The 72,089-nt window shown below is 44.6% G+C and overlaps 1 protein-coding gene across 1 annotated transcript; it reads left to right on the top strand.

The window, feature by feature from the left end:
- The first annotated feature begins 29,650 nt into the window (after positions 1–29,650).
- Positions 29,651–71,612, top strand: LOC138663781 (zinc finger protein 271-like). Its single transcript, XM_069750114.1, has 7 exons — positions 29,651–29,707; positions 42,787–42,937; positions 43,067–43,246; positions 43,330–43,453; positions 43,537–43,634; positions 45,229–45,295; positions 66,480–71,612. The coding sequence occupies exons 2-7, from the start codon at positions 42,866–42,868 to the stop codon at positions 68,099–68,101; spliced, it is 2,163 nt and encodes a 720-aa protein (XP_069606215.1). The 5' UTR covers positions 29,651–29,707; positions 42,787–42,865; the 3' UTR covers positions 68,102–71,612.
- The last annotated feature ends 477 nt before the right edge of the window (positions 71,613–72,089 follow it).

Genomic DNA, 72,089 nt, shown 5'->3' with positions numbered 1-72,089 from the left:
CTTTGTGGGTGAGAACAAGTACTTTGAATTGTATCCTATAATGAATGGGCAACCAGTGTAACGACTGGCGAAGAGCAGACACGTCCGAGTAACGATTAGCCAGATGGACAACCGTGGCTGCCGCATTAAGGATAGACTGGAGACGGGAAAGTCGCGTGAGGGGGAGGCCAATTAATAGAGCGTTACAGTAGTCCAGACGAGAGTGGATTAGGGCTCCAGTGAGAGTTTTTGTTGTCTCCATGGTGAGAAAAGGGCGGATTCTAGAGATGTTCTTTAGGTGTAAGTGGCACGAGCGGGCAAGAGATTGTATGTGGGAGGTGAAGGAGAGATCAGAGTCAAACATAACACCCAGACAGGGTGCCTGCTGCCGGGGTGTTATTATGGTGCCACCCACGGAGAGGGAAATGTCAGATTTAGGGAGGTTAGTAGAAGGCGGGAGCAGAAGAAGTTCAGTTTTGGAGAGGTTGAGTTTCAGATAGAGAGTGGACATGATGTCAGAGACTGCGGACAGACAGTCAGTCCTCCTCTGTATTGATTACCCTGCAGAGTTTAGTGTCATCTGCAAATATTGAAATTCTGCTCTGAATGCCCCCTACAAGATTATTAATAAATATGTTAAAAAGAAGAGGGCCCAATACTGACCCCTGTGGTACCCCACTGCTAACCGCGACCCAGTCCGAGTGTGCTCCATTAATAACCACCCTTTGTTTCCTATCCCTGAGCCAGCTCTTAACCCACTTACACATATTTTCCCCTATCCCCATTATTCTCATTTTATGCATCAACCCTTTGTGTGGCACCGCATCAAAAGCTTTTGAAAAGTCCATATACACTACATCCACTCGGTTCCCTTGGTCCAGTCCGGAACTTACCTCTTCATAGAAGCTGATCAGATTAGTCTGACACGAACAGTCCCTAGTACACCCGTGCTGATACTGGGTCATGAGGTTATTCCTCTTCAGATACTCCAGCATAGCATCCCTTAGAATGCCCTCCAGGATTTTACACACGGTAGAGGTTAAGCTTACTGGCCTATAATTACCGAGTTCAGTTTTTGTCCCCTTTTTGAATATTGGCACCACATTTGCTATAAGCCAGTCCTGTGGTACAGACCCTGTTATTATGGAGTCTTTAAACATTAAAAATGATGGTCTATCAATGACTGTACCTAATTCCTGCAGTACTCGGGGGTGTATCCCATCCGGGCACGGAGATTTGTCAATTTCAGTCATTTTTAGATGCCGACATACTTCCTGCTGGGTTAAGCAGGTGACATTTAATGGGGAATTTTTATCACTAGTCATTTTGTCTGCCATGGGATTTTCTTGTGTGAATACCGATGACAAAAAGTCATTTAGCATATTGGCTTTTTCCTCATCCTCATCCACCATTTCACCCAGCCTATTTTTAAGGGGGCCAACACTATCATTTTTTAGTTTCTTACTATTTACGTAGTTAAAGAATATTTTGGGATTATTTTTACTCTCTCTGGCAATGAGTCTCTCTGTCTCAATCTTCGCTGCCTTGATTTGCTTTTGACAGAATTTATTTAATTTTCTGTATTTATTTAATGCCTCATCACTACCCACTTCCTTTAATTCTCTAAATGCTTTCTTTTTGTCACTTATTGCGCCCCTTACAGCTCTATTTAGCCATATTGGTTTCCTCCTATTTCTAGTATGTTTATTTCCTTACGGTATATACTGTGCACAGGTCCTATCCAGGATGCTAATAAATGTCTCCCATTTTATTTGTGTATTTTTATGCCTCAGGATATCGTCCCAGTTAATTGCACCAAGATCCTCTCTCATCTGTTGGAAATTTGCCCTCCTGAAGTTTAGTGTCCTTGTAACCCCTCTACCACACATCTTATTAAAGGATACATGAAAACTTATTATTTTGTGATCACTATTCCCCAAGTGACCTCGAACCCTTATATTTGATATGCAGTCTGGCCTTTTGGTTAATATTAGGTCTAGCAGTGCCCTCCTTCTTGTTGGGTCCTGAACCAGTTGTGAAAGGTAATTGTCTCTTATAGGTGTCAAAAACCGATTACCTTTGCTGGAACTGCAGGTTTCTGTTCCCCAATCTATTTCAGGGTAGTTGAAGTCTCCCATAATAATGACTTCTCCTTGCGTCGCAGCTTCATCTATTTGCTTTGCGAGGATATTCTCTATTGCTTCCATTATTTTTGGAGATTTATAACAAACCCCTATCAGTAATTTATTATTTTTTCCAGTTCACCACCTGATAGCACCATTGGAGGACGTCCTTCTTACTCTCAGTGGGACAGGAACAACAAGCGGTTAAAAGGACCCTCCCCACTCCACCCACCAGTGTTTTTTCCTGTCCCACTGCGGATAGGAACGGCAAGCGTATCCTCCGACGGTGCTGTGCAGATGGTGGGGATCAGGGGGCCCAGCCTTTCCCTTCCCGGTCGCAAGACATCTGCGGCTGATACCTGCTATGGGGGGTCCCTCAGCCTCCCCAGTGTAGCGCTGCTCCTGGGGTCGGGTCCGCTTCCTCCGTATAGGGGGCTCTCGGTCCAGGCGCCTGTCTGCCGGGGAGTAAGTGCGGTGGTCGCTTCCATCATGCGACCAGTTCCAGCGTGCGGCCGCAGCTTCACCAAGAGACCGCTTCCAAGCGGCCACTTCCGGGTCTAGGGGCCGCGTCACTTACGGCCGCAACGGCAGCATCACTTCCGGTCGCAGCCAGCGAGTGAGAATGGCGCCGGCAGCGGCGGTAAGGAGGGCAGGATCAACCAGGTAAATCCTATAGAAACTTACTAAGGGGGTCTTTATGCCGCCGGCCATCCTGACAAAGGAACACTCGGCTATACGGCGAGAATTGTCCTCACTATGGAGGAGACAGCCAGACCTGAGGGGACTGACCAGCTTCAGGGGCACGTGAGTGGGCTGTATTAAGCCATACCACAATGCTCACCCATCCCCCTGCTTCCCTATCTACAAAGTATTCCATATGTATCTCTATCTATCTTAGGCAGAGCCTCCCATCCCCGCATCCGAAAGGAAAAAATCAGGGAAGAGTAAATGCCCAATATGTGCCACTAAGTTTCCGGAAAATTGTCGAAAGCCACTATGCAAATCATGTTTCAGACTCCGTTTGCCTTATAATCCAGAGGACATTAAAGTGTGGGATGAAGTTCCCAAGATTGATGTTCCGTTGGCAAAAGTGGCGAAGAAGACCTCAATCCTCCGCATTGAAGGATCCTATGGATTGCAAAGCAGACGTCACTGCTCTGCTTTCCGGCTGACCGACGCTCACAGCCAGTGCAGGAGGAGTGCAGAGAAGCAGAGAGCCAGGGACAGACAGCGGTAGGTAAGTATGTAGTGTTTGTTTTTTTTACTTTTACGCTGGTAACCAGGGTAAACATCGGGTTACTAAGCGCAGGGCCGCGCTTAGTAACCCGATGTTTACCCTGGATCGGTGTCACACACGCCGATCCAGCGATGTCTGCAGGGAGTCCAGCGACGAAATAAAGTTCTGGACTTTCCTCAGCGACCAACTATCTCCCAGCAGGGGCCTGATCGTTGGTCGCTGTCACACATAACGATTTCCTTAACGATATCGTTGCTACATCACAAAAAGCAACGATATCGTTAATGATATCGTTATGTGTGAAGGTACCTTTTAGATGCGATAATTCCAGTACCCATCTCAGAAAGAGGCAAGGGCCATTACTTCCATTTATTTTCAATAAAAAAAACGTCGGGGGACTCCCGAACGATCATAAATTTAAAACCCCTAAACAGATGGGTCCGGTACAAAAGATTCAGGATGGAATCTATAAAGTCCACAACACCTCTCATAGACAAGGGCATGGTGATGTGCACCTTAGATTTAAGCAATGCATACTACCATGTCCCAATACATGCTTCCTACCAAAAATTTCTGAGATTTGCCCTAATGAACAAGGGAATATTGTATCACTTCCAGTTCAGATGTCTCCCCTTCGGGCTTGCTTCGGCACCCAGGATATTCACCAAACTGATGTCAGAAGTTGTGGCCTATCTAAGAAACCAGAATGTGACCATAGTACCATATCTGGATGACTTTCTGATAATGGCAAGATCAGAGAAACTTCTCAGAATAGACTGCAGCTTCACACTTTCCATCCTACAGGATCTGGGGTGGATTGTGAATTGGAAGAAATCTTGCCTGGTCCCAGATTCCAGAATGAAATTTTTGGGGGTCATATTAGACTCCATTGTCAGAACATCTTTCTTACCAGAAGACAGACAGGAGGCCTTGATCAGGTACATACATCAATTCAGGAGAAGTACCCCCTCCATAAGAGAGGCTATGAGGATTCTGGGCTTTATGACAGCATGCATACCCTGTGTGAAATGGAGCCAATTCCAATCACGGGGATTACAGAGAGAGAGATCTTGAGATCTTGGAACAGGAAACAGAGTTCCCTAGACAAGAAGATTATTGTATTTCCGTCAGTAAAGAGATCCCTAACCTGGTGGACCACACCAGAAAACCTAAAAGAGGGAGTTCCATGGATCCTCGATCCCTGTGTTACGGTTACCACAGACGCCAGTCAATTCGGATGGGGCGGTCATATAGAAAGGACATACTACCAGGGAGAATGGACTCCTCAGATTGCCGCAAGATCATCAAATTTCAGGGAGCTGTATGCGATCTGGAAGGTGTTATACCAGGCCCAGTCACAGGTCAGGGGCAGACACGTAAGGATACTGTCCGACAATGTCACAGCAGTGGCATTTCTAAAGGTACCTTCACACATAACGATATCGTTAACGATATCGTTGCTTTTTGTGACGTAGCAACGATATAGTTAAGGAAATCGTTATGTGTGACAGCGACCAACGATCAGGCCCCTGCTGGGAGATCGTTGGTCGCTGAACAAAGTCCAGAACTTTATTTCGTCGCTGGATCTCCCGTGGACATCGCTGGATCGACGTGTGTGACACCGATCCAGCGATGTCTTCACTGGTAACCAGGGTAAACATCGGGTAACTAAGCGCAGGGCCGCGCTTAGTAACCCGATGTTTACCCTGGTTACCAGCGTAAAAGTAAAAAAAAAAAACACTACATACTTACCTACCGCTGTCTGTCCCCGGCGCTGTGCTCTGCACTCCTCCTGTACTGGCTGTGAGCGTCGGTCAGCCGGAAAGCAGAGCGGTGACGTCACCGCTCTGCTTTTCGGCCGCTGTGCTCACAGACAGTACAGGAGGAGTACAGGAGGAGTGCAGAGAAGCAGAGCGCCGGGGACAGACAGCGGTAGGTAAGTATGTAGTGTTTGTTTTTTTTTACTTTTACGCTGGTAACCAGGGTAAACATCGGGTTACTAAGCGCGGCCCTGCGCTTAGTTACCCGATGGTTACCCTGGTTACCCGGGGACTTCGGGATCGTTGGTCGCTGGAGAGCTGTCTGTGTGACAGCTCTCCAGCGACCAAACAGCGACGCTGCAGCGATCCGGATCGTTGTCGGTATCGCTGCAGCGTCGCTTAATGTGAAGGGGCCTTAAGACACCAAGGAGGTCCGAAGCATCCACCACTGCAACACCTAGCAGACCAAATTTTCAGATGGGCAGAGAAATCTGTCAAATCCATCTCGGCAGTTCACCTGGAAGGCGCCAAGAATCAAGTAGCAGACTTCTTGAGCAGAACGTCTGTACATCCCGAAGAATGGGAACTGAACCCAGAAGTATTCAGCAGTCTGTGCCAGAAATGGGGAACACCCCAGGTGGATCTTTTCGCCACCAGGTCAAATACTAAGACCAGAGTATTTTTTTCGCTCAATCCTTTAGTCGGAGCCACTGCAGTAGACGCCTTGTCTCAGTATTGGGGGGAAGGTCTCCTGTACGCATTCCCGCCTCTTCCTCTGATACCGAAGACACTCAGGAAGATACGAGACGAGAGAGCAACCGTAATCCTGGTGGTTCCTTTTTGGCCAAAAAGGAGCTGGTTCTCTCTACTATCCAGAATGTCAACAGAGAGACCAATCTTATTACCGAACAGCCCGGACCTTCTACTACAGGGGCCGGTGTTCCACAAGGACCCAGACTCTCTTCACCTATCTGCTTGGATCCTGAACGGCAAACCTTAAGATCCAGAGGCCTGTCAGAAGATGTCATTACCACACTCCAGGCAAGCAGAAAGCCGGTGACCTCTGCGTTTTACAACAAAATCTGGAAGCGGTATTGTTCCTTTCTGGGAGAGGTTTCTCTGGATACTTCAAAACCAGACATTCCCAGAATCCTCGACTTCCTGCAACTCGGATTTGAGAAGGGCCTAGAACTTTAAAAGTACAGATTGCAGCGCTTAGTGTCTTTTTTGATACGTCACTAGCCTCCCATCCCTGATTTTCCAGGGCCACGCAGAGAATGAGACCACTTGTGAGAAAATCAAGGCCTCCTTGGGACCTAAACCTGGTCCTTAATACCCTGTGTAAAACCCCGTACTTGTTATCAGAAAATATGAGCATATCCAATCTCTCCTTTAAAACTGCCTTCCTGATGGCCATCACATCAGCTAAAAGGCTGGAGGAGATGCAGGCTCTTTCCACTCAGAACCCATATCTTCAGATGTTTGATGACAGGATAGTCTTAAGACTTAACCCAGCCTTCGTCCCCAAGGTAGTGTCCTCAACAAATATAAATCAGGAGATAATCCTTCCCTCATTCTGCCAACACCCTAGAAACATGAAGGAAGGGGTCTACCATAACCTTGACGTTAGGGAGACTGTTCTAAAATACCTGGGGGCGACGGAAAGTTGGAGACATGACACTAACTTGTTCATACAGTACGGTGGCCCAAATAGAGGTTGTAAGGCAGCAAAATCAATCCCCCAGATACTCTTAGGGCCCATTCAACCCGAGCTATCTCTACATCATGGGCGGAGAAAGGGGGAGCCTCAGCTGAGCAAATCTGTAGGGCGGCGACTTGGACCAGTCTTTCTACTTTTGCTAGACAGTATAAATTAGATGTCGCATCAGATCAGTTAGCTTTTGGTAGAAAAGTATTACATGCAGTAGTCCCACCCTAGTTAAACATCCTTTAGTATTTCTCCAATGATGCAGTCAGGTGGTGAACTGGAAAACTGTAATTAGTTCTTACTGGTAATTGTATTTCCAGGAATCCACCTGACAGCACTACTAGTTCCCTCCCACTGTAAGTTTATAATATTGACTAATGTGATGTAACATTGGTGCATGACTGTTAATAAACTCTCTTTTTGCATCCATCCAGATGTGGTACTTAGAAAATCACTGGTGGGTGGAGTGGGGAGGGTCCTTTTAACTGCTTGTTGTTCCTGTCCCATTGAGGGTAAGAAGGACGTCCTCCAATGGTGCTGTCAGGTGGATTCCTGGAAATACCATTACCGGTAAGAACTAATTACCGTTTTCCCCCTCCCCTTATCTCCACCCACAGGGACTCTACATTTTCATTAGATTCACCTATATTATCACGCCGGATGGGTTTTAAGGACGATTTTACATATAGACACACCCCTCCCCCTCGCCTATCCATTCGGTCATTTCTGAACAGACTATAACCCTGCAAGTTAACAGCCCAGTGATGGCTCTCATCCAGCCACGTTTCAGATATCCCCACCGTCTGATGACTTGACAGATGTCCAGAAGGCAGTCAATGACACACTCCACAAGGAGTAAGTCACAAAAGCTCATTGCTAAAGAAGCTGGCTGTTCACGGAGTGCTATATCCAAGCATATTAATGGAAAGTTGAGTGGAAGGAAAAAGTGTGGTAGAAAAAGGTGCACAAGCAACCGGGATAACCGCAGCCTTGAAAGGATTGTTAAGAAAAGGTCATTCAAAAATTTGGAGGAAATTTACAAGGAGTGGACAGCTGCTGGAATCATTACTTCAAGAGCCACCACACACAGACATATCCAGGACATGGGATACAAGTATCACATTCCTTGTGTCAAGCCACTCATGACCAATAGATAAGGCCAGAAGCATCTTACCTGGGCCAAGGAGAAAAAGAACTGGACTGTTGCTCAGTGGTCCAAGGTGTTGTTTTCAGATGAAAGTAAATTTTGAATTTATTTTGGAAATCATGGTCCCAGAGTATGGAAGAAGAGTTGAGAGGCACACAATCCGAGCTGCTTGAGGTCTAATGTGAAGTTTCCACAATCAGTGATGGTTTGGGGAGCCATGTCATCTGCTGGTGTAGGTCCACTGTGTTTCAGCAAAGCCAACGTCAACGCAGCAGTCTACCAGGAAATTTTAGAGCACTGTATGCTTCCCTCTGCCGACAAGCCTTTTGAAGATGGAAATTTCATTCTCCAGCAGGACTTGGCACGGCACCTGTCCACACTGCCAAAAGTACCAATACCTATTTTTATAAAGAGTATCACTGTGCTTGGTTAGCTGGCAAACTCACCTTACCTTAACCCCCATAGAGAATCTATGGGGTATTGTCAAAAGGAAGATGAGACACCAGACCCAACAATGCAGAAGAGCTGAAGGATACTATCAAAGCAACCTGGGCTTCCATAACACCTCAGCAGTGCCACAGGCTGATCGCCTCCATGCCGCGCCGCATTGATGCAGTAATTGATGCAAAGTATTAAGTGCTTTTACTGAACATACATTTCAGTATGTATGGTAGCAATGGACGTAAAACTTAACTTTTATTATCTCCAAATGAGAAACATACAAAGTGCTCACTAAAATCACCTAAGTGAAAAAAATAACGAACATGACACTACAAGACACAAAGAAGGGGAAAGGGGGGGGGGAATAAAAATACTGATGACAATGGAATAGTATGCTCCTGTGGGAGCCTGTCCCAAAAAGTGTCAGAACGTGATTCTAAACAAATAGTACAAACCCGGTCCCGTACCGGAAAGGCATAAAGAATAAGCCACAAAGAATCACCACACTAGGCTAAATGTCAATCAATAAGTCACAGACAGTAAGGTAGTAGGAATAGCCACGGGTGCTATGTAGTCACGTATCAGCGTATAGTAGAGGTGTCGCTGAGACCTCACCCCAAACTAGGCTCAAAAGGGTATACAAGAGGAATTAATATAATCTATAACACATCATGCTATTGGGTATAAATAAAATGGTAACCCATTAAATCCTTTATTTATCCAGCTGTGTGTAAGAAAATACCCTTATCATCTTACCGCATATTTTGCTGGAATTGTGACAGAAGTGACATAAAGAACACTATTGTACATCAGTATATGAATAGCAGCAAATGAGAAAAATAGAAGGCTCAAAGTGACCAATAGCATGCCTAGGTTCCTGTATGATAGCGGGCCAAATACCCATCTCTTGCATCCATTAACCACAGGAAACCTAATACAATAATGCATATAGCCACATGCTTTCACCTGCAATGAAAGACAACACACCCCCTACACATTCTTAGATAGCACAAATAGGGTTGATCATCATCTGCGTTTACTTTCAATATCAAGCGGTGATAAGGTTAGATCTCACCCAGTTCCCGGAAAGGCTGTACCATATCCCTGCAAGGTTTCACACGCTTTCAGAAATGGGGAGCGGGTGGTGAGCCTCTATAGCGTCCCTGACGCATTTCATCCTATCTTGGATTCATCAGGGGAGTGTAAACGATAGTTGCAAATAGCTGCGTTACCTGTTCCCCGCCTGTGTCTTTTACAAATAGTCCGAAAACCGGAAGTGCGTCAGACGCCGAAAGCCAGCTGGCGACCGCTCGCGACACACCTATGTCTGGAACGCATCAACGCATATGTGGAGCGCACACAGTGCGCCTGCATGTGATGTACTCGGTAGGTCACACGCCGAAGGTCAGCTGACCGCCGCGCGCGACCCACCTACTATGCCCGGAATGCATCACCGCACTTGTGGAGCGCATGTAGTGAGCATGCGTGTGATGTGCCGGGCTGGCAATATATCTCTACGCTAATAAAATCTAGACAGCATATAATGCCCCTGCCTTACTAATGTACAGGGGAAGTCTCAGGACTGATCTCTTATCTGTGTATTTGCCAAAAGACAACAGAGAAGCCCCCTGTGGAGATAAATTAAAGGGCTTGACATGTTGTTTATACTGTGTTTATCAAATTAAATCAAAGTAAGTATGATTCAGAAAAAGGGCCATCGTTGAGTGGGGGCGCCTCTTGCGCAGGAGTCTTAGGGTGCCAACCCCCACGACAGGTAGGTTCATGTGAGCATAGTCTGTGACTAGAGGACAGTGTAGTCTCTTTAAAAGAGGCGGTGGTATCTCTCACAGTTTTTTTCGTTTTTTTTCATTGGTTTGCACTTGTTTGACCTATATTCACAACCAAGTGCGTACCCCTTTTTTTCAAGTTTGTCCATTTCACATCGCATACAAATTTGGTTTATTGGTTCTCTTAGCATCTATTCCATTCAGTATCCCATTGTTGTATATAGCTCTAAGTAAAGCCTGAATCATACCGTTTGGATCCAACAGGAACTTTGTTGTTAATGTTTACCAACATCCATCCTGTTTGTCTCTTCTGTGTATGCCCTTTTTCTGAATCATACTTACTATGATTTAATTTGATAAACACAGTATAGACAACATGTCAAGCCCTTTAATTTATCTCCACAGGGGGCTTCTCTGTTGTCTTTTGGCAAATACACAGATAAGAGATCAGTCCTGAGACTTCCCCTAATGAATGGTCTGTTCTTGGGGCTTACATGTATGCGAGATCATACATAGGCGATAATCCATACTTTCACCTGTACATTAGTAAGGCAGGGGCATTATATGCTGTCTAGATTTTATTAGCGTAGAGATATATTGCCAGCCCGGCACATCACACGCATGCGCACTACATGCGCTCCACAAGTGCGGTGATGCATTCCGGGCATAGTAGGTGGGTCGCGCGCGGCGGTCAGCTGACTTTCGGCATGCATGTGACCTACCGAGTACATCACACGCAGGCGCACTGTGTGCGCTCCACATATGCGTTGATGCGTTCCAGACATAGGAGGTGTGTCGCGCGCGGTCGCCAGCTGGCTTTCGGCGTCTGACGCACTTCCGGTTTTCGGACTATTTGTAAAAGACACAGGCGGGGAACAGGTAACGCAGCTATTTGCAGCTATCGTTTACACTCCCCTGATGAATCCAAGATAGGATGAAACGCGTCGGGAGACGCTATAGAGGCTCACCACCCGCTCCCCATTTCTGAAAGCGTGTGAAACCTTGCAGGGATATGGTACAGCCTTTCCGGGAACTGGGTGAGATCTAACCTTATCACCGCTTGATATTGAAAGTAAACGCAGATGATGATCAACCCTATTTGTGCTATCTAAGAATGTGTAGGGGGTGCGTTGTCTTTCATTGCAGGTGAAAGCATGTGGCTATATGCATTATTGTATTAGGTTTCCTGTGGTTAATGGATGCAAGAGATGGGTATTTATCCCGCTATCATACAGGAACCTAGGCATGCTATTGGTCACTTTGAGCCTTCTATTTTTTCTCATTTGCTGCTATTCGTATACTGATGTACAATAGTGTTCTTTATGTCACTTCTGTCACAATTCCAGCAAAATATGCGGTAAGATGATAAGGGTATTTTCTTACACACAGCTGGATAAATAAAGGATTTAATGGGTTACAATTTTATTTATACCCAATAGCATGCTGTGTTATAGATTATATTAATTCCTCTTGTATACCCTTTTGAGCCTAGTTTGGGGTGAGGTCTCAGCGACACCTCTACTATACGCTGATACGTGACTACATAGCACCCGTGGCTATTCCTACTACCTTACTGTCTGTGACTTACTGATTGACATTTAGCCTAGTGTGGTGATTCTTTGTGGCTTATTCTTTATGCCTTTCCGGTACGGGACCGGGTTTGTACTATTTGTTTAGAATCACGTTCTGACACTTTTTGGGACAGGCTCCCACAGGAGCATACTATTCCATTGTCATCAGTATTTTTATTCCCCCCCCTTTCCCCGTCTTTGTGTCTTGTAGTGTCATGTTCGTTATTTTTTTCACTTAGGTGATTTTAGTGAGCACTTTGTATGTTTCTCATTTGGAGATAATAAAAGTTAAGTTTTACATCCATTGCTACCATACATACTCATTTTTGTGGATTATATCCTGCTTTGTTATACATTTCAGTAGGCCAACATTTCAGGTTCTAAAATCATTTTTCAAGCTGATATTCTAATTTACTGAGATAATGACTTTTGGGTTTTCATTGGCTGTAAGCCATAATAATCAACATTAATGTAAATAAACACTTGAAATAGATCACTCTGTAATTACTCTATATAATGAGTTTCACTTTTTGTAGTGAAGAACTGAAATTCATTAACTTTTTGATGATATTCTAATTTAGTGAGAACACCTGTATCTCGAAAATCTGATCCTCAGAAGCTTTCCCCTTTAGTTGTGAAGGAAAATTTTGAAGTCGCAAAATAAAGGATCTAGTAGGACATGTAGTAGCAATACTAGGTTTAGTGATGCATATACAAATGGCCCTGGGGCATAGCACCAACATCCTAGTTCAGTTTCCCAAGTGTGGAAATAAGTATCTGGGACAACCAGCAGATCTGCTATATGAGGGGTTGTTATATTTGCATCTTTCAGTGTATCTCAAATAAAATGGATGCACCGCGCTCTATCTCATTACCACAGATAGATTGTACAATGTAGTGTCTATGAAAACAGCTGCTGAATCAGTCAGAAAACACCATTAATGTATCAGGAGGCAGGAAACTGAAGAGCGTGGTCAGGGACAAGCAAACTCTTTACCATCAACCACAACAGAGAAGTAGCTGTGTCCACAATGGAAATCACAAATACGTAAAGCTGATCCCATAGAACCTTATATAGCAGGCGACTAAGACTTTAAAGGGAACCTGTCATGTAAGTTAATGCTATCAACCTAAAGAAATGGGGTTAGCATGCAGCACCCGCCCTGAGAGCCCCACTACCGATGCTGCTGAACTTTATTTTCCCCGGTAGCTTTGCTCTTTCAGTCAAAGGGGAGACGCCGATGTGAATTCAATCTAGAGAGTGGTGGCTGTAACTGTGATACTTACAATGAATGACAGCTGACTCATTAGGGCCGGTTGTCAGTGAGTGGCAGGGGCGCTGTTATAGCCGCCACGTTCCACACACAGCAGCAACTGAAACTGTGCCAGCGCCTCCCTTATGACAGAGCAAACTTGCCGGGGGGAGGAAAGTTCAATTCCTCACAGCAGTGGGCCTCTCATGGTGGGTGTCGCACCATGTCAGAATGGTTTTGAACCTGCAGATTAACCCCATACCTACAGGTTAATAACGTTATTTTACTTGCATGACTGGTTCCCTTTAACATACCCACTGATAATTCGCTTTCCCCATCTGCTACTCATCCTCTATCGTTAACCTCCTCTCTTGACCTTTAACAGATACTAAATCTCCAACTTGTGAAGACGGTGTGAGCGAAATTCATTCTCTTCTTTGTTTTTCAAACACAAAATAAATAAGGTTTGTTTTCCGAGCACTTGGAAAATCAATACAGCACAGCCTTGTATTGTGTATTCAGGACTTCTGCTTTATTCTGCACATGGAGGCACTGAAATAGGCTCATAGATAAAGGAAAAGTTCCCTACGAACTATAAGCCAATAAAAACATTTATTGGCATAAATAGAATTGTGAAACTTCCCTGCCCATCCGTGTTAGGCCAAGTTAAAATTAACACATTCAATATTTGAACCTGTTCCTACAGACTTGTTCACTGTGCAAGTAGCCCATGTGTTCCTGTTTCCATAATTGTTCTCTTGTGCAGATAGCCCAAGAGGAGTGGTGGAACTCCCCAGTCTTGTAGACACAAGAGAACAATTATGGAAACAGGAACACATGGGCTACTTGCACAGTGAACAAGTCTGTATGATCATGTTCACACACCACCAAGAAACCTGAAGACACAAAAGAGAATAGTAAAACCAAAAACACTCAGTTTGAAAAAATGTTGCAGTAATCCGCAAGTGCTAGTAAAAGATGTAAAAAACAGGGTATTTGGTTGATACGTTTTTTGCAAAAAATGTATACTAAGCTGCTCTACCAATCTTCACGGTATACCCTTATCAGAGCAGTCCTAACTAATGTATGCAATCCCTATCTGATGTATTTAAAAACCTGATCATCTGTATATAACCTGTGTGAACAGGGTTCAGAGAGGAAAAATCCATGTGTGCATACAGGGTAGAACAGCTTTTGTGCAGATAGCCCAAGAGGAGTGGTGGAACTCCCCAGTCTTGTAGACACAAGAGAACAATTATGGAAACAGGAACACATGGGCTACTTGCACAGTGAACAAGTCTGTATGATCATGTTCACACACCACCAAGAAACCTGAAGACACAAAAGAGAATAGTAAAACCAAAAACACTCAGTTTGAAAAAATGTTGCAGTAATCCGCAAGTGCTAGTAAAAGATGTAAAAAACAGGGTATTTGGTTGATACGTTTTTTGCAAAACATGTATACTAAGCTGCTCTACCAATCTTCACGGTATACCCTTATCAGAGCAGTCCTAACTAATGTATGCAATCCCTATCTGATGTATTTAAAAACCTGATCATCTGTATATAACCTGTGTGAACAGGGTTCAGAGAGGAAAAATCCATGTGTGCATACAGGGTAGAACAGCTTTTGTGCAGATAGCCCAAGAGGAGTGGTGGAACTCCCCAGTCTTGTAGACACAAGAGAACAATTATGGAAACAGGAACACATGGGCTACTTGCACAGTGAACAAGTCTGTATGATCATGTTCACACACCACCAAGAAACCTGAAGACACAAAAGAGAATAGTAAAACCAAAAACACTCAGTTTGAAAAAATGTTGCAGTAATCCGCAAGTGCTAGTAAAAGATGTAAAAAACAGGGTATTTGGTTGATACGTTTTTTGCAAAAAATGTATACTAAGCTGCTCTACCAATCTTCACGGTATACCCTTATCAGAGCAGTCCTAACTAATGTATGCAATCCCTATCTGATGTATTTAAAAACCTGATCATCTGTATATAACCTGTGTGAACAGGGTTCAGAGAGGAAAAATCCATGTGTGCATACAGGGTAGAACAGCTTTTGTGCAGATAGCCCAAGAGGAGTGGTGGAACTCCCCAGTCTTGTAGACACAAGAGAACAATTATGGAAACAGGAACACATGGGCTACTTGCACAGTGAACAAGTCTGTATGATCATGTTCACACACCACCAAGAAACCTGAAGACACAAAAGAGAATAGTAAAACCAAAGACACTCAGTTTGAAAAAATGTTGCAGTAATCCGCAAGTGCTAGTAAAAGATGTAAAAAACAGGGTATTTGGTTGATACGTTTTTTGCAAAAAATGTTTACTAAGCTGCTCTACCAATCTTCACGGTATACCCTTATCAGAGCAGTCCTAACTAATGTATGCAATCCCTATCTGATGTATTTAAAAACCTGATCATCTGTATATAACCTGTGTGAACAGGGTTCAGAGAGGAAAAATCCACGTGTGCATACAGGGTAGAACAGCTTTTGTGCAGATAGCCCAAGAGGAGTGGTGGAACTCCCCAGTCTTGTAGACACAAGAGAACAATTATGGAAACAGGAACACATGGGCTACTTGCACAGTGAACAAGTCTGTATGATCATGTTCACACACCACCAAGAAACCTGAAGACACAAAAGAGAATAGTAAAACCAAAAACACTCAGTTTGAAAAAATGTTGCAGTAATCCGCAAGTGCTAGTAAAAGATGTAAAAAACAGGGTATTTGGTTGATACGTTTTTTGCAAAAAATGTATACTAAGCTGCTCTACCAATCTTCACGGTATACCCTTATCAGAGCAGTCCTAACTAATGTATGCAATCCCTATCTGATGTATTTAAAAACCTGATCATCTGTATATAACCTGTGTGAACAGGGTTCAGAGAGGAAAAATCCATGTGTGCATACAGGGTAGAACAGCTTTTGTGCAGATAGCCCAAGAGGAGTGGTGGAACTCCCCAGTCTTGTAGACACAAGAGAACAATTATGGAAACAGGAACACATGGGCTACTTGCACAGTGAACAAGTCTGTATGATCATGTTCACACACCACCAAGAAACCTGAAGACACAAAAGAGAATAGTAAAACCAAAGACACTCAGTTTGAAAAAATGTTGCAGTAATCCGCAAGTGCTAGTAAAAGATGTAAAAAACAGGGTATTTGGTTGATACGTTTTTTGCAAAAAATGTTTACTAAGCTGCTCTACCAATCTTCACGGTATACCCTTATCAGAGCAGTCCTAACTAATGTATGCAATCCCTATCTGATGTATTTAAAAACCTGATCATCTGTATATAACCTGTGTGAACAGGGTTCAGAGAGGAAAAATCCACGTGTGCATACAGGGTAGAACAGCTTTTGTGCAGATAGCCCAAGAGGAGTGGTGGAACTCCCCAGTCTTGTAGACACAAGAGAACAATTATGGAAACAGGAACACATGGGCTACTTGCACAGTGAACAAGTCTGTATGATCATGTTCACACACCACCAAGAAACCTGAAGACACAAAAGAGAATAGTAAAACCAAAAACACTCAGTTTGAAAAAATGTTGCAGTAATCCGCAAGTGCTAGTAAAAAGATGTAAAAAACAGGGTATTTGGTTGATACGTTTTTTGCAAAAAATGTATACTAAGCTGCTCTACCAATCTTCACGGTATACCCTTATCAGAGCAGTCCTAACTAATGTATGCAATCCCTATCTGATGTATTTAAAAACCTGATCATCTGTATACAACCTGTGTGAACAGGGTTCAGAGAGGAAAAATCCATGTGTGCATACAGGGTAGAACAGCTTTTGTGCAGATAGCCCAAGAGGAGTGGTGGAACTCCCCAGTCTTGTAGACACAAGAGAACAATTATGGAAACAGGAACACATGGGCTACTTGCACAGTGAACAAGTCTGTATGATCATGTTCACACACCACCAAGAAACCTGAAGACACAAAAGAGAATAGTAAAACCAAAAACACTCAGTTTGAAAAAATGTTGCAGTAATCCGCAAGTGCTAGTAAAAGATGTAAAAAACAGGGTATTTGGTTGATACGTTTTTTGCAAAAAATGTATACTAAGCTGCTCTACCAATCTTCACGGTATACCCTTATCAGAGCAGTCCTAACTAATGTATGCAATCCCTATCTGATGTATTTAAAAACCTGATCATCTGTATATAACCTGTGTGAACAGGGTTCAGAGAGGAAAAATCCATGTGTGCATACAGGGTAGAACAGCTTTTGTGCAGATAGCCCAAGAGGAGTGGTGGAACTCCCCAGTCTTGTAGACACAAGAGAACAATTATAGATAAATCTACATGTAGTGATGAGCAAGTGTACTCGCCACTACTCAATCGGGCTTTGGGGTGATTGGATACGCTTGTTACTTGATCGAGTACCGCGAGTGCTGGAGCGCCATGCTTGAGTCACCGTCCCGCATGTTTTGCACCTGTTACCCAATAAACATGCAGGAATTTTCTGCCATACATGGCAATCCAGTAGCCATGTTCGCTACTGGCATTACTGCGATTGGCTGCATGGCATCTTAGATAAGATGATAGCTGTGATTTGTCATAAAATACAGCTGCCACCAACCCCTGGGGTTAGTAATGGAGAGTAGTTAGGAGCGAGTATACTCGTTTCTTGAGATTTCCCGAGTATTTCGATGTGCTCGGAGATTTAGTTTGTGTCACCGTAGCTGCATGATTTGCGGCTGCTAGCCAGCCTGAGTACATGTGAGGAATGCCTGTTTGTTAGGGAATCCCCACATGTATTCAGGCTGTGTAGCAACCGCAAATCATGCCGCTATGGCGACACAAACTAAATCTCCGAGCACATCCAAATACTCGGAGACCACCTGAGAATGCTGGGGAAATCTTGAGGAACGAGTATACTTGCTCATCACTAATAGAGAGGTTTCTATCACACACCAGATTAATAACCCGATAACAAAAACACACACGCACAAAATTAATTTTAATAAAGACTCCATACACTCCCACGCTCACCAATTTATTAAAAATAAATTCCATGCAGGTCCAAAGTAATCCAACAAATCCAAAGTAGTCCAGAAATGGATACCTGAAAGACATACAGTTATATGAAAAAGTTTGGGCACCCCTATTAATCTTAAGCTTAATGTTTTATAAAAATTGTTTTTTTTTGCAACAGCTATTTCAGTTTCATTTATCTAATAACTGTTGGACACAGTAATGTTTCTGCCTTGAAATGAGGTTTATTGTACTAACAGAAAATGTGCAATCTGCATTCAAACAAAATTTGACAGGTGCATAAGTGTGGGCACCCTTATCATTTTCTTGTTTTAAATACTCCTACCTACTTTTTACTGAATTACTAAAGCACTTTTTTTGGTTTTCTAACCTCATTGAGCTTTGAACTTCATAGCCAGGTGTATGCAATCATGAGAAAAGCTACTTAAAGTGGCCATTTGCAAGTTGTTCTCCTGTTTGAATCTCCTCTGAAGAGTGGCATCATGGGCTCCTCAAAACAACTGTCTAATGATCTGAAAACAAAGATTATTCAACAGAGTTGTTCAGGGGAAGGATATAAAAAGCTGTCTCGGAGATTTAACCTCTCAATTTCCACTGTGAGGAACATAGTAAGGAAATGGAAGAACACAGGTACAGTTCTTGTTAAGGCCAGAAGTGGCAGGCCAAGAAAAACATCAGAAAGGCAGAGAAGAAGAATGGTGAGATCAGTTAAGGACAATCCTCAGACCACCTCCAGAGAGCTGCAGCATCAACTTGCTGCAGATGGTGTCACTGTGCATCGGTCAACTATACAATCCACTTTGCTGAAGGAGAAGCTGTATGGGAGAGTGATGTAAAAGAAGCCGTTTCTGCAAGCACGCCACAAACAGAGTCGGCTGAGGTATGCAAAAGCACATTTGCAGAAGCCAATTTCTTTTTGGAAGGAGGTCCTGTGGACTGATGAAACCAAGATTGAGTTGTTTGGTCATACAAAAAGGCGTTATGCATGGCGGCCAAAAAACACAGCATTCCAAGAAAAACACTTGCTACCCACAGTAAAATTTGGTGGAGGATCCATCATGCTTTGGGGCTGTGTAGCCAATGCCGGCACCGGGAATCTTGTTAAAGTTGAGGGACGCATGGTTTCCTCTCAGTATCAGCAGATTCTTGACAATAATGTCCATGAATCAGTGACAAAGTTGAAGTTACGTAGGGGATGGATCTTTCAGCAAGACAATGATCCAAAACAAATCTACTCAGGCATTCATGCAGAGGAACAATTACACTGTTCTGGAATGGCCATTCCAGTCTCCAGACCTGAATATCATTGAACATCTGAGGGATCATTTGAAGAGGGCTGTCTATGCTCGGCAACCATCAAACTTAACTGAACTGGAATTGTTTTGTAAAGAGGAATGGTCAAAAATACCTTCATCCAGGATCCAGGAACTCATTAAAAGCTACAGGAAGCAACTAGAGGCTGTTATTTTTGCAAAAGGAGGATCTACTAAATATTAATGTCACTTTTCTGGTGGGGTGCCCATACTTACGCACCTGACAGATTTTGTTTGAATGCAGATTGCACATTTTCTATTAGTACAATAAACCTCATTTCAAGGCAGAAACATTACTGTGTCCAACAGTTATTAGATATATGAAACTGAAATAGCTGTTGCAAAAAAAACAATTTCTATAAAACATTAATGAGTGTGAAGAGCTATATGTGCGGTTCAGGGAACATAGTCGTCCTATTCAGACGGGGAAGGGTGTCCCTAGGCTCATTAGCCATGTGAGGGATATGCATGAAGGCAAATCTGAGGTTCTCACGTTTGCCGGCATAGAAAGGGTGGCGTTACCAGCAGGAGGAGGAGATTTACACAAACTGTTATTGAGGAAAGAAGCGCGGTGGATCATGCGCACGAGAGCTACTGGTCCTGCTGGCTTTAATGACAGGATTGATATGTCTGTCTTTTTATAATTTTCATAGTGTGGTGTTTTCCACTGATATCTTGCTCCCCCTTTTTCTTTCTACTCTTTTTCCTTCCGTTCTGTAGAGGTTAGTATTCCCCGCAGCTGGATGATAGATGGCACGTCTATATAGCATGCTTTATTGTATTTAATGCCTTTTCCCCTCTTTTTTTTATGTCAAACTTCTCTTGGCATGATTATGCGCTCTTGTTGGAGATATTCTCGATATGGCATTTATTCTCCGCATTTATTTCATGTTTTTGTTTCAGGAAGGTTGTTTTTAATATATTTAAATGTTTTGTATGTGATGCACCTGTTCTATTTGGTATCAGGACTGTGGGCGTGTGGCTGGGTGGGGGCGGTTTGCTCTCATTCACCTACTTCAGTCGGCGTCACTTCCCCTGATACCAGACCTGTAGAAGCGCTTGGATCAGCGCGAAACAGCTGTCGTCGTTCCCTGCTCACCTCCCTCCCATCTGCACTCCCTCGAGCCGTGAAGCTGTATTTTTTCATGTCTTAATAAAGAACTGGACCACACGAAGTTGGGTGAGTGCTGCCGCATATGTCTCTTCACACTCATGACATGTGCATCTGGTTTCCATGCGAGCACCTCCATTGCTGAAGTCAGAGCTCTTCTACTCACCGCGATTGATTTACTGAAAGGAGTAAGGCTGTGCAGCACCTTTTTTTTCTTTGTTTCTATAAAACATTAAGCTTAAGATTAATAGGGGTGCCCAAACTTTTTCATATAACTGTGTGAGGCAGTGACCCCTGTTACAGCTAGGGGGCACTGTATGTGCTCTCCAGAATGTGCAAGGAAGCGTAGTGAAGCCATGAGGGCGTACTACAGACACAGCTGTGGCTGTAATTAGAATAGTGAAGCAGTGACTGATTAAAAAGCCCTGTAGTACTGGGGGAGGGTGTGAGTGTGTTCTTGGAAGCAGACAGGGCAGTTGTCTGCAGAGCTCTCTCTGTGTGGAGCAACACAGAGGCTAAAGGAACCAGAGAGACTGACACCCTGCGTCTTGGGCTGTCTTATATGTACCCGGCTGCACTCCAGAGGATAAAGAGTGCAGTGCGCTGAGTGAGTACAGAGACTTGTTACCGGCGTGCGGTCACCCAGGGAAACTGGACAGAGGGAAGTTCGGCCTGTGTATTGACTGCGTCATATAGCCATGCATTGTTAATGGACTGTATGAAGAAGCTGAATACTATATTGACTGGGAGAAGTAACACAATAAAAGAACGTTTTGTTTGAACTTGCTTGGGTCACTGCTGTTTCACTGTATATGGTCCTATCGCTGCATCACAACTGTAAAAATACAGAAATAAAGAAGACAGTTCCTCTTTCACCAATTTATTGCCCAAAACGTTACCATGCAGGTTCGATGTAGTCCATATTCCTCGATTCTATCTATCAATATCTCTATCTACCCATTTACCCCATATCTATCTAACCTCTATGTATTTACCCCTTATCTATCTACCCTCTATGTATTTACCCCATATCGATCTATCCTCTATGTATTTACCCCTTATGTATCTAACCTCTATGTATTTACCACATATCTATCTAACCTCTATGTATTTACCCCATATCGATCTATCCTCTATGTATTTACCCCATATCTATCTACCGTCTGTCTATTTACCCCATATCTATCTACCCTCTATTTACCCCATATCTAGTTACCCTCTATCTACCCTCTACCCCATATCTAGCTACCCTCTATCTACCCATTTACCCCATATCTATATACTCTCTATTTATTCACCGCATACCTAGTGTCACGATGCAGAAATAGGAAAACAGGAGATGAGGAATCTGGGCCCCTGAACTGCCCCTCAGGCTAGGGGAAGCCCTGTCTTTCCTTAACCTGGGGATACCCTTGAAGGTAGGGAGGCCCAAGTTACCGACCTGACCCTGTCTCCTGTTAAACCCTGAACTAAACCCCCAACCCCCACCCCAGGAGGTGAACAGAGAAAACAGCACCACAAAGCAAATAAATAATATTGAGGGGTATCCAAAGGACCTGTATAACCAACAGTCAGCTGATGCACCAGGTGACCTTTTAAAGGAAGGTGGGAGTGATAACAAACATCAGATGACCTAGCAACAATGCAATGCAGTGCAATAACACCAGCGGCCACCGGGCGGAGTAAACTGCATTAACCCCCAATGACCAGAAAGGAAAAATGTTTATATCTGAGGGAAACCAGATCTGCCACAGATCCAAACATGGATCGTGACACCTAGCTACCCTCTATTTACCCCATATCTATCTACCCTCTATCCATTTACCCCATATCTATGCTGTTTATTTACCCCATACCTATCTACCTTCTATCTGCCCTATTACCCCATATCTTTCTACCCTCTGTCTATCCCATATCTATCTACCCCAGGAGTGTCAAACTGTATTCCTCGAGGGCTGCAAACAGGTCATGTTTTCAGGGTTTCCTTGTATTGCACAGGTGATAATTTAATCACCTGCAGAGAATGATTCCAGCACCTTGTGCAATGCTAAGGAAATCTTGAAAACACGCATGGTTTGAGGCCCTCGAGGAATGCAGTTTGACACCCCTGATCTACCCTCTATTTATCCCATATCTATCTACCCTCTATTTACCCCATATCTATCTGCTCCATGTCTATCTACCTTCTATTTACCATATATCCATCTACCTTCTATTTACCCCATATCTACCTCTATCTATTTACCCCATATCTATCTACCCTTTATTTACCCCATATTTGCCCTCTATTTACTCTATATCTATCTACCCCATATCTAGCTACCCTGTTTAGCCCATATCTATTTACCCTATATCTATCTTATCTATTTACCCCATATCTGTCCTCTGTCTATTTACCCCGTATCTATCTACTCTCTATGTACCCCATATCTATCTACCTTCTATTTACCACATATCCATCTACCATACTCACTATTTACCCCATATCTTCTGTATCTACCCTCTATCTACACCATATCTATCTTTTCTCTATTTACCCCATATCTATCTACCCTCTAATTACCCCATATCTATCTACTCTATCTACTTACGCTATACACTGTGTGCAGAATTATTAGGCAAGTTGTATTTTGATCACATGATACTTTTTATACATGTTGTCCTACTCCAAGCTGTTCAGGCTTGAGAGCTAACAACAAATTAAGTAAATCAGGTGATGTGCATCTCTGTAATGAGGAGAGGTGTTTTCTAATGACATCAAAGCCCTATATAAGGTGTGCTTAATTATTAGGCAACTTCCTTTCCTTTGGCAAAATGGGTCAGAAGAGAGATTTGACGGGCTCTGAAAAGTCCAAAATTGTGAGACTTCTTGCAGAGGGATGCAGCAGTCTTGAAATTGCCAAACTTTTGAAGTGTGATCACTGAACAATCAAGCCTGTCATGGCAAATAGCCAACAGGGGTGCAAGAAGCGTGTTGGGCAAAAAAGGCGCGAAATAACTGCTCATGAATTGAGGAAAATCAAGCGTGAAGCTGCTGAGATGCCATTTGCCACCAGTTTTGCCATATTTCAGAGCTTCAACGTTACTGGAGTAACAAAAAGAACAAGGTGTGCGATACTCAGGGACATGGCCAAGGTAAGGAAGGCTGAAAAACGACCACCTTTGAACAAGAAACATAAGACAAAACGTCAAGACTGGGCCAAGAAATATCCTAAGACTGACTTTTCAAAGGTTTTATGGACTGATGAAATGAGAGTGACTCTTGATGGGCTAGATGGATGGGCCAGAGGCTGGATCAGTAAAGGGTACAGAGCTCCACTCCGACTCAGACGCCAGCAAGGTGGAGGTGGGGTACTGGTATGGGCTGGTATCATCAAAGATGAACTTGTGGGACCTTTTCGGGTTGAGGATGGAATGAAGCTCAACTCCCAGACCTACTGCCAGTTTCTGGAAGACAACTTCTTCAAGCAGTGGTACAGGAAGAGGTCGGTATCGTTCAAGAAAAACATGATTTTCATGCAGGACAATGCTCCATCACATGCCTCCAACTACTCCAAAGTGGCTGGCCAGTAAAGGTCTCAAAGAAGAAAAAATAATGACATGGCCCCCTTGTTCACCTGATCTGAACCCCAAAGAGAACATGTGGTCCCTCTAAAAATGTGAGATCTACAGGGAGGGAAAACAGTCTACCTCTTGGAACAGTGTTTGGGAGGCTGTGGTGGCTGCTGCACGCAATGTTGGTCGTAAACAGATCAAGCAACTGACAGAATCTATAGATGGAAGGCTGCTGAGTGTCATTGGATCGCCTCCAGACACAAGGCCACGGGGTACTCGGTCTGGGGTTGTCACGGTGGCTAGACCCGGCCAGTGACCCTGCTAAGGGGCGTCCAATAAAAGGGTGATGGTGCATAGTGCGAGGAATAACGAGGACACAGGTTTGCAGTTTCTTTACCTTTTACTGAAGGTTTCAGGATCCTCAATCCAAGACACTGTCAACCGGGCTGTCTGAGACCGGCCGGTCCGAAGGCACATTCAGAGTTCCCTTTGCAGGTGGAAATCAGTGTCTACCCACTAGCGCCTGTGTGTTGTAGTGCTTCCCTGCTGAGCATTCAGGATAGTCCTCACAACTTCTGTCCTCGTTCTTTCTAGATCTTTCTCTTCTCCGTCCCCCAGGTATGTTATGGCTAGGATGCACCTTTATGACAGGTAGGCCTGGAGTTATTCTGGAACCCTAGTGTCGCCCCTCTCCCACAATTGCCTCCTATGTCCTTCTTAGGTGTTGTATGGTAGACAGCCAACCTGTAATTAACTGTCCTGCCGCTGTTTGAAGTAATGCGTGGAGACTGTTACTTCCTCGGTGCTCCGGCCACCGGCTATGCGCCTCAGTAGGATGTTGCCATTCTCGGGGTACGACTCCTACTGGCTCTCCTATGTACTTGATTTCGTTTTCTCACTGTCCACAATATCCTTCGCTTTGTGTCCTTTCTTTAGATACCGCCGCAAGGTAGTGCAGGCGTGGTTCCGTAACAATCTGTCCTTTCGCTAGGTACCTGCCAGATTTCCCAGTTCCGACAGGTCCTCCCTGGATCCCTCCCAGGCTTCGTTCTCTCTAACTTCCTGTCCAACCCCTAGTTTTACCAATGTGAGGAGTGGCCCAATAAATAAAGCCTTTTACTCCCCCTAGTGGCCGGAGTGTGAAGTGTAATGTGTGCTGGTGATACCTGGTCAGTAGAACTCCTTTAGTGCAGTCAGACGTACCATCACTCCCCTTAGTGGCAGAGCGACGTTACTGCAACGACCAGATCTCTGGGGCGCTGCATCCTCATAAAGAAAGGTGGTTATATTGGTCACTAATTTTTTGTAATTTTGTTTTTGCATATCAGAAATGTTTATTTCTAAACTTTGTGCAGTTGTATTGGTTTACCTGGTGAAAATAAACAAGTGAGATGGGAATATATTTGGTTTTTATTAAGTTGCCTAATAATTCTGCACAGTAATAGTTACCTGCACAAACAGATAGCCTTCTAAGATAGCCAAATCTAAAAAAAAACCTCTCCAACTTCCAAAAATATTAAGCTTTGATATTTATGAGTCTTTTGGGTTGATTGAGAACACAGTTGTTGATCAATGATAAAAAATAATCCTCTAAAATACAACTTGCCTAATAATTCTGCACACAGTATATATTTACCCCATGTCTATCTACCCATTTACCCCATATCTATCTACCTTCTATTTATCCCATATCTATTTACCTTATATCTACCTACCCTCTGTATATTTACCCCATATCTATCTACCTTCTATTTATCCCATATCTATTTACCCCATATCTACCTACCCTCTGTCTATTTACCCCATGTCTATCTACCCATTTACCCCATATCTATCTACCTTCTATTTATCCCATATCTATTTACCCCATATCTACCTACCCTCTGTCTATTTACCCCATGTCTATCTAGACTCTATTTACCTCATATCTATCTACCTTCTATTTACCCCATATCTATCTGCCTCATGTCTATCCACCTTCAATTTATCCCATATCCATCTACCTTCTATTTACCTCATATCCATCTAACTTCTATTTACCTCATATCTAGCTACCCCCTATCTATTTACCCCATATCTAGCTACCCTATATCTATTTACCCCATATCTATCTGCCTCATGTCTATCCACCTTCAATTTATCCCATAGCCATCTACCTTCTATTTACCTCATATCCATCTAACTTCTATTTACCCCATATCTAGCTACCCCCTATCTATTTACCCCATATCTAGCTATCCTCTATCTATTTAGCCCATATCTATCTACCCATTTACCCCATATCTATCTACCCTATCTACCCCACATCTATCTACCCTCTATATACCCATTTACCCCATATCTATCTACCCTCTATCCATTTACCCCATATCTATCTACCCATTTACCCCATATCTATCTACCCAATTACCCCATGTATATCTACCCTCTATCTACCCATTTACCCCATATCTACCCTCTATCTACCCATTTGCCCCATATCTATCTACCCTCTAACTACCCATTTACCCCATATCTATCAACCCTCTACCCATTTACTCCATATTTATCTACCTACCAATTTACCCCATATCTATCTACCCTCTATATATCCATTTACCCTATATCTATCTACCCTCTACTTACCCCATATCTATATATTTTCACATCTAATAACATAGCAAAGAGGGACAAAAACACATACAAGTCTTCTACAAAAATGCTTGAGTTTCCAATTGAGTGCCATTATACTTGGTACTTGAGACAAGCACCAGAGTCCGACCTGCTTGATTCCGAGCTAGAGTTCCGAGCGTTTTAATGCTCGCTCATCACCAACTACGCATCATCAATACCCAATTATTATTATTATTATTTATTGTTATAGCGCCATTTATTCCATGGCGCTATACAGGAGGGGTATACATAAAAACAAGTACAATAATCTTAAACAATACAAGTCATAACTGGTACAGGAGGAGTGAGGACCCTGCCCGCGAAGGCTCACAATCTACAAGGGATGGGTGAGAATACAGTAGGTGAGGATAGAACTGGTCATGCAGCGGTTTGGTCGATCGGTGGTTACTGCAGGATGTAGGCTTGTCGGAAGAGGTGAGTCTTCAGGTTTTTTTTGAAGGTTTCGATGGTAGGCAAGAGTCTGATGTGTTGTGGTAGAGGGTTCCAGAGTAGGGGTGATACGCGAGAGAAATCTTGTATACGAAGAGATAAGAGGGGAGTAGAGAAGGAGATCCTGTGAGGATCGGAGGTTGCGTGTAGGTAAGTACCGGGAGACGAGGTCACAGATGTATGGAGGAGACAGGTTGTGGATGGCTTTGTACGTCATGGTTAGGGTTTTGTACTGGAGTCTCTGGGCAATGGGGAGCCAGTGAAGGGATTGACAGAGGGGAGAGGCCGGGGAATAGCAGGGGGACAGGTGGATTAGTCGGGCAGCAGAGTTTAGAATAGATTGGAGGGGTGCAAGAGTGTTAGAGGGGAGGCCACAGAGCAGGAGGTTTCAGTAGTCAAGGCGAGAGATGATGAGGGCATGGACTAGGGTTTTTGCAGATTCTTGGTTGAGGAATGAACGGATTCGTGAAATATTTTTGAGTTGAAGTCGGCAGGAAGTGGAAAGGGCTTGGATATGTGGTTATATATCTACATCTATACCTGGTGATGGTGCATGTGTGGGGGGGCGTAACGTTATTGGGGCCGCTGACATCTGAAGTTGAGACTCCTGACAGCCCCTCTAACAATCTTACTAAATGTGATGATGAAAACTCCCAGAGGTGAAGCAGTTACTGCAGGGTAATAGTTGGCCCCTAAAAGACACTTCAGAAAATAACATCACAAAAATGACAGATCCACTGAGGGAATTTCCTGCTAAACTCATAATCCTTCTAACATCCTAAAAACAGAAGAGGACATTGAAAAATGTAATGCCTTCATATAGTAGACATCCGGTGACTGGTGATAATTCCTTCATGTGTGGCGTCTATTTGTCTCCAAGTAGAGAAATCACACGTTACATTCCACACATAAAACTGTGGAAAAGGGTGCGGGGTAATTGTGCTCGTAGTTAGGGGCAAATAATGCTGGAAAAGGGACCGTGAGTCCGTGTTAGGCCGGGGTCACACTAGTGTATAATATGGATGACTGCTATGTGAGAAAACATTGCATAGCACTCGGACCACTGTTAATCTATGGGGCAGCTCCCATCGCGGTTTTTATTCTTGGGCTTATTCAGCGTGCCACTGAAATCGCTGCATGCTGCGATTGTACGCATATATCGGCCGAGTCTCGCCAATGCAAGTCTGGGTGCGAGAAAAAAACAGACACCACACGGACCATCCGTGTGACTTGTGAGAAATACGCACACATTTTCCTCATTTCAGCCCATTGAGCCATTAAATTCATTGGGGAAAAGCAGTGAGAAATGTAAAGCCATACGGATATTATACGGATACATAGGCGCGAGGAAATCGCATTGCAAACACATTACACAGATCACCATACGGAGAACACTTGTGCGACTCTCGACAGGGAGACTCCGATCGATTTCCCATACGTAAAGTGTAATGCTGGCGTAAGTAAGAGACCGGGAGAGACTTCTACCAAGATGTCCCAAATCTGTAAGCGAGCGAGCCGCACTCCCGGGACTGGGCCCAGGGCAGAGAAACGGCTGTAAGGGGAAAACTGGGTGTGCTAGGGGGGGGGGGGGGGCACAATAAAACACGTGGCTCTGCTCCGTACACCTCGGAAACACGCGGCTCCGCTCCGCACACACACGGCTCCGCTCTGTACACGGTTCCGCTCCGTACACCTCGTACACACGCGGCTCAGCTCTGTACACCTCGTACACACGCGGCTCCGCTCTGTACACCTTGTACACACGCGGCTCCGCACCGTACACCTCGTACACACGCGGCTCAGCTCCGTACACCCCGTACACACGCGGCTCAGCTCTGTACACCTCGTACACACGCGGCTCCGCTCTGTACACCTCGTACACACACGGCTCAGCTCCGTACACCTCGTACACACGCGGCTCAGCTCCGTACACCCCGTACACACGCGGCTCAGCTCCGTACACCTCGTACACACGCGGCTCCGCTCTGTACACCTCGTACACACGCGGCTCCGCACCGTACACCTCGTACACACGTGACTCAGCTCTGTACACCTCGTACACACGCGGCTCCGCTCTGTACACCTCGTACACACACGGCTCAGCTCCGTACACCTCGTACACACGCGGCTCCGCTCTGTACACCTCGTACACACGCGGCTCCGCTCTGTACACCTCGTACACACACGGCTCAGCTCCGTACACCTCGTACTCACGCGGCTCAGCTCCGTACACCTCGTACACACGCGGCTCCGCTCCGTACACCTCGTACACACGCGGCTCTGCTCCGTACACCTCGTACACACACGGCTCAGCTCTGTACACCTCTTACACACACGGCTCTGCTCCGTACACCTCGTACACACACGGCTCCGCTCCGCACACATCATACACACACGGCTCTGCTGCATCCACACTGTAAACCCCTCCTGACCCCACACATAAACTTCCCTCATCCAGCACCATGACAACCAGCACAGCAGAGTCCTGCATACACTGAGGCCCCTGATCATGTGACCCCTGACTCCTCCCCTCCTGTGACCTCATCACAGGTCCTGTGCTCACAGAGCAGCCATATATGTGGTGTGCGGCTCTACAGGTGGAGGTAGGTGCTGGAGATTCCTCATTACTGGGGGGGCAGTAACCCCTTCAGTGCTGACACTGTTTAGATGTTTTTTGTTGTCATTTTATAAAAATAACGTTTTTATTCCCCTCTGATAGATACGACCCAACTAAGGAGACACATAATCCTCGCCTAGTACTGTGCCCCCTCTGCTCCCCCCCCACACAGTATAATGTTCCCACAGTACCACCATCTAACCACACAGTATAATGTTCCCACAGTACCGCCATCCCCCCACACAGTATAATGTTCCCACAGTACCACCATCTCCCCACACAGTATAATGTACCCACAGTACCGCCATCCCCCACACACACAGTATAATGTACCCACAGTACCGCCATCCCCCACAGACATAGTATAATGTTCCCCCAGTACCACCATCTCCCCACACACAGTATAATGTTCCCCCAGTACCGCCATCCCCCCACACACAGTATAATGTTCCCACAGTACCGCCATCCCCCCACACACAGTATAATGTTCCCACAGTACCGCCATCCCCCCCCCACACAGTATAATGTTCCCACAGTACCGGCATCCCAACACATAGTATAATGTTCCCACAGTACCGCCATCCCCCCACACAGAGTATAATGTTCCCCCAGTACCGCCATCCCCCCCACACAGTATAATGTTCCCACAGTACCGGCATCCCCACACATAGTATAATGTTCCCCCAGTACCACCATCTCCCCACACACAGTATAATGTTCCCCCAGTACCGCCATCCCCCCACACACAGTATAATGTTCCCACAGTACCGCCATCCCCCCACACACAGTATAATGTTCCCACAGTACCGCCATCCCCCGCACACAGTATAATGTTCCCCCAGTACCGCCATCCCCCACAGTATAGTGTTCCCCCAGTACCGCCATCCCCCCACACACAGTATAATGTTCCCCCAGTACCGCCATCCCCCCACACAGTATAATGTTCCCACAGTACCGCCATCCCCCCGTACACAGTATAATGTTCCCCCAGTACCGCCATCCCCCACACACGGTATAATGCTTCCCCAGTACCGCCATCCCCCCGCACACAGTATAATGTTCCCCCAGTACCGCCACCCCCCCACACAGTATAATGCTCCCCCAGTACCGCCACCCCCCACACAATATAATGTTCCCCTAGTACCGCCACCCCCCCACACAGTATAATGTTCCCCCAGTACCGCTATCCCCCCCACACAGTATAATGTTCCCACAGTTCCGCCATCCCCCACACAGTATAATGTACCCACAGTACCACCATCCCCCACGCATACAGTATAATGTTCCCCCTGTACCGTTATCCCCACGCACACACCGTATAATGTTCCCACAGTACCGCCATCCCCCACACAGTATAATGTACCCACAGTACCGCCATCTCCCCACACAGTATAATGCTCCCCCAGTACCGCCATCCCCGCACACAGTATAATGTTCCCCCATTACCGCCATCCCCCCACACACACAGTATAATGTTCCCCCAGTACCGCCATCCCCCCACACGCAGTATAATGTTCCCCCAGTACCGCCATCCCCCCCACACATTATGACACTACAAGTTGCTCCCCATAATATGTCACCCACCTCCTAATAAATAACTCCTCCCTTCCCCCACTCCTGGTGCAGATACAGATGCCCCCGGGACACAGCACCGACCTCCTGGATCAGTTTCCCAGGGCTGGAGATGTGGCCCCGGGGCCGGTGCTATAGATGTATGAGGGGCTGTTATCTGCGGGAGAAGCTGTACATGTAATGGAGACATTCTGGGGACAGATTATCCCAGCAGTAGAACTTTTTCTCTTTAGTGAATGTAGCTGGATTTTACCTTGTTGTTTTCTCTTTATAATTTAATGACCCCATTGTTAGGCCCCGGCTGTCATGGTGATATATTGGGACGTGTCTATGGGGAACACATGACTCCCCCTCTCTGTGTCCCAGATATAATGGAGGAGGCTCTCTGTCTCTGTCTTTCTGCCTCAGATACAATATTAGATGTTGTCTCTCAGTTACCTCAGATATATAGAAGATGTCTTCTCCCTGTCCTCATCAAGAATGGAGAATGTTCTTTCTCTTTTGCTAAAACTGTGATATTTATTTTTCTCTTGGAACCTGTCGGGTCGCCCATTGCCTCCAACACCAGCAGCAGTCACATACTTATGACTAAATTCCCTCCCTAACCAGCCCTGTATAATGTTATTCAGTTTAATTAACCCCTTAGCGACCGCCGATACGCCTTTTAACGGCGGCCGCTAAGGGTACTTAAACCACAGCGCCGTTAATTAACGGCGCTGTGGAAAAAGTCCATAGCGCCCCCCAGAGGCCGATTTTCTCCGGGGTCTCGGCTGCCGAGGGTAGCCGAGACCCCAGAGAACATGATTCGGGGGTTTTTTAACCCACCCCGCATTTGCGATCGCCGGTAATTAACCGTTTACCGGCGATCGCAAAAAAAAAAAAAAAAAAAAAGCGATCTCTTTTTAATTTCTCTGTCCTTTGATGTGATCGCACATCGGAGGACAGAGAAAAGGGGTCCAAGGTGGCCCCCCAATACTCACCTAGCTCCCCCGATGCTCCTCGTGTCTCCCGGTGGGCGCCGCCATCTTCAAAATGGCGGGCGCATGCGCAGTGCGCCCGCCGGCCGGCACCGGGAGAATATTTGGGGTCTCGGCTGCCGGGGGTAGCCGAGACCCCCAAAGAGCACGATCGGGGTCGGTATTACCGACCCCTGTTTTGCGATCGCCGGTAACTAACTGTTTACCGGTGACCGCAAAAAAAAAAAAGTAAAGTGTAATTCTCTGTCCTCTGATGTGATCGCACATCAGAGGACAGAGAAATAGGGGGATTCGGAGACCGTAGCATACTCACCTAGGTCCCTGGATCGTCTTGCTGCTCCTCCTGGCTGCCGGCAGCAGAACATGGCGGACGCATGCCCAGTGCGCCCGCCATCTGTCTCCATCTGCCGGCCGGCAGGAGAACAGCAGTTGGGGCTAAAATTAGGGTTAGGGGTAGGGTTAGGGTTAGGGGTAGGGTTAGGGTTAGGTTAGGGTTAGGTTAGGGTTAGGGGTAGGGTTAGGGGTAGGGTTAGGTTAGGGGTAGGGGTAGGGTTAGGTTAGGGTTAGGGGTAGGGTTAGGGGTAGGGTTAGGTTAGGGGTAGGGCTAGGGTTAGGGCTAGGGTTGGGGCTAAATTTAGGGTTAGGGTTGGGGCTAAATTTAGGGTTAGGGTTGGGGCTAAATTTAGGGTTAGGGTTGGGGCTAAACTTAGGGTTAGGCTTCTTTCACACTTACGTCGGTACGGGGCCGTCGCAATGCGTCGGCCCGACATACCGACACACGTTGTGAAAATTGTGCACAACGTGGGCAGCAGCTGTAGTTTTTCAACACATCCGCTGCCCAATCTATGTCCTGGGGAGGAGGGGGCGGAGTTACGGCCACGCATGCGCGGTCAGAAATGGCGGATGCGACGTACAAAAAAACGTTTCATTGAACGTTTTTTTGTGCCGACGCTCCGCCAAAACACAACTGATCCAGTGCACGACGGACGCGACGTGTGGCCATCCGTCACGATCCGTCGGCAATACAAGTCTATGGGCAAAAAACGCAATCCTGCGGGCACATTTGCAGGATCCGTTTCTTGTCCAAAACGACGGATTGCGACGGAATGCCAAACGACGCAAGTGTGAAAGTAGCCCTAGGGCGAGGGTTAGGGTTGGGGCTAAAGTTAGGGCTAGGGTTGGGGCTAAAGTTAGGGTTAGAGCTGGGATTAGGGTTAGGGTTTGGATTAGGGTTGGTATTAGGGTTAGGATTGGCATTAGGGTTACGCTTGGGATTAGGGTTAGGTTTGGGATTAGGGTTAAGGTTAGGGTTGTGATTAGGGGTGTATTGGGATTAGGGTTAGGTTTGAGGTTAGGGTTGAGATTAGGATTAGGGGTGTGTTGGATTTAGGGTTTTGATTAGGGTTATGGTTAGGGTTGACATTAGGGTTGTTTTGGGGTAAGGGTTGTGATTATGGTTAGGGTTAGTGATTAGGATTATGGATGAGGTTGGGATTAGGGTTAGGGGTGTGTTGGGGTTAGGGTTGGAGCTAGAATTGGGGGGTTTCCACTGTTTAGGTACATCAGGGGGTCTCCAAACACGACAGCCAATTTTGGGCTCAAAACGTCAAATGGTGCTCCCTCCCTTCTGAGCTCTGCCGTGCGCCCAAACAGTGGGTTACCCCCACATATGGGGCATCAGCGTACTCGGGATAAATTGGACAACAACTTCTGGGGTCCAATTTCTCTTGTTACCCTTGTGAAAATAAAAACTTGGGGGCTACAAAATCTTTTTTGTGAAAAAAAAATATTTTTTATTTTCACGACTCTGCATTCTAAACTTCTGTGAAGCACTTGGGCATTCAAAGTTCTCACCACACATCTAGATAAGTTCCTTGGGGGGTCTAGTTTCCAAAATGGGGTCACTTGTGGGGGGTTACTACAGTTTAGGTACATCAGGGGCTCTGCAATCGCAACATAATGCCCACAGACCATTCTATCAAAGTCTGCATTCCAAAAAGGCGCTCCTTCCCTTCCGAGCTCTGCCGTGCGCCCAAACAGTGGTTTACCCCCACATATGGCGCATCAGCGTACTCGGGATAAATTGGACAACAACTATTGCAGTCCAATTTCTCTTATTACCCTTGTGAAAATAAAAATTTGGTGGCTAAAAAATCTTTTTTGTGGAAAAAAAAAATATTTTTTATTTTCACGGCTCTGCATTATAAACTTCTGTGAAGCACTTGGGCATTCAAGGTTCTCACCACACATCTAAATAAGTTCCATGGGGGGTCTAGTTTCCAAAATGGTGTCACTTGTGGGGGGTTTCCACTGTTTAGGCACATCAGGGGCTCTCCAAACGCGACATGGCGTCCAATCTCAATTCCAGCCAATTCTACATTGAAAAAGTAAAACGGCACTCCTTCTCTTCCAAGCTCTGCGGTGCGCCTTAACAGTTGTTTACCCCCACATATTGGGTATCAGCGTACTCAGGAGAAATTGCACAACAACTTTTGTGGTCTAATTTCTCCTGTTACCCTTGTGAAAATAAGAATTTGTGGGCGAAAAGATCATTTTTGTGTAAACAAAAGCGATTTTTTTATTTTCACGGCTCTACGTTATAAACTTCTGTGAAGCACTTGGGGGTTCAAAGTGCTCACCACACATCTAGATAAGTTCCTTAAGGGGTCTAGTTTCCAAAATGGTGTCACTTGTGGGGAGTTTCCACTGTTTAGGTACATCAGGGGCTCTCTAAATGTGACATGGTGTCCGATCTCAATTCCAGCCAATTCTGCATTGAAAAAGTCAAACGGCGCTCCTTCACTTCTAAGTTCTGCGGTGCGCCCAAAAAGTGGTTTACCCCCACATATGGGGTATTGGCGTATTCAGGAGAAATTGCATAACAAAATTTATGGTTACATTTCTGTTTTTACACTTGTGAAAATAAAAAAAATGGTTTTGAATTAAGATGTTTGCAAAAAAAAGTTAAATGTTCATTTTTTCCTTCCACATTGTTTCAGTTCCTGTGAAGCACGTAAAGGGTTAATAAACTTCTTGAATGTGGTTTTGAGAACCTTGAGGGGTGTAGTTTTTAGAATGGTGTCACACTTCATTATTTTCTATCATATAGACCCCTCAAAATGACTTCAAATGTGATGTGGTCCCTAAAAAAAAAATGGTGTTGTAAAAATGAGAAATTGCTGGTCAACTTTTAACCCTTATAACTCCCTAACAAAAAAAAAATTTGCTTACAAAATTGTGCTGATGTAAAGTAGACATGTGGGAAATGTTATTTATTAACTATTTTTCATGACATATCTCTCTGATTTAAGGGCATAAAAATACAAAGTTTGAAAATTGCAAAATTTTAAAAATTTTCGCCATATTTCCGTTCTTTTCATAAATAATCGCAAGTAATATCGAAGAAATGTTACCACTAACATGAAGTACAATATGTCACGAAAAAACAGTCTCAGAATCAGCGGGATCCATTGAAGCGTTCCAGAGTTATAACCTCATAAAGTGACAGTGGTCAGAATTGCAAAAATTGGCCTGGTCATTAAGTACCAAATTGGCTCTGTCACTAAGGGGTTAATGTTTATAAAAACATTTATAAGCTCTGCTTTTCCTATGCTAATTCCTTTCTGACTAGTAGATGAGGTGTTGGTTTCTCCAGACTAGTCGGCCATCTTTCCATGTCATCACATCCCTGTGGGTGTGATAACATACACTACCGTTCAAAAGTTTATGGTCACTTAGAAATTTCCTTATTTTTGAAAGAAAAGCACATTTTTTTCCAATGAAGCTAACATTAAATGAATCAGAAATACACTCTTTATATTGTTAATGTGGTAAATGACTATTCTAGCTGCAAACGTCTGGTTTGTAATGCAATATCTTCGTAGGTGTATAGAGGCCCATTTCCAACAACCATCACTCCTGTGTTCTTATGCTACTTTTTGTTTGCTAACTGTGTTAGAAGGCTAATGGATGGTTAGAATAACCTTGAAAACCCTTGTGCAAGTATGTTAGCACAGCTGAAAACAGTTTGGCTGATTAGAGAACCTATAAATCTGACCTTCCTTTGAGCTAGTTGAGAATCTGGAGCATTACATTTGTTGAGCAAAAAAGGGGAGAAGCCAGCGCAGCCTAAGGTTAAGACGCAATACATAAAGTGCACACACTGCCCATCCAGAGCCACAGATGAAGAGTGAGACAGGCTGAGGAATAGGTGCATAATTAAACAAAGCCTGAGGCAGGGCAGGGCTGCTATGTGTGTGTACAGCAGCCTATCAATCACTGAGACACAGAAAGAATGGCGCACATAACCAGGCGCGGCGCACGGCAACAGTGGTGGTCAGCCACTTACCAATAACAGAGCAAAAAAGGGGAGAAGCCAGCGCAGCCTAAGGTTAAGACGCAATACATAAAGTGCAAATGCACATATTAATTTCTAACTGTATTATCAAAATGAGACATTTAGCAAACAATTGATCAATTCTTTGAGCCACCCCGCCTCTTCACGGCAATCTCATACTGGAGCAGTCCTACACTTCTCCCCTTTTTTGCTCCATTACATTTGTTGGTTCCATTAAACTCTGAAAATGGCAAGAAAAAAAGAACTTTCATGTGAAACTCGACAGTCTATTCTTGTTCTTAGAAATGAAAACACAAAAGAGCACAGTGAGGTCAAAAATACTCTTGTAAAAAAAATCACAGTAATAAGCAAGTGCTTGTCATAAGATGGAAAAAAACAGGGTATTTAGTTGATACGTTTTTTTGCAAAAAAATGTATACTAAGCTGCTCCACCAACCGTCAAGGTATACCCTTATAGAGCAGTCCTATCTAATGTATATAATCCCTATCTGATGTATTTAAAACCTGATCATCTGTATAATACCTGTATAAGCAGGGTTCAGAGAAGGAATATCCATGTGGACATGCTGGATGGAACAGCTAAATGCAAATGACCCACAGAGGAGTGGTGGACTCCCCAGTCTTGTAAAAACAAGAGAACAATTATAGAACCAGAAACACATGGGCTACTTGCACATTGAACAAGTCTGTAGGATCCTGTTTACACCACCAAAAAACTTGGAAACACAAAAGAGCACAGTGAGGTCAAAAATACTCTGTTGTAAAAAAAAATCACAGTAATAAGCAAGTGCTTGTCAAAAGATGGAAAAAACAGGGTATTTAGTTGATACATTTTTTTGCAAAAAAATGTATACTAAGCTGCTCCACCAAACGTAAAGGTATACCCTTATAGAGCAGTCCTATCTAATGTATATAAATCCTATCTGATGCAAAAAAAAGTATCAACTTTATACCCTGTTTTTTCCATCTTTTGACAAGCACTTTCTTATTACTGTGATTGTTTTTTTTACAGCAGAGTATTTTTGACCTCACTGTGCTCTTTTGTGTTTTCAAGTTTTTTGGTGGTGTGTACAGGTTCCTACAGACTTGTTCAATGTGCAAGTAGCCCATGTGTTTCTGGTTTTTTATTGTTCTTAGAAATGAAGCCTATTCCATGCGAGAAATTGCCAAGAAACTGAAGATTTCCTTCAACGGTGTGTTCTACTCCCTTCAGAGGAGAACACAAACAGGCTCTAAGCAGAGTAGAAAGAGAAGTGGGAGGCCCCACTGCACAACTGAGCAACAAGACAAATACATTAGAGTCTGCAGTTTGAGAAATCGATGCCTCACAGGTCCTCAACTGGCAGCTTCATTAAATAGTACACGCAAAACGCCAGTGTCAACGTCTACAGTGAAGAGGCGACTCCGGGATGCTGGCCTTCAGGGCAGAGTGGCAAAGAAAAAGCAATATCTGAGACTAGCTAATAAAAGGAAAAGATTAATATGGGCAAAAGAACACAGACATTGGACAGAGGAAGATTGGAAACAAAGTTATGGACAGATGAATCCAAGTTTGAGGTGTTTGAATCACACAGAAGAACATTTGTGAGATGCAGAACAACTGAAAATATGCTGGGAGAGTGCCTGACGCCATCTGTCAAGCATGGTGGAGGTAATGTGATGGTCTGGGGTTGCTTTGGTGCTGGTAAAGTGGGAGATTTGTACAAGGTAAAAGGGATTTTGAATAAGGAATGCTATCACTCTATTTTGCAACGCCATGCCATACCCTGTGGACAGCGCTTGATTGGAGCCAAATTCATCCTACAACAGGACAATGACCCAAAGCACACCTCCAAATTATGCAAGAACTAATTAGGGAAGAAGCAGGCAGCTGGTATTCTATCTGTAATGGAGTGGCCAGCGCGGTCACCAGATCTCAACCCCATTGAGCTGTTGTGGGAGCAGCTTGACCGTATGGTACTCAAAAAGTGCTCATCAAGCCAAACCAACTTCTGGGAGGGGTATCTGGAAGCATGGGGTGAAATATCTCCAGATTACCTCAGCAAATTCACTTCTAGAATGCCAAAGGTCTGCAATGCTGTAATTGCTGCAAAGGGAGCATTCTTTGACAAAAGCAAAGTTTGAAGGAGAAAATTATTGTTTCAAATAGAAATCCTTTATTTGAACCTTGTCAATGTCTGGACTAGATTTTCAATTCATTTGGCAACTCATTTGATTAATAAAAGAATGAATTTTCATGGAAAACACAAAATTGTCTGGGTGACCCTAAACTTTTGAACCATAGTGTAAGTTTCACATGTCGGTGTCATCACCAGCTCATCCAAATCTCCCATTTGTACTTCGCTCATGTCAGCAGCATCACTGTGCCTCTGTAGCCAAGTGTACACTTCCCTGCTTCAAAGGTGCACTGCACATAACTGGAAGTTCAATAGAGCCATCTTCTGAACTTGTTCATATTTGGGTATGTAATAAATGAATTGGAACCTATAGCAGATATAGACCATAAAAATGAACACTTCGTCTATGTATATGACCCAGGACATTATCTTGGAGTTCCATCAAACTCCTCCTGGAAGATTACCATTTCCTCCCACCAGCCCAGAAGTAGATTTTAATAAGACAGGCACAGGAACCCCCCATCACGGTCCCTCTGATCTGGTGGAATATCTTCCCATTAAATAGGAAATAGTTATGGGTAAGGCTAAATCAAAGTAATTTGGGAAGAAATTGGTTATGTCACTACATTGTATGGTTCTGGATTTAAGAAAATAATTAGCCACCATGATCCCTTCTTCATGGGGAATACTGCTATATTGTGCCTCTACATCTGTGAAAGCCAAATAGTATTGTTCTCTATGACCATACCATCTAATTTCACCAAGAGATTATCTGTATCCCTGACATATGAAGGCATCGAAGTGACAAAGGGGCAGAGTATCTTGTTTATTTAAATCCCTATGTACTGACTCATGGAATTTACTCCTGACACTACAGGTTTCCTCCAAGTGCAGCAAAACCAAAAGAAATGAACTGGAGTACAAGTTGGTATACAACGTGTAGGAGCATGTTCACCCTGGCTATCACACAGACAAAACCTAAGATAGAAACTACATGATCATATTCCCTACTATAAGTAAGTAAAAAGCAAAAGTGCATATAAATAACATACGGTACTTAGTAAACTCTGTTTTTGATTAAAAAAGCCTAAAAGCCATGTCATCAAAACCAAGGTGTACGCTGTCATGATGGTCCTAACCTCTAGTAATATACGCTGTCACCCAGATCAGTATGTGTACAGAAGCTCAGCGTTTGATAAACTCTTAATCATTATTCACAATGAAGATTCTTTTGAGGATTTGTCAAAAATGACCTCAATGTCAATAGGTGTCAAGCAGGGCCGGGGCCCAAGTATGGCCCCCCAGCAATGGGAAGCTATATAAATGTAATGTCCAGCTCAAAGAAAGTGAGGCCTCACCCTTGGGTGCACTGAGTGCAAGAACCTAAAGCATACATGGCTTTTACGTTTTTATTTTTAATCAAAAACAGTATTTAGTAAGTACCCTATGTTATTTATATGCACTTTCGCATTTTACTTACCGTATTTTAGTTTATAAGACAAACCGGATTATAAGGCGCACCCCAAATTTTGAGGAGAAAAATAGGAAAAAAAACCTTTTAAAAAAAAAAAAAATGGTGGTGCTTCTTACTATCCATGCGTCTTATTGCTTACCGGGGGTGGTGGCTGCTGTGAAGCGGGGTCCCAGGGTCAGTGCTGGTGGAGGCAGGAGTGGGGCGATGCTGCGGACCCCAGACTAGGAGGAAGGGGTGTTCGGATGTGCAACGCTATGGGTGTTTGGTGGTGTAGGGGCTCCGCTGACATTTTGTTAAAGCCCAGAGCCCCCGTACTCTCATGGTTTATATTGCGGAGGACTCCTGGAAAATGGCTGCTGGGGGTGGCGCATGTGGAGATCTTGGCACTGAGATCTCATCTCCCGAGAACTTGGTGCCGAGATTTCCATCTGTGTATGCGCTGCCCCGGCAGCCATTTTCCTGGAGTCCACCGCAATGTAAGCCATGGAAGTACAGGGCCTCCGGGCTTTCACAAAATGTCGGCGGGTCCCACGCACCACTGAACATCCCCAGTGTCCCACCTCTAAAGACCCCCTTATCCCAGCCTGCGGCCTGAAGCAACGCGTTACTTTTGCCTCCTCCAGCAGTGACCGTGGGACCCTGCTCCACAGCGGCAGGTAAGGTATATCCGAATTATAAGACACACCCCCATTTTCCCCCAAAATGTTTGGGGAGAAAGTGTCTTATAATCCGAAAAATACGGTACTTTTAGTAGGGTATAACTTAGGTTTTGTCGTCCTCTGAGTGGGTCTAACCCTTTGTGAACTTAATGGAGAGCATAAAAAGTGGGAATGGGGACAATTGGGTTCCATAAATTCACATTCATTCTTTGAGATTAGCTTTTCATAGAATGTAAAAAAGCCTTCAGCAATACACATTATCAGCTGGGCACAGGGTGGATAAAAATCAATGTTTGTTTTTTTTTAATCTGCTTTTTGTGGAAAATATTTTACCATCCAAAGGTTCTTCCATCATGAGATAAAGCTGAGTTGTTTAACTCAGTAGAATAAAGGCTGTATATGTGTAACATTAACAATGCCATGCTCTTCCAGAGGTTTCTGTAGGATTAGTGGGCAGTTTCTCTCCTATATTATCACAGACGCTCGCTTTACTTACGCAGTTCTCAATACTGAATTTGACTCCGCAGAGGTCCCAGCCTCTTCTTCATCACCGCACTTCTCATGATGTTGCCTCATTCGCGCCACCAGGCCTTGCATCTCTTTGTTGCATCGTTTGCATTTTGCATGCATGCCTGCCTTACCGATAGGCGAAGGAGCTTCATTAAAATATTCCCAAACTGGGTCTCTTTTACGGCCTGCTGCCATTATAAGGAAAGAATGTAATAAACCTCAGATCACACAAACAGATCCAGACTTGTCTGTCTGTGGCTATGCTGCAGTATTGTGCTCAAAGTTTCACTTTCATTTTCTTGTCTGCTTGCCCTTCCTCCTCCTCACACTTAGATTCACATTCTTCTTGTGTTGTGCAGATCTATTCCACTCCAAACAATCAGAAACATATTGTCTAACTTATTGGACTTGGCACTGAAGGGGTTGATTCTGTATTCATAGGTTTGTAGAACAATAGGATTAAGGTCTTTTTCTCAACTCTGTTCATGTTGTAAAATTTTTGCCGTGAAGAAGAGGCTGGGACCTCTGCGGAGTCAAATTCAGTTAGGTAGAAACTTTGATTTAAATCACTGATTTAAATCAAGCCTTACTGACTAGTGATTTAAATCGTGATTTAAATCAGTTAGATTTAAATCAAATCCACCCTGGCTGGGCATCTATCTCCTCTGTCTACAGATATTAGCCAACATATTTACTCACCATTGTTTGTTTTTCTATATCTCGTATAGTTTTGGGTTGTTTTTAAATGTATTAATAGATATTTATATTTTAGGGGATTTCTTTGTTAGCTGTATATATAACAATAGTAATAACAGTGCTGTGAAGTAGAGACACACCATAAGTGTCCTCTCTTCTGGAATAGCGCCAGTCCTGCCTTCCTCCGGGGGTGGACTGTGGATTACGCAATAAAAAACTGATATATTCATCTTTTGGACCTAGACTTATTTTACCTATAAAAGATTGTGATTTTCTACATAGCTGTTGGCTCATGAACTTTTATTTTGTTTTTGTTTGATGTGTGGACTAACGTATGTACAGTAGGTTTTATAGTAGAAGTCAGGAAAAAAAAACAATGTAGTAAATTAGTAAAGATAATATCACATTAATGACTCCACACTACTCCTGTGTCACCACTGCTTGAGTCCTCCGCCAGTCTCTATATTTCCTTGTCAGTTTCAAAAAATTAGAGATACCTATTGCTATCTAAGCCAGTGATTTGGAGCATGGAGGAGATGACTTGGTCAGCAATTCAACTGATATCCCAAGCCATACTAGACTAGATAATATAGCATCCTCAAATTATATCTCCTCATACGTTTCCTCTTATCATCTCCAGTATTTGTATTATTACATGGGATTCTTTATGATGTTACATCGGTCTCATCTTCTTCATATTAAGGTCCCCTCGATATTGAATCCTCTCAGCGGAGATCTTCTATACTTAGACAGTTATTCTGATTTACCCATCAAGGTTGGATATGGACAAGAACAAAATGGCGGAGAGGCTATTGCAACTTAACCTAGAGATCCTCCTCTGGCTTACTGGAGAGGTGAGAGATTCATATGACATCACATTACATCATTCTTATCTGTGGGAATAACAGATGGACAGAACTGGAGAGGTGAGGACTCTGGAAATGTCTGTAGTGAGATTTATTAATGTGTCTCTCCATAACCAGGACTACACAGTAGTGAAGAAGACCTCTAGTGAGCGTTGTCAGGACCCTGTACCTGAGGGATGGGGAAGAACCCTGAGCCCAATCATGGAACCTCCACCTCACCCCCTGATACATGAGGATATCCATGACCCGAAGATCCTAGAACTCGCCTACAAGATGATTGAGTTGCTGACTGGAGAGGTGACACTGCTGGGGATGCTGGGACATTATATAGTAGCGCAATGAAGGGAACAGGGGGATGACGGTATCATTGTATGTGTCAGGTTCCTATAAGGTGTCAGGATGTCGCCGTCTATTTCTCCATGGAGGAGTGGGAGTATTTAGAAGAACACAAAGATCTGTTCCAGGACGTTATGATGGCAGTTTCCCAGCCCCTCACATCACCAGGTAATAGACAGAACTAAATACACACAGCCTATAATTATCCATATGTAAAGAATGAATTCAGTCCCTGTATGTGTTTCCTCCAGTTCTATCCTTTAGGAGGACAACACCAGAGAGATGTCCCCATTCTCTCCTTCCACAGGATTGTAAACAAGAAAATCTAGATGTTCCTCAGGATCATCAGGTAGGTGGAGAGAAGGTGTCCTGAGATCTCCCCTATGATATATAGACAGCTGTAAAGATATTGTGTTCAGTTTTGTTTTATCCACCAGTATTACCATACTTTTAGGACTATAAGACGCACTTTTTTCCTCCAAAAATGTGGAGTGAAATGGGGGTTGCGTCTTATAGTCTGGATGTACAGGCTGAGGTGGTGAAGCGGCATTGGCGGAGCAGTGAGTCACAGAGGCAGGAGCCGGCTTCTGCTAACTCCTGTGCCCACTGCTAAAGAGAAATTAATATTCACTGGATTCCACGCCTATGGCCCCCACCCCCATCCTGGTATCCAGGGCCCCATCAGAAAACCTAGAAAAAAAAATTATACTTACCTTCCCAGCGCTCCCTCACAGCGTCCTGCTCCTTTGCCAGCAGCTGCTTTATGCTTGTAAGCAGCATATGGCAGGGACGTCATGCGCTGCCGGAAGCCGAAGGGCAGCTGCCTGAATACTCACTACTCCCCATCCCGGGACTGTGTGTGCAGAGAGCAGTGAACATTCATTTCTCTTCAGTAGTGCGACCAATGTCAGCCAGAGCCTTCCTGCAGCTGTCGGCTGCAACTAAAGGGAATGAATGTTCGCTGCATTCCACGCCCATGGGAGTGGAATGCGGTGAATATTCATTTCTCTTAAGTAGCGGCACACATGACCACCTGCCGGCAGCTGCAGGAGGCCGGCGGCTGACACTGTGAGCTCTACTGAAGAGCAAAGAATGCTCACTGCTCTCCGTGCACACAGTCCCGGCATGCAGAGCAGTGAGTATTCCGGCAGCTGCCCTTCGACTTGCAAGCAGCGCATGACGTCCCTGCCATGTGCTGTTTACAAGCATAAAGCAGCTGCTGGCAAAGGAGTAGGACACTACGAAGGAGTGCTGGTAAGGTAAGTGTAATATGTTTTTTGCTTTTTTTTTTATTTTTTTTATGTTTTCTGATTCGGCCATTCATACCAGGATGAGGGTGGCGGACAATCATGGCAGTATAAGGATGGTTCCATGCATACCAGGATCAGGATGGGGGCCAATCATACCATGTTAAGGATGGGGCCATGCATACTAGGACGAGATGGGGTCCTGCATACCAGGATATTGATGAGGAGGCATGCATACCAGGATGGGGATAAAGGCGACCATTCCTATCAGGCTAGAGATAAGGGGGGCATGCATACCAGGCTAGGGATGAGGGAGCCATGCATACCAAAATTAGGATGAGGGTCATGCATGCCAGGACAGGGATAAGAGGGGTATACACACCAGGATAGGGACATATGGATGAGGAGGAGCCATATATACCAAGATAAGGATGAGGGAGCCATGTGTATCAGGATGGGGATGAGGGGACCATATATACCGGAATTGTGAATATTATGTACAGAATTGACCACGTTTTTTTGCTTCAATTTTTCCCCCTAATTTCCTCCTCTAAAAACTAGGTGCGTCTTATGGTCCGGCGCATCTTATAGTCCAAATAATACTGTATATGTTTTATACTTTTGTAAAGAGAACGGTGGAGATGGAGGATTAGAGCTGATCATAGATGTGACTTCTCCATCTGTCTGTTGTTTCAGGGTGAAGATCTGACCCACATTATTACTACAGAGATTAAAGAGGAGGTTTCCTCATATGCCTACCCAGGTGAGTAGTAACCACTAAATGCAGAGAAGTCACAGATTCTTCTCAGTCATCAGCTTTCACTGCTTTATAGGTTGTGTAGTCCGGACATAACACAAACATGTGATCACCATTTTGCCATTAGACCCCGTACATGTTCCTCCACTCGAAACATGTCCAATTACTTTGGGCATTGAAACTCCTTCTATAAAGCTTACAACCTGGAGGATCCAATTACCTCCTGAAATTAGAAGATTCTGACTCTTATCTGTCCTGATCTGTAAACTACAAAGTCACACCTTCACACTGAGCAACTTTACAACGAGAACGACAACGATCCGTGACGTTGCAGCGTCCTGGATAGCGATCTCGTTGTGTTTGACACGCAGCAGCGATCAGGATCCCGCTGTGACATCGCTGGTCGTAGCTAGAAGTCCAGAAATTTATTTGGTCGTCAGGTCGGCGTGATTCGTCATGTTTGACAGCAAAAGCAACGATGCCAGCAATGTTTTTACATGGAACTAACAACTAGCGAGAACGATAAGTACGTCACTGGATCGCTCCTGCATCGTTCTGGAGTTGCTGTCTTTGACGTCTCTACAGCGACCTAAACAGCGACGCTGCAGCGATCTAGTTTAGGTCGGATCGTTGTCTATATCGCTGGAGCGTCGCTTAGTGTAAAGGTACCTTAATTACAGCGTATGTAGAAAGTGCTTACAAGTTTGAAAATCATTTTAAGTAAAATATTATAATGAGTCACAAAGAGAAAGCGGAAGGTAATGATGCTGGTTCCTTCCTAGAACCCTGATATCTTATTGGATAAATCTACCTTCTCTCCCTTCTGTGCTGCTGAATGTGCTCATATGGCCCCTACCAGACCAGGTCCAGTCTCTGTGGCCAAACTTCACATTTATGATCCACAACATGAAATGTGCAGTGAGGGCCAAGTGTGAATTTTTCTACAATAACTACAGAGTTTTATCCTGAATTTTAAATTTATTTTAAAGCCAGCTAAGTTCAAAGAGTAAAAACTTGACTCCATCTCATCCACCTGGGGCTCAGACACCCGCCTCGACCTGGCCTCACATCAAGGAAAATAGAAAAAATTGGAGTCCGGCTCAACAGGACTGGACTTTCCTTTTCTTTTTATTTTTCAAAAGAAAATATAGTGCATACAAAAGAAGAATTTACATGGTCGACAGGACCCAGTCGATGCATTTCGACTGCACTAAGCAGTCTGATGTATAAGTGTGTCATGGCGATCATGCGCTGTGCCGGTGTAATCACCACAAGGAGCTCGGCTAAGGCTACTTTCACACTTCCGTCATTTGGGCTACGTCGCAATGCGTCGTTTTGGAGAAAAAAACGCATCCTGCAAAGTTGCCCGCAGGATGCGTTTTTTTCTCCATAGACTGGCATTAGGTACGCATTGCGACATATGGCCACGCGTTTTGGCGGACCGTCGGCACAAAAAAATGTTCAATGTAACATTTTTTTGTGCGACGTGTCCGCCATCTTCGACCGTGCATGCGTGGCCGAAACTCTGCCCCCTCCTCCCCGCTCATCACAATGGGCAGCGGATGCGTTGTAAAACTGCATCCGCTGCCCACGTTGTGCTAAATTTACATCTGTCGGTATGTCGGTCAGACGGTGAAAGTAGCCTTACACGATAGCTGAGACTCGGCTGTCGCTGCCAGCTGTGATGTATGTACCACCCCAGTTGTTTAATCCCGTTAATGCAGCAATCTACAGTATATTGATCACACCATATTTAGTAGGCTTCCGATCGGAGGCCCCGTGACGTCATCGCGAGAGACCAATCGTTGTAATGGCAACCCAGGGTTGTCAAGTTGACCTCCGGGCAGAGACCTACGGTAAGAGTCTTAGACCATGTGACATGCAGGTTTCTGTCAGTGTAATACTGATATGTATAATGCCTTGCAATGCTGGTGCCTTGCAATTGTTGATGAGCGATCAAGCATCGGGATGCTCGGCACGCTCTGCACTCGATTGAGTATCGCGGTTTATCGAGCGCCAAGCTCGAGTCCCTGCCCTGCATGTTTGAAGCCTCTTAGGTAGCCAATGAACATTTGAGAATTGCCCCCCATACACAGTAATACTGTAGTCATGTTGGATACTGACATTACTGTGATTGGCTGGCCGCCTCACATCATGGGGTCTTGCACAAGACCCAGTGGCCCACTGCCCGAGCCAGTGTCTAGGAAACAGTCCAGGGAGAGTTGTTACACAAGTGAGAGCGTAGTTTAAAGCGAGTATATAGTCGGGGTTTATTAAGATTGCTGTTGCAGAACTTGTATACAGCTTCTGCAGCATTGAAACAACAGTCCTTCTCAGGGCAAAATATTTCTCTTTCTGTAGTAAAACTGCTGTTACCTACATTGAGTGGAGGGATAGCTTTGGATTAGAAGCATCTAGGCAGGGTTTTAATACTTGTATACTGCTGCTGCACCGTTAAACAACAAACCTTGTCAGGGCTAAATATTTTCTTCTCCCTGTTAATACCAGAAAGTATATAAATATATACCAAATTTAAATGCGAAAGGCATGCGGTAAAGCGGATGCGCTGCTGATGGTGCACGCAGAGGTCATAGGCCAGGTGAATCTGTGCTTGCTGCAGGAGCACAACAAACATGGTTACATGAGTCCTAGGCTCCTGTACCACTTTGCAGGGGGGAGTGGGACACCCCTCTTGAAACCATAATAATGGGAACAGGTGGTAGGTTGGATTAATGATAATGCTTCCAGTCTGTTTCCCAGCACCATCCTGTCTCACTGTCCAAGAGTCTGGACAACATAATCCTCACACTGATCCTCTTTCCTCTGACAATTCGAGTCCCAGGAGACAAGTGAGCTCACACTTGGGCACTCTGAGGAGCTCTTTACATTTCCATTTATTGACTCTGGCCTCTTGCCCTGCAAGTTTCAAGAGGGACATGAGAAGATAGTGTTTAGTGATGCCCCAATGTTTAACGCCTTTACACCCGAGAATGGTTTGCACGTTAATGAGCGGGCCAATTTTTACAATTCTGACCACTGTCCCTTTATGAGTTACAATAAATCATCTCACCTGCCCCAGAGCGACTGCACGCACCATAAGGCAAGATCTGACCCAGTCAGATACCTCCTGCCCCGGCCCCCGGGCACTCTGCTCTGCTGACCTCATCTAAGAAGTTCCTCTCCATGGATTCAGCCCAGCGGACACGCAAGTGACGTGTGATCGTGAGATTAGCAGACCGTCTCACCCTCACATCTTGCAGTGTGGGCATATTTGCAATACTGGGTTGACCAGGCCCGCACTTGTACAACTCCGAAGCACAGTGCCACCGAAAAGCCTAAAACTGCTGCTTATACACACGATCGCACTGCACAACAAAAATCAGCAGGGCCAAGGGGCTGCACACAACAGCATACAGCGCCGCCACCTGGTCATGCTGGTTTCAGCTGTGCAGCGTGATTGGGGGCGCAAGGCAAGCTAATGCTGTCGGACATTCTGACATGCATGCTGCTGAGAGGGAGTGGAGGTGATCAGCGGTTCACTACAGTGACTGGCCCTTCTGGCATTTGCCAGATGGCCAGTCCGGCCCTGGGTGCCACGACCCACTGGGAGAGCCCATGAGCTGCCAGAACATTAACCCATCTTCCCCCTGAGTGACCCCATTTTAGGAACTACACCTCTCAATTAATTCATCTAGGGGTGCAGTGGTCATATTGACACCATGAGTGTGTCACAGAATTTTATATTAAAGAGACAGCAGGCGGCGCCTGATGGAACTATTACTCCCATCAGCCTACCCCTGCTGCCGCTAATAACAGTGACAGCAGGAGCGTCTGATGGAGGTATTCATCAGTCGCCACCTGCACTATACAGTCATGGCCAAAAGTATTGACACCCCTGCAATTCTGTCAGATAATACTCATTTTCTTCCTAAAAATGATTGCAAACACAAATTATTTGGTATTATTATCTTCATTTAATTTGTCCTAAATAAAAAAACACAAAAGAGAATGAAGGAAAAAGCAAAACATTTGATCATTTTACACAAAACTCCAAAAATTGGCCAGACAGTATTGGCACCCTCAGCCTAATACTTGGTTGCACAACCTTTAGCCAAAATAACTGTGACCAACCGCTTCCGGTAACCATCAATGAGTTTCTTACAATGCTCTGCTGGAATTTTAGACCATTCTTCTTTGGCAAACTGCTCAGGTCCCTGATATTTGAAGGGTGCCTTCTCCAAACTGCCATTTTTAGATCTCTCCACAGGTGTTCTATGGGATTCAGGTCTGGACTTATTGCTGGCCACCTTAGAAGTCTCCAGTGCTTTCTCTCAAACCATTTTTTAGTGCTTTTTGACGTGTGTTTTGGGTCATTGTCCTGCTGGAAGACCCATGACCTCTGAGGGAGACCCAGCTTTCTCACACTGGGCCCTACATTATGCTGCAAAATTTGTTGGTAGTCTTCAGACTTCATAATGCCATGCACACGGTCAAGCAGTCCAGTGCCAGAGGCAGCAAAGCAACCCCAAAACATTAGGGAACCTCCGCCATGTTTGACTGTAGGGACCGTGTTCTTTTCTTTGAATGCCTCTTTTTTTCTCCTGTAAACTCTATGTTGATGCCTTTGCCCAAAAAGCTCTAATTTTGTCTCATCTGACCAGAGAACATTCTTCCAAAACGTTTTAGGCTTTTTCAGGTAATTTTTGGCAAACTCCAGCCTGGCTTTTTATGTCTCTGGGTAAGAAGTGGGGTCTTCCTGGGTCTCCTACCATACAGTCCCTTTTCATTCAGACGCTGACAGATAGTACGGGTTGACACTGTTGTACCCTTGGACTGCAGGGCAGCTTGAACTTGTTTGGATGTTAGTCGAGGTTCTTTATCCAACATCCGCACAATCTTGCGTTAAAATCTCTTGTCAATTTTTCTTTTCCGTCCACATCTACGGAGGTTAGCCACAGTGCCATGGGCTTTAAACTTCTTGATGACACTGTGCAAGGTAGACACAGAAACATTCAGGTCTTTAGAGATGCACTTGTAGCCTTGAGATTGCTCATGCTTCCTCACAATTTGGTTTCTCAAGTCCTCAGACAGTTCTTTGGTTTTCTTTCTTTTCTCCATGCTCAATGTGGTACACACAAGGACACAGGAGAGCGGTTGAGTCAACTTTAATCCATGTCAACTGGCTGCAAGTGTGATTTAGTTATTGCCAACACATGTTAGGTGCCACAGGTAAGTTACAGGTGCTGTTAATTACACAAATTAGAGAAGCATCACATGATTTTTCGAACAGTGTCAATACTTTTGTCCACCCCCTTTTTTATGTTTGGTGTGGAATTATATCCAATTTGGCTTTAGGACAATTCTTTTTGTGTTTTTTTTTCATTTAAGACAAATTAAATGAAGATAATAATAACAAAGAATTTGTGTTTGCAATCATTTTCAAGAAGAAAATGAGTATTAGGCCATGTTCACACGTTCCTGATTTCCCTGCTGTTTTTTCGGCACTAAAAACCGCAGCTCTTGGCAGAAAACGCAGGTGTGTTTTTTGGTGCGTTTTTTGATGCGGTTTTTAGTGCGGTTTTTTTATGCAGTTTTCTCTGCAGAGTCTGTGTGCTTTCTAGGAAGTTTTTTTAGGGTTAAAATGGCTGAAAATACCCTAACCCTACCCCAACCCTACCCCTAACCCTACCCCTTACCCTACCCCCAACCCTACCCCTAACCCTAACCCTACCCCTAACCCTAGTTCTAACTGTAGTGGGGGAAAAAAAAAAATTCTTTATTTTTTTATTGTTCCTACCTATGGGGGTGACAAAGGGGGGGGGGTCATTTACTATTTTTTTTATTTTGATCACTGAGATAGATTATATCTCAGTGATCAAAATGCACTTTGGAACGAATCTGCCGGCTGGCAGATTCGGCGGGCGCACTGCGCATGCGCCCGCCATTTTGGAAGATGGCGGCGCCCAGGGAGAAGACGGCCGGACGGACACCGGCAGGCCCGGTAAGTATAAGGGGGGGAGATGAGGGCACGAGGGGGCGTCGGAGCACGGGGGGGTTGCATCGGAGCATGGGGGGGTGGGATTGGGGCACGGGGGGCAGCCACACTCCGCCCACGCACTTCCTGTTGCAGCGGTTCTGCACCACAAACCGCAGAAAACCCGCAGATATTTTTTTCGTCTGCGGGTTTTACTGCGGGTTTGACCTCACAATGGAGGTCTATGGGTGCAGAACCGCTGCAGTTCCGCAAAAAGAAGTGATATGGTACTTCTTTTTTACCGCGGCTATTCAGCGCGGCTTTTTTAGTGCATTTCCGCAATGTGGGCACAGCGGTTCCTGTTTTCCATAGGGTACATTGTACTGTACCCTGCATGGAAAACAGCTGCGGACCCGCAGCGGCAAAATCGCGGCGGTTCCGCAGTTAAAAACGCATAGTGTGAACATGGCCTTATCTGACAGAATTGCAGGGGTGTCAACACTTTTGGCCATGACTGTAAATAAATAAATAAATAAATAAATAAATAAATAAATGAAAAAACTAGCATGGGGAAGAGGCACTCGTCAAGGGTGTCCCCTATCACCTCTACTGTATTATTCCTTCTTGCAATTGAACCACTAGCTATCCATCTTCATCTTAACACTAATATACAAGGTATAGAAATTGCATCAATTTCTATGTTTGCAGATGATATATTACTTCTCCTATCCGCTCCACAGACATCTTTGCCAGCTCTACTCCAATCCCTTTGTAATTTGTTTTTTTTTTTTAATTCTTTATTTAAGTACGGTATAGCAGGGAAAATAATACAAACGGTTAGAAAATAGTTACCTATAAGGCTTCTTTCACACTTCCATCTTCCAAATCTGCACAGGATCCGTCAAGACATTGAAATGACGGATCCTGTGCAGATTGTGGAAAACGTGTGCACTGGGCCCGTCTTCCTGACGGACCCGTCGAGGCTCTGTGCACCTGTTGTGTATGCGTCTTCGCAGCGTTTTTACGCTGCGAAAACGCATACACAACACAAACCAGGTTAAAAAAAAATTAAAAATCTCAGTATTCTCACCTACCAGCGTTCCCACGCAGCGTCACCGATGTTCCCGGCAGCTAGCGTTCCTAGTACTCCATTGCGAAGTCTCACGAGAAGTCGCGGTCTTGCGAGATTTTGCAATGTATTACTAGGAACGCTAGCTGCCGGGAGCATCGGTGACGCTGCGCGAGAACGCCGGTAGGTGAGAATATTGCGATTTTTTTTTTTTTTTTTTTTTTAAATTTATTTATTTATTTTTCACATTCTATCTTGTTACTATTGATGCTGCATAGGCAGCATCAATAGTAAAAAGAGAGAGCGAGAGAGAATTTCCCTGGCGGGAAAATCTTCCACGCATGCTCTCTTTGAAAAGGTGGGACCCGTTGCTGGATTCCTGCTTTTCACAGGCAGCGACGCATCCTGCGTCGCTGACCGATTTTCCGACGTGCAGAAAAAATGTTCCTCTGATCGTTTCTCTGCCCAACGGACCGTTTTTTTATGCAGGATCCAGTGAAAGACGGATGACATGGATGGCCATCGTCACTATCCGTCGCTAATACAAGTCTATGAGAAAATGCAGGATCCTGCATTCTCAAATAACGACGGATTGTGGCGGGAGCTGAAAGACGGGAGTGTGAAAGAGGCCTTACAAATCAGCATTTAGTTGAACTGATGATAAGGGAAAAAGGAAGGGGGGGTTGGGAAGCAAGGGGGGGTCATGGGGAAAAGGAGAATATAGGGAAGGGGTGAGGGGAGTTCAAAAGCATTTGTTAGGTTGGGTTATCTACTGTATGTCAAACAAGGTATCATTGGGTGGAATTACCAACTATAAACAGCTGATTCCCAGCTGGTGAGTTCCTCCAGGCGGGAAACTTGATTCACTTTAGAGATCCATCCCTGGAAAGTGAGAGGGGATTCGTCTTTCCAGTGCACAGCGATTAAGTGTTTTGCTGCACTGATTAGTAAAGGGAGAAGGCCATGTTTCAATGGTTTAAAGGGAACCTGTCACCCCCAAAATCGAAGGTGAGCTAAGCCCCTGATGTATCCTGAAAGATGAGAAAAAGCGGTTAGATTATACTCACCCAGGGGTGGTCCCGGTTGTGTTTTGGTCCGATGGGCGTCACGGTCCTGTCCGGGGCCTCCCATCTTCTTGTCTTCACGCTCCAGCGCAGGCGTACTTTGTCTGCCCTGTTGAGGGCAGAGCTAAATACTGCAGTGCGCAGGCGCCGGGCCTCTCTGACCTTTCCCGGTGCCTGCGCACTGCAGTACTTTTGTCTGCCCTCAACAGGGCAGACAAAGTACGCCTGCGCTGGAGCCACAGCATGAAGACAAGAAGAGGACGTCATCGTAAGAAGATGGGAGGCCCCGGACTGCGACGCCCATCAGACCGTACCGCCCCCCCAGGTGAGTATAATCTAACCTCTTTTTCTCATCGTTCAGGATACATCGGGGGCTTATCTACAGCATTACAGAATGCTGTAGATAAGCCCCTGATGCCGGTGGGCTTAGCACACCTTCGATTTTGGGGGTGACAGGTTCCCTTTAAAGCTTTTGGATGGACACGACAAAAGAGCTTCTACAGCCTGTAGGTCAGAAGTAAGGAGCTATAATTTTTTAAGTTCTCGATTAATATTCGACCAAAAACCATTAAGCGCCGAGCAGTTTCAAAAGATGCGGGTTTGGTAACCCATATGTGTATGACATCTCCAGCAATCGCTAGTTTCTGATAGGTCCATTTGATAAAGTTTGGCTGGTGTCTTATGCCATCTAGTTAGGATTTTATAACCGTTTTCCTGGAGGAGGATACACCAAGAGAACCCTCGTGCTTTTATTAAGATTTTGGAAATTTGTTCCTCTGTGAAACTGATATTGAGTTCCGACTCCCAGGAGTAAATGAAGGAAGGTTGAAGTGTGGAAGATGGGGTGATAAGACAGGAATATAAGTCTCGGAGGTGGCAATTTAGTCAGCATATCCAACCAGGACCAGTTAGATTTAGATGGGTATTGTTGTCTAAATTGACAATGTGATTAGAACATCTAATAATTATCCATTAACGTGGATCACTCTAATACTACAGATATCACATAAGGGAGTTTCAATTAAGAAAAAGACCCAAAAAAGAGTGTTCATAAGAAAAATACAAATTTATTTAGACATAAAATATACAAAATTATAACAAGGTAGAGCTAACCCTGCAGGATGGGGGAAATAGCAGTCCGCACTTCACTATGGTATCAATATAAGCAATATGTAGCTAATTTCAAGTAAAAAGTATCAGGAGACATTTCCTATTAGATACCATCATATAGTCAAAGGCATTAAAGCAGCACAGATGTAGAGAGATCTCAATTAGCCTAATGAGGTCAGTGTAACTCCATCGACATAAAGTGGCATAGTGCAAACCGATATCAGCAAATGCTGTGTCTAGGGATGACGCTGAAATATCAAATAGGCGATAAATATAAATATAATGCTTGCATAAATTACCTATTAGGAAGTGTGGTAGCCGGACCCCTGCCTGCCTGAGGCCAGCAGCACAAAGGGACATATTGTGACCAGGGGGGCATGTGCCTGGCAGCACACGGAGGCATATAGTGACCCGGGGGGGGGGGGGGGGGGTGTATGTGCCTGCCAGCAGCACGGGCGGGGGGGCATGTGCCAGCACAGGGGGGCATATAGTGACCCAGGGGGCATATGTCTGCCTGCACAGGGGGGCATATAGTGACCCAGGGGGGCATATGTCTGCCAGCACAGGGGGGCATATAGTGACCCAGGGGGGCATGTGCCTGCCAGCAGCACAGGGGGGCATGTCCCTGCAAGCAGCACAGGGGGGGCATATTGTGACCGAGGGGCATGTGCCTGCCAGCACAGGGGGGCATATAGTTACCCAGGGGGGCATGTTTCTGCCAGCATAGGGGGACATATAGTGACCCAGGGGGGCATGTGCCTTCCAGCAGCACAGGGGGGGCATGTCACTGCAAGCAGCACAGGGGGGCATATTGTGACCGAGGGGCATGTGCCTGCCAGCACAGGGGGGCATATAGTGACCCAGGGGGGCATGTGCTTGGCAGCAGCACAGGGGGGCATGTCCCTGCCAGCAGCACAAGGGGGCATATTGGGACCAGGGGGGCATGTGCCTGCCAGCACAGAGGGGCATATAGTGACCGGGGGGGGGGGGGACATGTGTCTGCCAGCAACACGGGGGGCTTATAGTGACCCAGGGAGGCATGTGTCTGCCAGCAGCACAGTGGGGCATATAGTGACCAGGGGGGGCATGTGCCTGCCAGCAGCACAGGGGGGCATATCCCTGCAAGCACAGGGGGGCATATAGTGACCCAGGGGAGGCATGTGCCTGGCAGCACAGGAAGGCATATAGTGACCCAGGGGGGGCATGTGCCTGCCAGCAGCACAGGGGGGCATATCCCTGCAAGCACAGGGGGGCATATAGTGACCCAGGGGAGGCATGTGCCTGGCAGCACAGGGGGCATATAGTGACCCAGGGGGGGCATGTGTCTGCCAGCATAGGGGGACATATAGTGACCCAGGGGGCATGTGCATGCCAGCAGCACAGGGGGGGATGTCCCTACAAGCAGCACAGTGGGGCATATTGTGATTGGGGGGCATGTGCCTGCCAGCACAGGGGGGCATATAGTGACCCAGGGGGGCATGTGTCTGCCAGCATAGGGGGACATATAGTGACCCAGGGGGGCATGTGTCTGCCATCAGCAAAGGGGGGCATGTCCCTGCAAGCAGCACAGGGAAGCATATTGTGACCGGGGGGCATGTGCCTGCCAGCACAGGGGGGCATATAGTGACCCAGGGGGGCATGTGCCTCCTGCAGCACAGGGGGGGCATATAGTGACCCAGGGGGGGCATGTGCCTGCCAGCAGCACAGGGGGGCTTGTCCCTGCCAGCAGCACAGGGGGACATATTGTGACCAGGGGGGCATGTGCCTGGCAGCACAGGGAGGCATATAGTGACCCGGTGGGTACGTGCCTGCCAGCAGCACGGGGGGACATGTGCCAGCGCAAGGATGGGTGTTATATAGATACCAGGAAGAGGGACATAGGATTTGTAAGACGGACACTGGCATTATAAGACAGACCCCCGTTTAACATAAAAAATTATTTTATTTCTCTTTTTCTTCACCAAATTTGGGTGTGCGTCTTATAATCAGGTGCGTCTTATAAAGTGAAAAATACGGTAGCTTGGTATAAACATGTAGGGTCTTTAGTGATAAATACTCCCAAGAATTTTAATGTTTGCATGGGCCAGTTAAAGGGTGAATGTTTGCGGAGGATGGCTATATGGGAACTCGGTATGGTTATATTGAGGGCTTCCGACTTGGTAGGATAGGATTGATTTTAAAATTGGATATATGGCCAAATTGATTTAATATGCTAAGTATTGTTGGAAAGGCTAAGAGCGGATTGGTTGTGAGAAATAATAAATCATCTGCAAAAGCTAACGTTTTCATCTCTGTTCTCCCAATCCTTAGACCTTTGATGGATTCCTCTTGTCTGACCATTTGAATGAGTGTCTCTATGGTCAGGGTGAATAAAGAGGGAGGCAATGGACACTCCTGACTATTACCATTGTTAATACTAAAGCCCCGGGTGGAGGCAAAAGCTATAGATTGAATGATCTTCGCCAAATTGTCCCTGCCCCTCACAAACCCAGCCTGGTCTGTATGGATTAACTTGGGGAGGACATCGCCAAGTCTCCTAGCCATAATTTTGACCCACAGCTTAGTATCAGCATTAAGCAAAGAAATCGGTCTGTAACTGGCACAGAGATTAGGCTCTTTCCTGTCTTTCGGGAGGACAGAGATGAAGGCTTCTAAGGATTGTTTAGGCAAGTGATGTCCAGCTCAATAAGAATTAAACAGTGTCATCAAATGTGGAAGAAGGGATTTCATATATTTTTTGTAGTATGAGATAGGAAGTCCGTCGGGGCCAAGGGCTTTTCCATTCAGGTTACTCGATAAAGTTTCAAGTATCTCCTGAGTAGTAACTGAGTAGTAGGAGCTGTAGTAGGGAGTGATCTTCTGGGGTGGGCTGAGGTAATTGTAAAGCGTCAAGGAACGAGGAAATCTTTTCTGAAGCCACAGTTGGATCTAAAGTATCCATTGGTGTGCCAAGATTATATAGCCCTTCATAGAACTTTTTAAACTCTTTGGCAATATCGGCAGTCTCAATGGCTGTTGAGCCATCAGTGGAGTTAATTTGCTTTATAAAGGTTTTATCATTGCGTTTCTTTAGTAGTGAGGTCATAAGTGTGCTGCCTTTATTGCCATGAAGGTAAAACTTCTGGCAGCTTTTCATATAACTCTTGGCTGAGTGGATATTTAATAAATCTCTAAGGGCTTGCCATAGCTTAATTACCGTATATACTCGAGTATAAGCCGAGATTTTCAGCCCAAAAAAATGGGCTGAAAGTGCCCCTCTCGGCTTATACTCGAGTCATGGAAGGCGGGGGGGTCGGCGGGTGAGGGGGAGCGACGCCTGTCAAATACTCACCTGCTCCTAGCGCTCCTGACGCGGTCCCCGCATGTCCCATTGTCTTCGAGCGCCTGCAGCGTCTTCCCCTGTTTAGCGGTCACTGGTACCGCTCATTAAAGTTATGAATATGGACTCCACTCCCATAAGGGTGGAGCCGCATATTCATTACTGTAATGAGCGGTACCATGTGACCGCTCACTACAGGAAGAAGCTGCCACTCCCGAAGACCGTGGGACATGCAGGGACCGTGGGACATGCAGGGACCGCGTCAGGAGCGCCGGGAGCAGGTAAGTATTTCATAGTCACCTGTCTGCGTTCCACCCGCCCGGCGCCGCTTCGTCTTCCCGTCCTCTTGCACTGACTGTGCAGGTCAGAGGGCGCGATGACGTGTTAGTGTGCGCGCCGCCCTCTGCCTGAACAGTCAATGTGGAGAGACGGGACGCTGAGGAGCAGCGACGAGAGGTGAGTCATTTTTTTTTTTAGTGCAGCAGCAGCATTAAATATGGCACATTGCATGGCAAGAACTGCATGGAGCATTATATGGGGCATCTATGGGGCCATAACTGCATGGAGCATTATATGGGGCATCTATGGGGCCATAACTGCATGGAGCATTATATGGGGCCAAAACTGCATGGAGCATTATATGGGGCATCTATGGGGCCATAACTGCATGGAGCATTATATGGGGCATCTATGGGGCCATAACTGCATGGAGCATTATATGGGGCCAAAACTGCATGGAGCATTATATGGAGCATCTATGGGGCCATAACTGCATGGAGCATTATATGGGGCATCTATGGGACCATAACTGCATGGAGCATTATATGGGGCATCTATGGGGCCATAACTGCATGGAGCATTATATCGGTCATCTATGGGGCCATAAAGAACTGCATGGATCATTATATGGGGCATATTTTGTATGGAGCATCTCATGGGGCCATAAAGAACTGCATGGAGCATTATATGGGGCATATTTGTATATGGAGCATCTTATGGGTCATAATGAACTGTATGGAGCATCTTATGGGGCCATAATGAACTGTATGGAGCATTATATGGGGCTCTTGATTCAATATGGATATTCAAAAACACTTAACCTACTGATGCCTCAATTAATTTTACTTTTATTGGTATCTATTTTTATTTTTAACATTTACCCGTAGCTGCTGCATTTTCCACCCTAGGCTTATACTCGAGTCAATTAGTTTTCCCAGTTTTTTGTTGCAAAATTAGGGGGGTCGGCTTATACTCGGGTCTGCTTATACTCGAGTATATACGGGTAGTTCCTCTTGTACCTCGGTTGCTAATGATCGTTTATGCAGGGTTTCAAATGAGTTAATTTGATGAAGGATGGAAATAATTTCTCTCTATCGTTTCTTCTTTAAGTGTGAAGCCAATGCCACAAATTCTCCTCTCATAACGGCCTTATCAGCCTCCCATACCATAGGCTGTGACGGGCCTGAATGAGAGTGTTCTTGGGAAAAAAAAAAGGTTGAGAGAATTGGAAAGCTTAGTAATGTGGGCTGTAGAATCTAAGAGCGTTTCATTTAAGGTCCAAGAGTGGAGGGGTTTAGACATGGATGTGATGATAATAATTTCTAAAAATATTGGGGCATGGTCCGAAATTGAGATGACATCGATATTTGCTGATTTAACAAGTTGAAGGTTTGGGGATTGCATCAGGACATAGTCTAGTCTATGATAACTATTGTATTGGGGTGAGAAAAAAGTGAAATCCTTGGTCGAAGGGTGCAGAGTTCTCCATGGGTCTATTAAATTAAGGGATTGCAAATTAAGGTGTAATTTTCTTAAGGTTTTTGGGGCGATAGAAGATTTGCCAGATGAGGTATCTACTAGTGTATTTAGTGGGATATTGAGGTCTCCCCCTTACAATAAGTAGGACTTCAGAAAATAAGCGGAGGGTATGCAGGATTTTAATAAGCCATCCAATTTGATTGCTATTGGGAGCATAAAGGTTGCATAAGGTAATTGTAGTATTAACTAGTAGGCCCTTTACCATAATATATCTACCATCCGGGTCAGATAGGGTGTCTATCAATGCAAAGGGCAGGTTCTTCTTTAAAGCTATGCTCACTCCCCTAGAGGCTGAAGTGCCTATGCTGTGATACCAGGTCGGAAACTGCATCCTGAATACATCAGGGACACAACCCTTCTTGTACTGCATTTCCTGTAGGAATGCAATGCTGGTGTTCTTTGTGCGCAGTAGATTAATTTGACTGCATTTACTTGGGATGTTCATGACCCTCGCATTGTGCGAGGCCACTACTATAGCGGCTGGCATAGTTGTATTAGGATAGGTTCACATTGCGTTAGTGGGTATCCGCTAACGGAATCCGTTACATAGCGCCACTAACGCAATGTATCGGATCCGTTAGCGCACCCATTGATCGCAATGTATCTAACGCATCCCTAACGTATGCCATTTTTGGCATGTGTTAGCGATGTCCCGTTACTTTCTGACGGACCTCGAATGCTGTCTGCAGCGTTTTTGGGTCCGTTCTCGCTAGCGCAGATCGGGCATCTGCATCTGCGCTAGCGCGATCGCTAAGCGCGATCTCTTTTTGTACATTGTGTTAGTGCAATCCGTTTAGCGCATACGCTAACGCAATGTGAACCTAGCCTTAGTCATTTTATAGGGATAGGCGAATTATAGTGGCTACACATGTGTACCTAACATTGTAAACAGCAAATATTTACAAATAACATCTTATCCGTGGCAGAGGTGGGGGGCCGTAGCATCCTCCGAATGGAGACAAGACAGTCTATTGCATACGCACAAATGGCAATCCGATGTTGTCGGCATTAGAATCGCCATACGCAATCACGAATCAAACTTAGTAATAAGAATTCCCCCATAGAACCAAATCAAAGAAGACAAACAAAACAGTAACTATTAACCATCTGCCATCAATTGCCAGAAATTAGGCCCGGGTATGTCTATGCGTATAAAGCATCGGCAACGGGCTGCAAGAGGGGAGAGGGAGGGTTGGGAAAAATGGGGGGGTAGATATCTTGTAGCCCTTACCAAAACCTCACCCACACTTCGTCAAGTCAGGGCCTGTCACAGGGCCAAAAAAGAAAAATATCCAACTGGTGTGCACTGTGTCTCAGGGAGGAAGCTTCTTCCTGGACCCATGTTTCCCTTGTTTGGGGGAAGCGTGCCTATTTACTGGCGATCACACTTCAGGACTCACCAATGGAGGAAGTAGAGGAAGGGCAATATTCATGTCCATATCAAGGGGCAACCAGGAAGCCACCTCCACGGAGGAAATGATGAAGGTCTCCCCCACCTTTGAAAGATCCTCCGGAACACAAACGGTGACTTGTTTTCCCTCGCCATGTATTGCCAATCCGAAGGGAAATAACCACTTATATAAGATCTTGTTGAAGCGGAGTGCTTCCAGAAGAGGTCTCATTTTTTGAAGTTTTGCGAGTGTCGATGGTGCAAGATCCTAGTAAAGCTGAATAGACGCCTCTTCTTAGGTGATGGTTTTGCAATCATGAGAGCCAGTCAAAATAGCCGAGGTATCTAAATAATTTAATAGGCCGCAGATAAGATCCCTTGGAAGGTACAAGGTCATTGGCTTGGGCTTGTGGGATCTATGGACCCTTTCTATATGATTTGTTCACATCTGTCCTGCGGATTCCATCTGTTTGTGATCTCTACCTGAGTCGTCATCACTTAAATCCGAGTCCTCTATCTGTTCATCTATGACAGGATTCGATTGTGGCACTTAGATGGAGTCTGGGTTGTTGGCGGTTTGCGTTTTAGGAATTTTTCCATTTCGCTTTGTCTTGGTGAAGGGCTGAAGCTGCGTTTTTTACGCGCTCTGTATGAGATTTCACCATTATAGCATTTGAAAGCTTGTTTTATGAAGATCACCACTTGTGCATAAATGCAATTTTAAGGTATGCATAATCAGATCACATGCCTTCGACAAGTACATATTGGTATGCTGAAAGGATAACCTGTGATACTTAAACACAGAGTCAGGACAGTTCAGTATTATCACTAATGGGTTAAAGCACAGAGTTTCAATTACATGAGCTGAGGAGAGTGATATTGTTATATTTTAGGCTTCAAGTCTGCCTCCTATATGGTAGTACAGAGGCAAGATAAGATATGCAAGAAGGAGGTGAGCAGATAGAGATTCAGTTGTAGTATATTTGCTGGAACTAGGTACTAATCCTAGGCAGAATCTCAGTTGGTAGTGTAGAAATTATTTAATCTGCTATTGGTTAAATGCAGTCTGGCACTCGAGCAGTTAATAGTCTCTGCTCCCTCTGTAAAGGTACCGTCACACTCAGCGATGCTGCAGCGATATAGACAACGAGCCGACCTAAACTAGATCGCTGGAGCGTCGCTCTTTAGGTCGCTGTAGAGACGTCAAACACAGCAACTCCAGAACGATGCAGGAGCGATCCAGTGACGTAACGGCGACTCACTTCTCGTTCTCGCTGGTTGTAAGCTCCATGTCAAACAGCCGGAGTGTACCGATCCGACACACATCTAGGGGCCCTAGGCTCGTTGCTGGCGTCATTGCTTTTGATGTCAAACATGACGATACACGCCGACCTGGCGACGAAATAAAGTTCTGGACTTCTAGCTCCGACCAGCGACAACAAGATCGCTATCCAGGAAGCTGCAACGTCACGGATTGTTGTCGTTCTCTTTGCAAAGTTGCTGAGTGACGGTACCTTAAGGCTTCAAGCAGCAGCTTATCAAGATGGAGTGGCCTCATGCAACAAGGAATGGAGGGGGAGGGGCTAAAGCAGATCTTGGTATCTTTCTCACCTCTTGGTTCTGGCGCCTTATGGTGATGGTACACTTTACCCAGGGGGTCTAGGGGTACCAGGAGAGTTTGTTGGTCGCAGATGGAAAGCGTCAAGGCCGGCTCCAGGTTTTTGAGGGCCCCGGGCTAAAGTGTTTCAGTGCCCCCTCCCCCTTTAACACATACCACGATTCATGATCGCATATAACACAGCCATGTAATATATAACACAGGCACGTAGCATATAACACAGCTACTTAGTATATAGCACAGCCCACGTAGCATATAACAGCCCATATAGTATATAGCACAGCCATATATTATATAACACAGCCCACATAGTATATAGAACAGCCCACGTAGCATATAACAGCCCATATAGTATATAGCACACAAGCACAGCCAAATATATAACACGCCCACGTAGCATATAACAGCCCACGTAGCATATAACAGCCCACGTAGCATATAACAGCCCACGTAGCATATAACAGCCCACGTAGCATATAACAGCCCACGTAGCATATAACATGGCCCACGTAGTATATAGAACAGCCATGTAGTATATAGCACAGCCCACGTAGCATATAACAGCCCATATAGTGTATAGCACAGCTACATAGTATATAACACGGCCCACGTAGTATATAGAACAGCCATGTAGTATATAGCACAGCCCACGTAGCATATAACAGCCCATATAGTATATAACACAGCCAAGTAGTATGTAGCACAGACATGAAGTATATAGCACAGACATGTAGTATACAACACAGCCCCCCTCACCCCAAGAATGGCCCCATAGTCCAGTACTCACTGTTATAGTTACAAAAAAAAAAACACTCCTCACCTCTCAACGTGCCCGCGCTGCTCCCTGCTCTGGTCTCGGTGGCTGCCGCTGCACTGCCTGATATACAGCGAGTGCGCGATGACGTCATCGCGCCCCCGCAGTGGCCGGCAGTGTCAGAAGCAGAGTGGGGAATGATGGGAGAGGGAGCTTCAGGTGACGCGCTCTCCTCCATTTGCTTTGAACTTTACCGGCAGACGCCGGTATAGTTCAATGCGGCGGCGGGGAAGTTGGCGCTGGCAACAGGCGGGCCCCCCTTCCTCACAGAGGCCCCATAGCGGCTGCGTGATGTGCCGCTAGCTGAGGGCCTCTGGGGGAGTGGGGGCCCTAGGTTGCTGCTGGCCCTGAATGGGCCCCCTGTCTCGCCAGGCCCCCGGCACTTGCCCGGGTACGTCGGGTGCTGACGTCGGCCCTGGAAAGCATTGTCAACAGATCACAGGGCCTGGAAGTGGGAGCTGCAAGGACACACGTCCTCACTGTTAAAGATCCAGGCCACACCCCCACCCCTTTGTAATTTTGAATGAATTTCTGGCCTACAGATTAACTAATCAAAATCGTATGCCATGAACATATCTGTTCCTGCTACTATTATCCCACAGCTCCAACAAGACTTCCCTTTTCAATGGGCCACTAACCACCTACAATACTTGGGAGTGAAATTGACAGCCAATGTGGACTGCTTCACAAAATTTACTCGCTACTTCAGGCATGACATCTTTTCTGGCTAGGCCGTGTACATGCTCTTAAGATGACTTTACTCCCCAAATTGCTTTACTTATTTTGAGTTTTGCCAATCCCTGCCCCTTCGCACTACCTCAAAACAGCCCAACGATTAGTTAATACTTTTATTTGCAGGGGTCGCCTCCCTAGGGTTAACAGAGCTACTCTTTATCGGCATTGTCAAAATGGAGGCCTGGAAGTTCCCAACCTCTCTAAATACTACCAAGCAGTCCAACTAGCCCAATTAACCTTATGCCATGCCTATTCGGAACCACCCCTGTGGCTTTCACTAGAATCTCCTGAATGGCACCCATGTACCCTCGATGCCTTGCTATGGATCCTCCCAGCTCAACATAGGCAAATTTTGAATCCTATCATAGCACATTCCCTTAAAATTTGTGACTCATTGAAATATTCATCACAGTTAATCTCTCCTTTTTGCCTCTCACCCCCCTCTGGGGTAATCCTCAATTTTACCCAAGTATTGAGCCCCTTGGGAACTTCCGTTTATGAGTTGCAGCAGGGATTACTAGAGTCCACCATCTTTTCCATGTTGATGGAATTATTCCATTTCCTGCCTGCAGGAAAAATATCATCTTTACCCCCCAGAGGAGTGTTTTTCGCTATCTACAACTTAAGAACTTTGTCAATTCACTGTTAGGAAACTCTATTCCACCTTATACATTTACTCCTTTCGAGCACAGATGCCGCGAAAATCCATACGCCCAGATACTATATCACTTCTTTATTCCCACATTAACTCCCCTTCAGATAGGCATTGCTTAAACTACACTTCTCGTTGGGAGTCCGATATTGGTTCCAATCTAACTCACTCAGATTGGTCTCAAATTTGGTCCTCCTCTACTGGAGGAATGCTAAACACCTTAGGCTAGGTTCACATTGCGTTAGTGGCAGTCCGCTAACGGAATCCGTTACACAGCGCCACTAGCGCAATGTAACGGGTCCGTTAGCGCAGCCATTGAGCGCAATGTAACTAACGCATCGCTAACGTATGCCATTTTTGGCATGCGATAGCGATGTCCCGTTAGTTTCTGACGGACCTCAAACGCTGCTTGCAGCGTTTTTGGGTCCGTTCTCGCTAGCGCAGATCGGGCACCTGCGCTAGCAGGATCGCTAAACGTGATCCCTTTTTGAACATTGCATTAGCGCAGTCCGTTAGTGCATTACGTTTAGCGCATACGCTAACGCAATGTGATCCTAGCCTTAATGTTGGAAACAAATTATATGGTGCTGACTAGGTGGTACCTGACCCGAGCTAGAGTGGCTAAGGCAGTCGCTAACTACTCCCCCAACTGCTTTAGACAGTGTAACTTCACAGGAGATATGTTCCATATATAGGGGTTATGTCCGATAGTACGTAGATTTTGGATCAGAGTATACCACCTGGTGATGAAGATGATGATAGTATTATAGGAGTGATGGTGGTGAGCAGCCAATTGCATGTTAGAATTCTATTCTAATTCAAGGTAGTGTAATTAGAAATCTGTAATTTGAAAGATGCCTGGATCAGACTACATCTGGATCAGAGGCATGGCTCTGAAATGGAGCCATGGCTTCCTAGCAGAAGTCCTGTAGAGTGTTCTTGGCTGTGATTTTGCAAAGTCCCCTTTCTTATAGTTCACAACTCTTTCAGGCATCATCCACAAGTCAGGGGAAAGGTGGGATCAGATTAACATTCACTGAGTATTTATAGTTTATCCTTCAGTGTTTGCAAGTCAACAAACTGCATGGCCTGGTACAATGGATAACCAACTTATTAGCAAATATTGATTGTTCATTGACCCTGCGCTGCTGTCTTTCAAGATAGCAGGACAATAAACTGTAGGAGCTGATATAAAAGTTAAATAGCAGACATTCATCAATTTCTCAAACATCAATTCTAGTGTCAACATTCAGACTCATATGACAATAGTCCATGTTTCTTGAACAGCCAAAGAAAAGCATAAATTCTATAGTCAACGTTCAGGTAATAGCCTATGTCTCTTGGCCAACTGAAATATACGTCTGAATATTTAAGATTAAATGCTGTCGTCACATATTCTACTGGTTCATGCTATGAGTTCTTCTATTATACTGTGCACTGTTATTGTCTTAGTGAATAATTCAACTTTACTACATATCTTCTCATTTCTATGAACATTTTGAGTAGAATTGTTGAAAATAAAAATTTCAATGATATTTTATTCAAAAATAATAATTGGTGTAATTCTTGGAAGATGACTGTATTGGGAGATCAGAGGGACAACTAACACTTTCAATTTTTATATCAGATGACCTTGAGATCACACAGGATTCAATTCAAGTGAATGCCATTACTCCGGATATATCATCATTCCTTCACAGCAAATATCTATCATCTAATCCTATGAAAGAGGTCCTATCTTCTGATTCATTACAGACTACTAAGAAAAATAAAAGTCACAAAAGAGGCACTGAAGAACAAACTACTTTTAAAGCAAAGAAGCCAATTACACATTCAGAATATGGAAATAGTTATACCCTAAAAACATCTTTTGTTAAACATCAAAAAAATCAGACAGAGGAACATAGGTTTACTTGTTCCAAGTGTGCGAGACCTTTTAAACAAATGGCATATCTTATTCGGCATGAGAGAATTCATACTGGGGAGAAGCCATATTCATGTTCAGAATGTGGAAAATGTTTTACCCGGAAATTTATGCTTGTTATTCACCAGAGAATTCATACAGGTGAGAAGCCTTTTTCCTGTTTAGAATGTGGAAAATGTTTTACCCAGAAACCATATCTTGTTATTCACCAGAGAATTCACACAGGGGAAAAGCCTTTTTCCTGTTTAGACTGTGGAAAATGTTTTACCCAGAAAGCATATCTTTTCACACACCAGAAAATTCACACCGGGGAGAAGCCATTTTCATGTTCAGAATGTGGAAAATGTTTTATCCGGAAGTCATTTCTTGTAAGTCACCAGAGAACTCACACAGGGCAGATGCCATATTCATGTTCAGAATGTGGAAAATGTTTTAATTCCAAAACAAATCTTGAAAGTCACCATAGAACTCACACAGGGGAGAAGCCATATTTGTGTTCTGAATGTGGTAAATGTTTTGGACACCAATCACATCTTGTTACACACCAGAGAACTCATAATGCGGAAAAGCCTTTTTCATGTTCAGAATGTGGAAAATGTTTTGGACATAAATCACACTTCATTACACATCAGAGAACTCACACAGGGGAGAAACCTTTTTCATGTTCAGAATGTGGAAAATATTTTGGACAGAGATCATCTCTTCTTGAACATCAGAAAACTCACACAGGGGAGAAGCCATATTCATGTTCTGAATGTGGAAAATATTTTGGACGGAAATCAAATCTTCGTAATCACCAGAGAATACACACTGGGGAGAAGCCATATTCATGTTCAGATTGTGGGAAATATTTTGGATGGAAATCAGATCTTCTTATACACCAGAGAACACACACAGGGGAGAAGCCATATTCATGTTCAGAATGTAGGAAATATTTTGGACGGAAATCAGATCTTCTTAATCACCAGAGAACACACACAGGGGAGAAGCCATATTCATGTTCAGAATGTGGGAAATATTTTGGACGGAAACCAGATCTTCTTAATCACCAGAGAACACACACAGGGGAGAAGCCATATTCATGTTCAGAATGTGGGAAATATTTTCGATGGAAATCGGATCTTCTTAATCACCAGAGAGCACACACAGGGGAGAAGCCATATTCATGTTCAGAATGTGGCAAATGTTTTGTTTATAAATCATCTCTTGTTAGCCACCAGAGAACTCACACAGGGGAGAAGCCATATTCATGTACAGAATGTGGGAAATATTTTGGACGGAAATCAGATCTTCTTAATCACCAGAGATCTCACACAGGAGAGTAGCCATATTCATGTTCAGAATGTGGGAAATGTTGGGCATATAATACAAGACTTGTTAAGCACCAGAGAATTCACAAAAAAGAGAAGCAATGTTGATATTAAAAATGTTTGAAATGGTTTGAAAAAGAATGCTATTTTGTTAAGCATTTAAAGTCCCACAGGGAGAGAAGCCTTTATTAGGGTTGATCGAATAGCTTCGCATAAGTGTTTATCCAAATACCTATAGCACTCACCGAATATCTGCATCGGAATCCTGGATACCTGGAACATTCCCGATAATCAGCTTTTCGGTGCCACAGCTATTTGTCTCTTCTATGTAACAGTCGCAACACATGCATGGGAGAGCCCAACAAGCAGGCTATCCATGCATGTGTTGTAACTGTCACACATCTGTGGCACCGAACAGCTGATTATCGGGAGTGTTCTAGGTATCCAGGTTACCAATGCAATAAGGATGAGATACACGTCACTCCGTTACTGGAAGGTGCACAGAAAAGGATACCACTCCTAATACATATAATATTAATTAATCTGGAACTCAAATTGTTGCTTGTGCAATTAGTTTATTAAAGATCCCAATATCTTGTGACGTTTTGGTCTTTCACATAGACCTTCCTCAGAATGGGATGAGAAAAAAACGATAAACAAAATAAAACCCAACCAGTAAAGGTGTTTAACATTACAAAACAGTTACAAAAAATTTGAACCAAAAAATTCAGAAGCAGCAGTCAATTAAAGAAACAATATGGATAGACAAATAATATGATAAAGCAATGTAGATAAATATGCAATGTTAATTGTCACAGTGATTGGAGAAAATATAGCAATGTCACTCTATTCCAGTATAAGAAAAAAAGGGGTGTTAAGACATTAGCATAGAGTAATAAAGCGCATGGAGGTATAGGAATATGTTCACAACAAGTTAATATTCCTTATAGAATATGCCGTATAGAGAATAAGAATGAAGAAAATGTGAAAAAATAAAAGGAAAATAATGAATATAGAATCTCAAAAAATCAAAATAAAAAAAAATTAAATGGTAAATAATAGGTGACAGTCACAATAGGTGATACAGAAAGGAACTGGTTAAATGCTTACCATATGTTATAATGAGGTCAACAATATAGAAGGATGTATCCCTTGGGCTAAATACACATTTCTCTGTGCTATTTTTGGACTTCTTATACACTTATTGGTAAGCGCACCTTATGCTCATATCACCATCCATCCTTTGTAACAAACACAGCACTCACTTTTACGATTGGGCTTTTTCACAGGGATACATCCTTCTATATCTGATGCAGCTATTCGGTGAGCGCTACAGCTATTCGGGTAAGCACTTATCCGAAGCTATTCGATCAACCAGAGCCATTCATACCTAGAATGTGACAAACGAATTACCAGAAAACATAGTTTGTTAAACATCAAAAACAAAGCACACCACGGGAAACTATATTTTATTGACAAATTGTACAAAAAAACATCTGACAGTCATATAATTAAACAAGAATGGGAAATTACTTTAAGCCTACTGTATTTTTTGGACTATTAGACACACTTTTTAGGCTAAGTGCACACGTTCAGGATTTCTCGCAGAAAATTCCTGAGAAAACCGGACTTTTTCTGCAAGAAATCCGCAAGAAAACCGCATGCGTTTTTGCCGCGGTTTTGCCACGTTTTTGCCGTGTTTTTTTCCGGACACTCCCCAATGCATTTAGTAGTGGGAAATCCGCAAAAAAAACGCAAAATTAATGAACATGCTGCGGTTTTTACCGCAATGCGTTTTTTTCGCAGAAAAAAACGCAACATGTGCACAAAACATGCGGAATTAATTCTAAATGATGGGGTGCTTATTGTATGCAGTTGTTTTGCGGTTTTATAGCGTTTTTATCGGGAAAAACTGCAACGTGTGCACACAGCCTAAAACGAAAAGGTCTTGCTAATAAGTGAGTGCTTCTTATAGTCTTGAGACAGCTTACTGAGACCGCATCCTTCCCAACTGTTTTCTCCTCCTGCTTCACACTGATCTATGTGATCGGTGCAGGGCAGGAGAGGAAGCTACTGGGACCTGCACAGAGGCAACTCGTCCTGAATGAGCAGCAGAAGAAACTTTCCACCTAACTAGCTCCAGGATTTTTCACATGATGTGGGAGGAACTGTAAAATGGGCTAAGGTATACATCGGGTCTATAAATGCAAATTTAGTAGAGCTGTGTGTGTATATAAATGTGTGTTTGTAGTAGAGTTCTGTAAAGCACTGGGGAATATGATGTCGCTATATAAGCAAAGCATAATAAGAATAAATAGAGCTTCTATACATGGCACGGAAGGTCATAGCAAGAAATTGGATAAAAGAGGAGCTGCCTTCAAGGGGGAGAATACATTAAATATGTGGGGCAGGTTATTGCCCTGGAAAAGGGAGTGTACCAGAAAAGAGGGGAAATGCTCTTGTATGACTAATTGTGGACGCCTTGGCTGGAATTGGGTTCGGAGGAGGTTAAGCGAAGATAGGCCTGGGGATGTTTTTCCTATTAAATAATGGTCTATATGTTCATAATGAAAGACACTATATAATGTTAACGTATACACTATAAGTCCGCAAGGACAGGGTCCTCTCCCCTCTGTAAAGTGCTTCTTTTAGTCCAAAAAATACAGAATTAGAATTGTATATTTAGAAATAAAAATATCTGCAGTTACTAATATCTTTCTTGTAATAAGTAACTCAAAAAAAATATGTGCATTCAATAATTCAATATATATAATATATATGATACACAACACTGTATGGCCAAATATAGCAGCCCTTACCTTACCCTTAAGAAAAATATCCTCCTCAGTCTTCTTCCAGACTCCCAGTCTCAGTTATTTGCCATTCATTACAGTTACTTTCAGTGCAAATTCGCCACCTCTCCACACAAGGTCTTTGAACACATGTTCTGATACTTTAAATGCTTTTGGTTTTGTATCCAAATTGTAATATTCGTCAGCACAAATAAAATGGTGGGTAAATGGATTGGTATTTTTTTTTCAGTTAGTTTTTTTAAAATTGAAATTACAATTAAATGTTCCCAATTCCTCTTCCCCTTCTCCTTATCGTAAAATCTAGGGTAAAATTATCTATACAGAGACCCCTGTGCAGAAATATTACGGCTACAGCAACATCACACCGTATTTTTCAGACTATAAGACACACTTTTCCTCCAAAAATGTGGAGGAAAATGAGGATAGCGTCTTATAGTCCGGATGTACTGGCTCTGGTGGGGAGGTGGGGGAGTAGCATCGGCAGAGCAGTGGGTTACAGGAGGCTGTAGCTGGCTGCTGCGGCTAACTCCTGTTCCCGCTGCTAAAGAAAAATGAATATTGACTGCATTCCACGCTCATGAGCATGAAGGGCAATGAATATTCATTTCTCTTTAACAGCGTCTTGGTATGATAGGCCCCCACCCCCATCCTCGTATGCATGGCCCCATCAGAAAACAACAAAAAAACACATTAAACTTACCTTCCCAGCTCTCCCTTGCAGCATCCTGCTCCGTTGCCAGTAGATGCTTTATGCTTGTAAGCATCGCATGGCAGGGACATCATGCGCTGCTCACAAGCAAAGCACAGCTGCCAGAATACTCACTGATCCCCACGCCGGAACTGCGTGCGCAGAGAGCAGTGAGTATTCATTGCTCTTCAGTAGCGCCCACAGTATCAGCCGGAGCCTTCCTGCTGCTGCCGGTGGTCACATGTGCCACCACTTAAGAGAAATGAATATTCACCTCCATGCCCAGAGAGGTAAATATTCAATTCTCTTAAGTAGCGGCACACATGATCACCGGCAGCAGGATGCCGGCGTCTGACACTGCATGCTACTGAAGAGCAATGAATACTCACTGCTCTCTGCCTGCACAGTCCCGGCATGGGGAGCAGTGAGTATTCTGGCAGCTGTGCTCTGCTTGTGAGCAGCGTATGACATCTCTTCCATGCGCTGCTTACAAGCATAAAGC

Source organism: Ranitomeya imitator, chromosome 2 (genome assembly GCF_032444005.1).
Source record: "Ranitomeya imitator isolate aRanImi1 chromosome 2, aRanImi1.pri, whole genome shotgun sequence".
Lineage (NCBI taxonomy): Eukaryota > Metazoa > Chordata > Amphibia > Anura > Dendrobatidae > Ranitomeya > Ranitomeya imitator.
This window is presented reverse-complemented; position numbering and strand designations above follow the sequence as displayed.

Coding starts and splice junctions, on each gene's coding strand:
- LOC138663781 (XM_069750114.1), top strand. CDS start 42,866: ATGGACAAGAACAAAATGGCGGAGAGGCTATTGCAACTTAACCTAGAG. Junction 43,247..43,329: donor TTGAGTTGCTGACTGGAGAG/GTGACACTGCTG, acceptor TGTATGTGTCAG/GTTCCTATAAGGTGTCAGGA. Junction 43,454..43,536: donor CCAGCCCCTCACATCACCAG/GTAATAGACAGA, acceptor TGTTTCCTCCAG/TTCTATCCTTTAGGAGGACA.